Source organism: Triticum urartu, chromosome 3A, assembly GCF_056163025.1.
Source record: "Triticum urartu cultivar PI428250 chromosome 3A, HENAU_Tu73, whole genome shotgun sequence".
NCBI classification, from domain to species: Eukaryota; Viridiplantae; Streptophyta; class Magnoliopsida; order Poales; family Poaceae; genus Triticum; species Triticum urartu.
Window position 1 is genome coordinate 618,417,534 of NC_141875.1, and position 72,089 is coordinate 618,489,622.

The 72,089-nt window shown below is 46.6% G+C and overlaps 2 protein-coding genes across 2 annotated transcripts; one reads left to right on the plus strand and one right to left on the minus strand.

The window, feature by feature from the left end:
• Positions 1–6,561: 6,561 nt before the first annotated feature.
• LOC125548902 (BAG family molecular chaperone regulator 2-like) lies at positions 6,562–7,399 on the minus strand. The gene has a single exon (XM_048712424.2). The coding sequence runs from the start codon at positions 7,299–7,301 to the stop codon at positions 6,813–6,815; it is 489 nt and encodes a 162-aa protein (XP_048568381.2). The 5' UTR covers positions 7,302–7,399; the 3' UTR covers positions 6,562–6,812.
• A 27,186-nt stretch (positions 7,400–34,585) lies between these two features.
• LOC147980830 (uncharacterized) lies at positions 34,586–54,691 on the plus strand. The gene is made up of 2 exons (XM_087516969.1): positions 34,586–34,966; positions 54,468–54,691. The coding sequence occupies exons 1-2, from the start codon at positions 34,586–34,588 to the stop codon at positions 54,624–54,626; spliced, it is 540 nt and encodes a 179-aa protein (XP_087373095.1). The 3' UTR covers positions 54,627–54,691.
• Positions 54,692–72,089: the final 17,398 nt, after the last annotated feature.

A 72,089-nucleotide genomic window follows, 5' to 3' on the forward strand; every position in this document is an offset into this window, starting at 1 on the left:
AAACACAAGCCATCGCTAACCGAATCCATGGGTGGTTTCCATACCAACAACAGTCCTGAGGGAGTTTTGTTTAATTATTTGTAATTTTTGGTTTCGGAACTGGGCATCCCTATTACCAACCCCTCTCGTGGAAGGACGAGTGAATAAACACTCATCATGAGAATAACCCGCTTAGCATGGAAGATACTGACCACTCCATGTCGCTCCTTGAGCGGTCCAGGCACACAGAACAGATCTTCCTTTGAAATTTTAGAGGTGACACATGCAAATTTACTTGGAACGACAGAGTAATACCGTATATAGATAGATATAGTGGACTCATCTGAAATAACGTCGGTTTAAGGATTTGTGATGCACAAGCAGTATTCCCGGTTAATACAGGCGAAGGCTAGCAAATTGGTTAAGAAGCGACAGAGCGAAAACGGTCATGAATATGCATTATAAATAATTAACATTGAATACTAGCATGAGTAGGATATAAATGCCATGAACATAAATATCGTGGAAGCTATGTTGGTTTTGATTCAACTACATGCGTAAACATGTGCCAAGTCAAGCCACTTGAAACATTCAGAGAAGAATACCATATCATCATGTCGGATTCGGGGCTCCGCAGACCCAAAAAAGGTTCGAACTCTGGGACGTGTGCGAAGAAAGGTTTAGAATCTATCCTACAAAACCGCCTAACTTCTAATGCCGCTACCGAGTTGTGCTCTTTGTTGTCTCTATTGCAAGACTTCCAGGTGGCGCGAGGACCAGACGAGCGCTACCTCAACGGTGGCATGCGTTTCTCTATGCGGGCCGCCTATCAACTGACCATGGGCGACAACGATGAGGATGCGCATGTTGTTGCCATCTGGTCTTCATACATTCCAAACCGTGTGAAGATCTTTGCATGGCTCATGTTCTGTGGACGTCTCAACTTCGAAAGCAACCTCCTCCGCAAGCACATCGTCTCAGAGTCACTTTGCCCATGATTTGGGTTTGACAGCGAAACCAATTCACACATCTTCGCCCATTGCCCACTTGCACAACGGGTATGGCAGCGGATCGGACTCTCACCCCCCCCCCCCCCCCAGCTCCATCAACGACCTTTGGGACTGTCGCTCCCTAGCGAGGTGGATGTGCTAATCTGGCACTCCATCCTCCTCACAATGTATTGCGGAAGATATAGGACTGCAGAAACGCTATGACTTTCAAGCAACAGAACCACCACAGCATCTTCACCCTTAAGCGAATCATTGACGACTTTAATACTCTAGACGCACCAGATGAAGAAACCGGCACACAAACAGGCCGCTTCATCATGGCATTCCTACTTCTTATTACGATTACACATACTTATGTAATTCACCTTTGTAATCAGACAAACATTAGGTTACAAAATTGAGAAATATATTCAGGTGGGGAGCTCCCTCCGCGTTGATTTTCAAAGAAAAATCTCGGCAACCTTTTCTCCAAACTGAATTCATGTGTTAATTGAAACGTTTCTATCTCTAACTAATAACTACGTGCGTGCGTCTCCGGTGATGAGTTGATTCAATTTTTTTAGGACAAAGTTGATCGTGTATTTAAGCGTGCATCTCACACCATGGCGGTGAAGCATACATACGTCTAGAAACCATGAATCTCGTACGTACGTGTACCGTGTACGTGGCAGGAGCATGTGGCAAGAATAAAAAAAGGTATGAAATGATTCGACTCTGCTGACTTGACCTCTGCTCCGGCCCCTGATCGATCGGTAGTCTTTGTAGCATAGCCGAAATGAAATGCACCCGAGCAATCCGTATAATAATAATATCACCACGTTACCACTGCACGCATCTGGATTTGGTCGCCAATCGGTGATCTGATGATTGCACATGCGCGGGTTCCCTATTCTCAGGATGAGATCGCGGCGCCGGCGGCAACGAACCGCGAACACTGGATCGGTTGGAGGCGCGCACATTGATTCGCCCGCCGTGTCATGGTGTCCGTCGATCTGATAGGGTGATCCTGCCACCGGCCTGGTTTTTGTCGCCACGTCCCTTTCTTGCGTCGGGTGGACTTGGCGGAGGAGTCTGATTGATCGGGCGCCATAGCAACAGCTAGCTCGACTACGAGCAGGTTGGTACAGGGCCGAAGGAGTAGTTCGGGGCTGGCGGCGACCGGCGGATGAGGAGGCAGGCAGGCAGCGGCATCTTTTAGCTTTGGGGGCTGGATTTTTGGAGCGTCCTGCGTCGATCTCCGCTGCGTCTCCGTGTGTCGCTGTCCGCCGAAGAAGAGTTGGGGCTACAGACAACCGCGAAAAGTGCATCTTCGCATCGTTTCTGTGGAGGCTTGTGCCGTTGTATCGATCGATCTGGAGCAAAGTACTACGATCCCGTTTACTGGTGCATTTACGTGCCACTAGAGGTGAAGCTTGCTTTGCCACGCCGTTTCTTGGTCCATCGTGAGCTAAATCCTTTTTCGTCCTACATAAATCGAATTGACTGTAAGACCATATAGATCAAAATAAACCTCTCTTTTCTGACTTTATACTAATGTCGACACATGAGGGCATGACCCTAGGCCGATGAACGGTGCACGCCCTCCACCCAACCCATTTCACTTGTGCCCCTGCTTCTCAGAATGACTCTCCTTTCATTGAATTTGTTCCCAAAAACTTTCAATCTCTCAACCTTGAGGTCAGATCTAGTGCCACACGCCCAAACTACAACAGCTCTCCGATAGGTGCTCGTGTTGGCTTGGATCTTCAACGCCTGATATTTTTGTCATAGCTCTCCACGGGCTCTAGTGTGGTCTTCCACCGCAAAATCGTCCAAGGAGCCCGATGGAGAAGACGAAGAAAGTGATGACATGACCGCTCGGCCTATATCAACAAGTTGGTGCCACCTTTCAGAAATGCACGAAAGTAGAAAACAAGTTCGCCCACCCCTTGGCAGCGAAATAACCGACACACACGGAGGTCCTATTCATCGCTCAACGCGTCGAAGGACGGCCAAGTGTGCACACCCTCGAGTGGTGGGCCATTCGACCCTATTGGGCCTCGGCCCATCCGAAGAAGTGATGGAAAAAACAAAGAGGAAGGGAAAATGAAAAAACGTCGGCAGATTATTTAAAAAGCTTCTATAAAATAAAAAATATTCATTAATTTTAAAATACATTGTAAAGAAGAAAAAATGTTTATAGATTCGATTTTTTCCTGTAGTTTCACAAATTTAGAAACTGTTCACGAACTTCAAAAAATGTTCCACGAAATTCAAAAAAATCTGAAAAAAATACACAAGTACTTACAGATATATACCAGACCTGTGTAAAAATTCATCACGGAATACGGGTTTTTGTGGCCTGCCAAAAATCATGTGTTTTTATAGTGAATAGTACATATGCTAGAAATACGTGATTTTGTCATTTTTGTGTAGCTCACAAAAATAATCGTCATGAAACTTCACATACAAGTAGTATACATCCATGATCCTTATGTATATGTGTACATTTTTTGAATTTGTTCAAAATTTTAAATTTTGAACTTTTCAGATATAAAGGGCTCCATGGAGCTCAAGCTCCATTAGGAATTTCCGTGGAGTGCATGGAGATTTCCTTGCGACTGTGCCTTCGCATGTGTGAAACTGACTGTAATCTGGGTTGAGTCATGCCTTTAATATAATGGGTTTTTATTATTTATGTCACTAGTTGTGCCCCACTACTAAGAGCATTGCGGGCCAGCGCAGACAGCCGCAGAGGCAGACCCCGCATAACGGACCCATATAAAAGGATATTTATGGAATATAGTTTTTTACGGGTCGGCTTTGCGGAGTCTGCTCTTGTGCCGCTGCCGCCGATCCGCAAATATCAATACCACACCATAAATTACAATACCAACACAATACAACAGTCATTCACATTACAAATAATTATTCAAATCAACGAAGCAAACTAAATAATGCAATACAAAACTTGTCCCGAATACAAATAACACATGAATTAAATAAAAGTAAATAGAAAAATGAGTTAATTACTGTCCAACCTTTTACCAATGGTGCTCAATGAGATCCTCCTGAAGCTAAAAGTGGGTGTTTGCATTTTCAATCTCCTTGTATGTTCGAAGAAAAGCTTTAATGCGGTTAGGGTCTCTAGCTGGTTTGACACGGCTACCCACATTGTCGTAGAAGAACTCCAAGTTCATTACTCTCTCATTTTCGAGAATCATATTGTGAAGGATAACACAACATGTCATGATATTTTTCAAGATCCTCTTGTCCCAAAAACGAGCAGGACCACGAACAATGGCAAACCTAGATTGCAAAACCCCGAATGCTCTTTCAATGTCTTTTTGGGCTGCCTCTTGCACCCTTGCGAATTCACAATGGTTTTTAGTTTTGGGATCTTTGATGCTCTTGACAAATGTGGACCAAGGAGGGTATATATCATCTGCAAGATAGTACCCTTTTGTGTATTCATGCCCATTGATAGTGTAGTTGCAAGCAGGAGCATCACCACTAGCAAGCCTAGCAAACAAATGAGGTCGTTGCGACACATTGATATCATTGAGAGTGTCCGGCATACCAAAGAAGCAATGCCAAATCCATAAATCCTCGGATGCTATGGCCTCTAGCACAATTGTTGCATCACGAGACTTGCCACAATACATTCCCTGCCATGCCTTCGGGTAATTTTTTCAAGTCCAATGCATACAATCAATGCTACCTAGCATGCCAGGCCAACCTCTCCTCTCATTAGAGGCCATCAATTTCTTTGTGTCATCCTCGTTGGGTGCCGGAAGATATTCAGGACCAAAGACACAGATAATCACTTTGGTAAATCTACGCACTGACTCAATTGTGGTATCTTCATCAATGCGAAGGTACTCATCGGCATAGTCAGCCGGAACGCCATATGAAATCACCCGCATAGCTGCCGAGATTTTTTTATATGCACTAAATCCCTTTAAGCCCGCAGCATTTCTTGTTTGAGTAAAATACCGACAATTTTGCCTCGCAAGCTTGAACGATTTTCACAAAGCGGGATCGGCACATTTGGTACCTTCTCCGGAAGAGGTGCGGTGGAAATGTTGGATTCTCCGCGAAGTAGTTTTGCATCAACATCTCGTTCCCAAGATGGCAATTCCGAGGAATGCAAAGACGCCCGACGGTCGATCCTCGCCGCCTCTTCCGGTTCTCATCTTCGTGCTCCTTCACGGCAAGAGCCATCACAAATGTCTGCTGCCGAAAGTTTGCAAGCATCGCCTCAACATCTGAGTCGTCCGAATCGGAGGAATCAGAGAGCAAGAACTTCTCGCACGGGCTCAATTCCATCTACATGAACAAGAACCGCACGCCGCGTCAATCAACTATGCATAGCGCTCGGCACACAGCACAAACAAACAATAACCGGCGGCTCGTGGGGCGGGTGATCCCGGGCGGCGACGAGGGGCGAGCTCGAGGGCGGTCGATCCCCGGCGGTGACAGGCACGAGGGGCAGCTCTTCTCGCCGAATCCGCGGGGGGGGGGGGGGGGTGCAGCGTGACGCCCCCGCGACGTGATTTCGCCCGCAGATTTGGCCGGAATCGTCGGCGGCGGACGGGCGGAACCAATGGCGGGTGGCGGCGGTAGGAGGTGGGGGAAGGGTGCGAGCTGAAATGTCTCTCCTGCCAACCGCTTCACCGCGGTACGGGGCACCGTAGGGGCGAGGCGGAAACCCGCGTATTCGTGGGTTGGGGCCGAGATTTTGCCGCACCCCTCAAAATGTTTTGCGGGTCGGCCGCGTTTGCGGGGTCTGTTATGGCGGGACTTTCCACGTCGACCCACATTTTGACGGTTATTTTACGGGTCGAGGCTTTTTGCGGGGTCTGCTAGAGTTGCTCTAAATTTTGCCATTAGAAGTTACAACTGCACAAAATGTCATTGTTTCATGTGATGCTTCCTTCAAAATGCCATCGTCCCATTATATGTTTGCTCAAAAATGTCATTCAACATTGTTATTGTCAGGTCAAACCTGTTGACCATGTTATATGGCCACAATAACCCTAGACCCACATGTCAGTTCCCTCTATCACACAATGATAAATGTGGGGCCCATTTGTCAGGAGTAAGAAGCGAATTATTTTAGAGGAAAATAAGAACGTTATTGGGGCTCGAGTGAGACCCACACTTTATTGTAGTGAGATAGAGGGAGAGCAAACATGTTAGTCCATGGGTATTTTGATCATGTAACATGGTAAACGGGCTTTGAGCTGACAATAATGGTGTCTAGCGGCATTTTTGAGCATGCGCCTAACGGAGTGATGGCATTTTTTAGCAGTTGAAACTCCTAGCGACAAAACTGAGTACCGAAACACAACTAGTGACATAAATGGTAAGAACCCTAATATAATTGGCCCTTACCTTCGGAAACAAAATATTTTCAATGCTAATAAATGTGTACATCTTGCTTAAGCATAAATTTATCAAAAAATGCTTAAACACAAGTAAATTGCAAGAAATGTATATGTAGCAGTGTGAACTGTATTGCTAATTCCATCGGAAGAATGTACATGGAGCCAGCAACAAAGAATAAAGACACACATGTACACAATTCGTAGAAAACACTATCACTGTGACACTGTCATTGTCTGCATATACGTACAAATTACAATATTTTACAACATGTACTGTACTGTATTGTCTCCTAACGGCGCCCGTTTTTCGATTCAATCGGCCAAATCCAAGCCCTGATTGAACCCAGAAAAACTCTAAAGATTGAAAAGAATGCAGTTAAACGCTTAACTAACACACCTTAAACCGATCTTGGCCCAAATAAACAGCGAGAACAGCTGATGGAGCGTGGGTTTCTTAGACTTGGATGAAGGAATGGCAGGGCACCCCCATGAGCTGCGCGAGGCTGGTGGACCGGAGCTTCCTCTCCGTGACGGCGGGGTCTTCCAGGAGCAGCACCTTGTCCTTGTCCTGCACGCCGGTCATGTGCAGGTGGTCGCCGTCGTCCCGCTCCCGGCCCCGGTACAGCAGCCGCTGCTCCCTGGGCCACAGCCCGGTGGCCAGTGACAGCAGCACCTTGAGGTCGCCGAAGGTGGAGGTGGCGTCGATGGACACGTCGTGCTGCCACCCGCCGCAGCCGGCGGACACCCGCACCAGGATGGCCTCGACCACGCCGTCGTCGTCCGGCCCCCGGCGCTTCTGCACCAGCATCCCGCCGGGCCGCACCTTCCACTCGATCCTCTCGTGCTCGGCCACCATGGCGCACATGTCGACCCCGCCGCCGATGCGCACCGTGCTTTTGGACCGGCTCCGGAACAGCCTCCTCGGGCTCGGGATCTTCACCATCTCCTCCTCTGACGCGTTCTCTCTGTTCCTCTCTGCCTTGCGTGTGCGATGAACAGATGATGCCGATGGATGGCTAGCTAAGGTGCTCTCTGGGTGTTGTGCTGCGTGAGGCTTGATGGAGAGACGCCTGGGATTTTATAGGTGGAGAAGGTGCCGAGGATGAGGACGAGAGCCGTGCGCGGGCGCGAAAAAGGAGAATTAAGATATGGTCATCAATCGACCGGCGATCTGATGATTGCACATGCGCGGGGGGAGACCTGCGGCGCCGTATTCTATTCATTGCAAGCGCTGAACTCCATATAGCATATCGAAGAAGAGATCACTCGATCGGTTGGAGGCGCGCACAATGATACCCGTCGCGTCATTGGTGTCGATTTAGGTCATCAAGTTTTTTTTTTCTTTTTGAGAAAAATTTAGGTCATCGAGTGAAATGTAATGGGTGTGTTCCGTTCCGAGGCCCAATTCTCGTGTTTGGTCCACGGAGGAACGGGAACCCACTCATTCCTCAGAACAACATATTCGTTAGATATGCCGAATCTGGCCGTTCTTCCAAATCAGCCGAACCACGCGGAATGGCTCGCTCGCTCGCTTCTCTCTCGCAACTCGCCCACCCTGCGGCCCGCGCCCCAGCCGCCCGTGACCTCTGCCCTCTCTCCCTCGATGCCCATGGCGGCGGCCGTAGCACCTCCCCTCCGCAGCAATCCCCGTCTGTGGCCGCAGCGGACGCGCAGCCGAGGACTGGCTCGTCGGAGATGCGACTTGCATCACGCCTGCTACACTGTTGTTTACCGCCCCTCGTCTCTCCGGTGGTTTAGGAACGGCGGCGGCCAACGTACAGATCGGGGTGATCCAGCCGCTAAAGGAGCTACTCAATCTGAAAGGCGACGAGCGTCGTGTCCACTCCTTGGACGGAGACATCTTGGTGCTATACAAGCGGCTGCTTGATCTGGACGGCTGACGCCCGCAGCTGGAGCTGGCAGATAAGGCATTTGTAGATGGTCACAACCATGCAGCGACTAAGAGCATCTCCATTCGCTCCCCCAACAGCCTCCTAGGACGAGATTTTTTACGCTGGCACCGAAAAAATCCTCCAGTCGGCCCCTCATTACACCGAATTCCGCCAGTTTGGCTCATTTCCCAGCGATCCCAGGCCGAACCCAGCGCACCGGGGAGCACGTGGGGGCTCCGGCGGAAGGAAAAACGGTGCATGTGCCATCATTGTCAGGCGAAAAATGATTTTTCCACGTCCAGATTCGCCCCCTCCACGCACTACCCCTTCCGCCGCCGTGCCGATCCCGGCGACGCCCACCTGCCCACCGTCGCTAGGAAGGCCATTTCCTTGCCGAAAAGAGAGGGTTCGCTGCGGCATCCTCCATCCCGCTCTTGGGCGAGCTTTCCGGCGCTGCGGCCACGCAGGTGGGGATACCGGCAGCTGCGCGCCTACCACGCCCGCCAGGTGTTCGGAGGTTTGTCTGCTCGGTCGTGGACTCGGACGACGAGGAGGCATTCGCGGCGCTGCTGGAGGAGGAAGCCGAGGCCGACGCCTAGGACGAAGAGCACCTCATGGTCCTCGCCGCTCTGGTCGGCCTGTTTGCGAGTAATGCAAAGCCGCGGCGAGGTGGCTTGGCGTCGTGCTGCCAGAAGAGCAAGCAAAGGCATCGCTTGGAGGGCTATTGCTTGCTCTATGCCGACTACTTCGCCGACGCTCCACTGCATGGTGAGAAAGTATTTCGGCGTCGATATCAGATAAGCCGAAAGCTCTTCCTCAGGATTGTGAATTCCATCTGGGAGTTTGACAACTACTTCAAGTGCAAGAAGGATTGCACCGGCACACTTGGATTCACCTCACTCCAGAAGTGCACGACAGCTATGAGGATAAGGAGCTCCCGGTATACTGGAAGACTATGGACGCATGGCCGAGTCCACCACCATTGAGTGTTTGTACAAGTTCTGCAGGGCAGTGGTGGCAGTGTTTGGACCACAATACTTGCGATCACCCAATGATGAAGACACTGCTCGGATCCTAGCACAAAATGCAGCAAGATAATTTCCTGAGATGCTTGGAAGCATCGAATGCATGCATTGGGCATGAAAAAAAAAGTCCATTTGCTTCACAGGGGATGTACAAAGGCGTCAAAGGAGCTTACAGTGTGGTACTTGAGGCAGTGTCACACAGGACCTCTGGATTTGTCACTCCTTTGCTATGCCAGGAACTCACAATGACATCAACGTACTGCAGTGCTCGAATGTCTTTGCCAAGCTTGTTGAAGGTCATGCTTCTCCGGTGAACTTTGAGGTCAGTGGAAGCCAAACAAGAGATACTACCTAGTAGATGGTATCTATCTGAGATGGTCCACATTTGTGAAGACTATCTCAAACCTTGTGCCAGGAGGCAAGAACTCTTACTTTGCCAAATGTCAGGAGGCTTGCAGGAAGGATGTCGAGCGGGCCTTTGGTGTGCTTCGATCTCGATTTGCTGTTGTCCGGTACCCCGCTGACCTGGTCGAAAGATCAAATGTGGGAAGTCATGACTTGTTGTGTCATCTTGCACAACATGGTCATTGAGAGCGAGCAGGAAGAGCCAGTATTTGACACTGAATCATATTACAGGCAGGGTCGTCTTGCCCAAGTTGATCACCAGTTGGCTGCCTTACTCAATATGCGTTAGGAGATCCGAGACCCACATGTGCATCAAGAACTGCAGCACGATCTGGTGAAGCACCTATGGAGGCTCAAGGGCAACGCCTAGCTCGACGCGTGATGAAATATGAGTTTTATTTGTGTTTGAATTATGAGTTTGATTTGTTGAACTATTTGATTTGTATTGATTTCTGTGATGAACTATGCGATAAAAATTAGTTTTTGTTGAATTTATGCCGAAACACGCTGAATATGGGCCGCATTTGGGCCAATTTGTGCCGAAATTGGGCCGAAATCAGCGGCTAGGGGGGAAACTTGGGGGTCGGCTGGGAACCCACCGCCGGTTGGCCCCCAGGCGGCGCTATTTCAAACCCCTGGGGGCCGAACCGCTGAAGATGCTTTAACAGCAATCAGCGACAACGAGTTGTTTGTTGCACTAATCTCTTGTTAGTACATAGGATACAACCTCTGAATCCTCAAATCACCATCTGTTGACCAGACGTGATGACGCACAGTTCCATTTAAAAAGCTATATGTGCAAGGTAATCTGATCATTTCTATGGCAAAGAGCTGAAACTAAATCAAATTCATCTTCATTCTATTTCACACTTCCAATCAAACACCCAAGTGTAACCATTCCATCCCACCTAATTATCCCTATCGAACAGAGGAACGGAACCGACCCATTATAATAAAATGAAACCATGAGATTCCATTTCACTTTGTTCCCGAACCAAACACACCCTTGGTAGACTATGGGTCCGGGTTCTTGTCATTTCTTCCTGTCCCAGCGTCCCTTTCTCGCGTCGGGTGCGTACTTACGTGTTGTTCATAATCATAGGTCCTAGTACCACTTCAGAACCTCCGCATAAGTGCTCATCTGCGCTTCCCACGTTGAACGTTATGTCTGCTTCGTCTGCGTTCCACATGAACCTCAACATGAGCTACTCGTTTGCCGCTTCTCGCCACACCTGAGAGGTAGTCTCCCAGTGTCGATGGCCGAGCAACTTCATCTCACTCAAAGTGTCCTCGCTCTTGATCCTCTCCTCTCATCTCCAAGCAAGGACAACTTAAACCTCATGCTTATGCTTAATTACTTTAGCACGATTCATGCCTACTCGTGTAGGGTGTATGTGTCGTTCATCATCTTAATTAGTCAGCGGTAGTTTGCGCGCAATTTATTTACCACACACATGATAAATTTTGTACTATTTTGTGTAGCTTCTCATGTAATCACACATATATCATGTATTAAGACGGGTTGCAGTTGCACCAATCCGAGGCGAGCGTGCCGGCTCTCCTGGGAGGTGCGACAGGCTCGATGGAGTACGTGGTCACCATTGGGATTGGGTCACCGGCATTCGGCCAGACCCTCATCATCAACACCAGCAACAACGTCTCCTGAGTGCGATGCAACACCCAAACCGGCACGTTGTTTGACCCAATGGAATCGAGCTCCTACGTGTCATTCTCCTACACCTCTGCAGCATGCGCACAGCTTGGCAGACAGTGGAACGGTTGTTCTCACGACCACCACGAGTACGTCCTCAGCAACTTGGACGGCTCCTACACCATGGGGACGTACGCCTCTGACACCCCGGAGATGACCGGCTCGGAAGCCATCACAGGCTTCCAATTCGGCTGCAGCCACTCAGACGGCTTCGACCCAGGCTCGACGGCTACCTTGAGCTCAGTGGCGGGTGCATAGTCGTCCCATCATAGATGGCAGCAAAGTACTAGCTATGATACCCCCACTACAGGTTTAATACATCTATATATCTAAATAAATTACAAAAATATGGTTCAACAACAATTCTGTTATGGGGCGGATAGGGACATTTGCCCCCCCCAACCACGTTCCATTTATTCAATAGTTATTTGCAATTGACTACATGTATTTTATAAAAATTATTTGCATCACGTAATCACATATATATCGTGTATTAAGACGGGCTGTTGTTGCACCGGTCCGATGCGAGCGTGCCGACTCTCCTGGGCGCCGCACTAGGCTCTATGGAATATGTCGTCACTGTTAGATTGGGTTGCGGGTATTCGGCCAGACCCTCGTCATCAACACCAGCAACGACGTCTCCTGGGTGCGATGCAACACCCAAACTGGCATGTCCTTCGAACCAATAGTATTGAGCTCCTGCGTTCCATTCTCCTGCACCTCTACGTCCTGCGCACAAGTTGGCAAGCAGTGGAATGTATGTTCTCACGATCACTGCCAGCACGCCCTTAGCTACCTGGATGACTCCTACACCACGGGGACGCATGCCTCAGACACCACGGACGTTCAAGTTGGACAAGCAAAGCCCAAAACAGGTGTTGTTGCTGGCTTAGATCAGCAGCAAAATTACTGTGATTAGCAAGGCCTGGAATTACCTGCCGCAACCTGGCTATTCTCCGTTGTCTTCACTGGTCTTCAAATGATCCTGGACCATGGACCCACCAACAACATTCCCATCTTGCAAATTAGTTCCCCTAGGGTCTTGGAAATTCTGCTTTCTGTGCACCTCACCTGCCCTAGGATCGTAATCTCTTATATCTTCCCTAGGGTAGGAATTTCTAAACCATTCAAAGAGCATGGTGCCCCCATGTCTGGTTTTGTTAAATTGATGACAATCCCTATGGACTAGTGGTTGCTTTGAGTTATACTTTAAGGTTTTTCCATAGGCAATGCTTGAACACCATATGTTGGTTTGAAGGTTAAAAGAAGGAGATTATGTGTTGACCAAGGTGCTATTCGAGGAGTTATCCAAAGGCTGGTCATGTGAGAGTTGAACCTATTCGAAGCATGTACTGAAGAAGATTGTGTGAACATTCATGTTTAACTTTAAAACATCATCTTTATGAAGAGAGAAGATATGATACAAGGCAGATCAAGACTAAGTAAAAAGAGTGGATTCAAGTTGATCAACACACAGAGCATAGAAGATCTACCAACTGAGATCAAGTGATCACATGATATCTTTCGATGGGCTTGCATCAAAAGGAAGGTCTCGCATAACCCATGGAGGATGACATCAAAGTGGTGATCGTCATGAAGGTTGCGTTGTGCAAGCTCAAGTGGAGCATCATGAAGGGATCACATGCTTGAAGCTTGTTGTCCATTCTGGTGATAATAGACATGTGAAGATGTGCCTAATAGAGGCTCACTCATAGTGGATGGGAGCAATTTACTAGTCTTCGTCATGCCATCACAATCAAGAAAGGTGGTTCAACTTGAGGAGCTCAAGATCGTCATCATCTACCTCAAGTGGACTATGCACAAGGCAAAGGTATAACCTTGATAGGTTTTCTATTTTACCAGTCACATGATGTTAGTTGGGAGACCGGGTTATAGGATCGATAGTCGTACTATCAAGGGGGGCTCTCGAGTGAATAGCTTGTTCTTATCGTTCTTAGAGAGCTCAAACCTTTGCATCCTTGGTATAATCTTTCTTGGTTCTTGTTTGGCTTTTCTCTATGTGAGTTTTAGAGCTTGTGGTTATCTTCATGTCTGCCTCAAGTTCATCGAAAACAGATCTCATATGCGTCCTATATTGTGTTTTCGGTGATGGAGTTTTTGCCAGTCCTTATTTGAGCAAGGGTTCTCGTCCTTCTATTATTGATATTTTCTCTATTATTGGTTCTTAATAACCAACCAGCTTGAGTTCGTTGATTTCTAAGTTCATTTGTAGAAGTTATTACAGTTTTGTTTTACCTGTTTTCTGCAGTCTCTTCCAGCGGTTGTAGCGCTCCAAGCATGGACGGTACTGCCGGGCTTAACACCGGCCCAATCACCGCCCAAGGGGAGTTTCTTCTCGGGTTTGGGTAGTGGAATACAGTAGTGGCTAGCCGGTTGTTCCGGTTATTTCGGTAATAACCGGTACAACTGATGTCGAGAGCGGCTATATCACAATGGAACTTGCAGCCACTTTGCGAACTCAGGGGGGGCGGTTGAATCGGTGCTTGTATTGCCCATCCACCTGTCCAGGGCGATTTCTTTCACTTTTGGGTCACGGTACTAAGAGTTGGTTGTGCAGTTGTTTCGTTTATTGTTTCAATAACCGGTACAACCGGACGTCACGATGGTTGTACCGCTCAGGCCACAACAGCCACAATGTTTCTTGCCTAGAACGGTTGTACCGCTCCAATGTTGTTCTACAGCGTAAGCGTTAAATCCATGCGGGGGGGGGGGGGGGGGTATTTAAGGGGGTTTTCTTCCCTAATGGCCCCAACGACCTTGAGCAAGTTTCCCCCCCCCCACCATTGTTGACCTCTTAGAGCTTGCATTCTCTCTACCCCCTATGATTCTTGCTTCTATTTGAGGGAAACGAGAGAGGATATCTAGATCAACATTTCCACCAATCCTTCTCTCCTCTAGGTGACGAGAACCCTTTGGATCAAATCTTGGAGTTCTTTTGTGTTCTCTTCCTTGTTCTTCCTCTCATGTTCCTCAATAGCATTAGTTCCTTGGTGGGACTTGGGAGTGAAGTACTTGAGCACTTCGTGTGCTCTTGCCATTGCATTTGGTGCATCGGTTTGAGTTCTCCATGATGGTACGTGGAAGTGAAACTTGAGTAGCTTATTACTCTTGGGTGCTTGGGCACCCTAGATGGTTGGTGTTGTTGTGGAGCTCAATCATTGTGGTGTAAAGCTTTGGGAGCCTCCAGTTAAGTTGTGGAGATTGCCCCGGTTCGTACAGGTTCGGTGACCGTCCTCAAGGGTCCCTGAGTGGAGTCACGACACCTTGCATTATGTGAGGGCGTGAGGATAATACGGTGAGCCATCGTGGAGCTTGGAGAGCATTGTGCCTCCCCACGCTCTAACGAAGATTAGCATCCGCAAGGGTGTGAACTTCGGAATACATCATCGTCTCTGTGTGCCTCGATTATCTCTTACCTGAGCCCTTTACTTGTCCACTTACTTTTATGATAGCCTTTGTGCTTCACGTTATATATCTTGTTATCATTTAGTCGTTTATCTTGGTTAACATAAGTTGTTGGTGCACATAGTTGAGCCTAGTTGATTTAGGGTTTGTGGTTGCTATATTAAACGACAATTTTATTCCACATTTATTCACACCTACCGTAATTGCTTTAAAACGCCTATCCCCCTCTACGTGGCATCCACGTCCTTTCACCTATCCCCCTCATCATTTTTCTTGCAATATTGGTATATCTCTCCCCCCTGTGTTAACTTTGCCAGAGCCCCTAAACTTTCCATAATTCCCTGTCATGTATTCCTACTCTTGATCCGGTGGTGCCTAGGGAAACCCTGACCCCGAGAGAATCTCACTTACGAGCCCCAAGTGTGGCAAGGGGTGGCAATTTATATGAACTAGACGAATACCCCGCGTGTTGTTACGGGGGTTTGTATGAAATAAAAACTGCACGGAACTAATCAACCTAGCTTGTGTCTTTAAGGTTTCTCTTGTAGCAATATAATTGTTTATCAATATTTTATAAATAAATATACATCTCTATGTGTAAGTGTAAAATAGGACAAAAATAAAACAAAATATGCATATATGCGTGATTTCTTTCATGCAGCACTGGACTATGAGCTGCATGCATGCGTCCTTTTTTTCTTGATTATAAAACACCCTTTAGGCGTCAGTTACCACATGCATTTGCATGCATGCGTCGGTCCCTACATGTGGGTGATGAAGTGGCTCTTATTGTGTAGATCTGATGGCTATTATAGAATGATCTAGTATATCCAACGGCTAAATCAATTTATATGATGTGACTTAAGGAGAAGCGGGAGAATTCCTAGTAGTGAGGTCTAGCTATTTAGATATCATAGATAAAGGAATTAGAAAGCGTATTTTTACAATATGCTTCTGGTCTCAACAACCCAGGGCCTCCGGGGTCAAAAGTAGGCCACAACCCCAGCCCACAAACATTTTCAGGTCTCTCGTCCATGCAAGAGTGTGAACTTTTTCCTTTTGCTTTGTTTTTTGTCTGCTCCTTAGTGATAACTCGACATTTCTCAACAGCTAATTCCCCAAAATCAAGCATATTCTCTAACCAGAACTTCAGGATAGATGAAAATTACTATCATTCATCTTCATCTTCACAAATTCACCATTCATCACATCGTTATCCCCATTCAAGTATTTTCCCCCAATTCCCATAATCTCAACATCTTTTCCCCCTAATGTTTCAAGCTCACAAGTTGGGTACACATCATCAATAATTGCTTGAGCTACAGAGCAATCCTTTGTAGCAAAGGTATTGTGCGATTTTGTGCTCTCCCGAAGCTTAATAGCTTTCTTCATTTTTTACTACTTCTAGCAATCCTCGCCATATTAAAGCGTAATGGAGAATGCAAGTATTTAGACGAGGAACCATACTTACAATCCAAATCCGACAAGTACCCAGTCTCCTAATCGAAATCATTGTCAGCCAGCAACCAAAAGTGGTTGTCGGCAAGGGAGACCCCTACTCTGGCACGAAAGAGCAAGTGAGGCTGAGCAGGCGAGATGAGCGCCCCAGGAAGCATGGCGACCTCCATGGCATGTGAATCACCCTCCTTGATTTTCTTCATCCTCGGGGGCGGGCTCGATGGAGCCACCAGCTCGTCCTCGAGGACGATGCGAGCGCCATCACCGCGCCCACCACGTACTCCGTCGGTCCCGTAGGAGCACGACGCCATGAGCGAAACGTCCTCCATTTGAGCACCTGCTTGGGGTTCTTCGACTCCGCCTCGCCCATCGGCCATAACAGAATCTCGAGCGGTTCCATCGATATCCTAGACGGAGTGAGGCACATGTCTTCCACCTTGGTAAGTTTTCTGTAGATTGCCGCCGCCGCCTTCATCTGGCGCTCCTTTGCGAACCAGAAGATGATTTCCTATGTCCGCGCCATCTTCAGATCATCACCGCTGGCTATCTCCAACATCCGCGCTTCCATGCGCAACCTACTGTCCACCATGGATATCATGGAGAGGTGAAGTCCTGGAGCTCAGTGAAGACGGAGAGATGGCGTCGAATCTCGATGGAATGCGAATAGGGGGTGGAACAGAGGGGCACATCGTCCTTGGTGATTTAATGGCCAATCCCCTCTCGAATTCATGGCGGCCTCTCTCCCCACCTCGTTGTGCGTGACATACCGATGCGCCTCGTATGACTTCCCCTGCAACATACCAACTAGCACAACGTGACCGGGGAAGCAAATCTGGACTCCCTCACCGAGCACCGAGTACCTCAGAATCGCAGACCACCCGCGAGTCAAGGCAACACCCTCCTCGTCATAGAGAAGGGGGGGAGGGGGCGTTGGGATCCTGCTCGCAGGAGGAGTTCATCTCACCAGTAGGTTAGCAAGCCAAGTGCCCAAAGGTCAGAGATGAAGTGCGCCGATCACCACAAGTCGCGTGAAAACGACGCGGTCACTTCACACGTCATCCGACTATCCGAGCAGCCCATAGGAACAGTTTAGGTCTCTTTTTGAAACCTTCTAACAAGAGTTTGATGAAAATAGTTCCGAATGGAAACTAAAAAACAGTAATATATACTGATTATCCCAAAGGGCAGAGTGCAGAAAATAAAAAATGTAATAATGTGAACTGCTCTGATTTCTGAAACAAAGCAAAAATGTACAAAAACATACAAAAACTGATTTCAGGTATAAATGGAGACTACAAGACTACATGGAGAAAATTCATGTCCTACAAGAGCACTGCAATGTTAGTGACCGAGGAAAGAAAAATCAAGAATAGTGATCAATGAAAAAAGGATATCTAAAGAACTACTCCCTCCGTTCCAAAATAGATGACCCAACTTTGTACTAACTTTACACTAAAGTTAGTACAAAGTTAAGTCATCTATTTTGGAACGGAGGGAGTAGTAAGTAAGGAAAAGAAATCAAGAATATTGATTAATGAAAAATGATATCTAAAAAGATGAATGAGGATCTGAAAAGGGAAACATAGGAATACACGATGACTAGTTAACTGAACTGAAAGGGCATATGAAAAACTGAACTACTGTAACGAAGAATAACTGAGCTACTGTATTGAAGAAAATTATTAAACTGGGTAAAAAGAGCTTAATATACTAAAGAGAGTGGTTCTTCTACACCCACTCTCAGTACACCCATGGTGCATCCACACAAAAAAAAATATCAAAACATTTCGAAAAAATCTGAAACTTCGTGGAAATGATCATCAACAAATGTTATGGGGGCTTGCAAAAATTGGTGGTCAAATAACATTCGAGGAGCTCTCTACAAAAAAGACAAAATCACTGAAAATTAGTCAAAATGTGCGTGCACTGTTTGAGCAGATTTTGCAATTTTGTCTTTTTTGTAGAGCACTTCTCGAATGTTATTTGACCACAAAACTTTGCAAGCCCTCATGACATTTGTTGATGATCATTTTCACGAAGTTTCAGATTTTTTTCGAAATGTTTTGATATGTTTTCTTGCATGGGTGCACCGTGGGTGCACCGAGAGTGGGTGCAACCACTACTTTCCCTAGACTGAAGGCTGGAAACTGAATAAATAATAAGAAGAAAATACCTCTTAGTTGAAGAGTTGATACTAACCAAAGAGAGACTGATAACTAAGAAAAAATGACATGGTGATCTCTTAGTTGAAGAGTGGATACTAACCAAAGAGAAGCTCTAGTGCATAGCAGACGGCTCAGGGTAGATCAAACTTGATATGAGGGGAGGGATGTGGATTTATCCTAACTGATTGTGCGCATAACGCATATCTCCTCCACTCATCTTGCATGCACATCACATCAGCTGCATGCTGCCATGCACGATTTGACTATAGGCTGGCCCCACCGTCTAGGAATCTATCTTGTAGGTGCTACTATTAATAAAAGGTTAATGGATGATTTCAACCGTGATTTCAACCATGTTTAATTAAATGGGCCAAACTGTGGTTAATTATTCTTAAATAATGGTGTGAAATAAACTATGTTAATTATCTACTTGATAGTTCCGAACAAATCATATGGATGTACGAAAGCATATGGGAAAATCCAATGAACTTTGCTGTTATAATCAGCGAGCTTTATGGAAAAGTCCAATGAACTTTACTGTTATAATCCGCAAACTTTATGGGAAAAACAATGAACTTTACATGTACCTAGCTCGTACTTTGTATGAAAATTTTGAAGAACATTGTGGTATAATTAAAAAAACTTTATTGTTGAATGTGCTGGTCATTTTTGCCAATTAAGATTTTTTTACTAAATATTATATTTACCTAGCTGGCACTTTGTATGAAATTTCCGAAGAACTTTGTGGTATAATTCAATAAACTTTTCTTATTTGTCATGTGTTTGATATATAGTAATTCCTATCTCTAAATTAAATATGTTGATATTGGGCTTGTTTCGAAGAGGTCATCATGAAAAAGTGAAATAAATATACGAATTTAGTTTTTCACAAAAGCAATTAAAAGATATGGTGATATATTTGTTTGTAGTGCAATTTTGTTTTGAAGAGATGATAGCATAGGCAGCTAGTTGTATTAGTGTCAGACATGCAAACAATGCCATAGGGAATCTAGCAGACGTGGGAAAGAGAAATATGGATGGGACCCGGTGTGGGCCTGGGCGCGCTGATCCACGAGGTGCAGCGACGGCCACGATTCTGATTGCGCGCGCAACCAGTTAAGAACTGCCTTATTCATGAGGAGAGTCCGTAAAGGGATACCTAAAGGACTGAAATATCACTAAAGAATTAGCCATGGATAGGGGTGGGTGAAAGTTTGTTATTCACATACTCCCTCCATTCCACAATGTGTGCTTTCTCTATCCCGTGCTTCAACTTTGACCGTAAATTTAACTACCAAGACCGATTGCGGTGGGAGCAAAAATTATATGAGTGTATTCGTATTCGAAAGAAGTTTTCAATTATATAATTTTTTCTCCCGCCGCAGTTGGTCTCGTTGGTTAAATTTATGGTCAAAGTTGGATCTCAGGAAGCGTGAGCGCACTATATTTTAGAATGGAGGGAGTACCATAACTATGAGTTGGTTTCGAGATCTTATGGGTTTCAGCTCTAGCCTATCATTTTAAACTTGAAAGAAATGTGGTTCCGATTCTGAACCTTAACCGTTAGAGATAGATGGACTAGATTTTTTTTTCCTGCTGGATCTTATTCTCCAAAATAAAAAACACTTAACCACACAACACAAGTTGTAGACCATGCTTTTGTTAGCAGTTCAAAACAAACTCCACCAGAAAAGCATCCATTAGCTATCAAGAGACGGCTAAGAATAATTGCAGTTTGGTACAAACAGAAGTACAGAGCATGCATGACCCGCACAGGGAGTACTAGACAGATCGAATTGTTACTGACTAGAGGATACCGAAATATGTACAGCCGAATCATCCTCAACGCATGCCCTTCTCCTTCTGATCGAAAAATAGCTCGTATCGGCGTATCCACTATGTTCACCGATTGAATAATGCAAGTTGCCTACAGAAATCCACTCTCCCCCATGCCAGCGGAACAAAAATCCCACTGAACGCAATTTGTACTGATCTGAGAAAATCGTAATTACTCTATTTCCAACACTGCTCGAGAGTTCCCGTGTGTTAAAACATCACTCAAATTGTACGTGCTTCACCGCATCGGGGAGCTGAAGGTTTCAAATGCGATTATTAGCAGGTTGTAAGCCACTCGCCATAAATGTAAACTAATTTCAAGCACAACATGCATGGCTGCACATGTGGAGCTAGTTCAGGTGAGACACATCAACATGCAGATAAAACAGCAGATCAACTATTTACTTTCTGGTATGTAAACACTCAATAGAGCACTGCAATGATCAGTGATACTTGAATGTCAATACTCAAAATACTCAAAATTCCTAAGGTGCCAGGTAGTATACTGTCTTTCTTGTGAACATCTCGTTGGACACATTGGATACAACGATACCGTTGGTCAGTTGCACAGGTTAATCAGGTTACGCCATTGTGCAGAGAGATGCAAACCATGTGCAATTCATTGTATCATGAGCCTGTGTGATCAGCATGGGATGTACTATCAGTAGTGTCTATTGTCTATATATACAGAACATTCCAATAAAAGCCCATAGATTTGGTGAATTTCTGAGCATACAATAAATAAATATTATAATCTGAAATTAGGAGCTTTGGCACAGCAGTTTTCAACTTTTGTTAGTAATATTTTATACAATGCCACTATGAGAGATTACAAAAGAAATGTCTTGTTGCTGCAGCCTTATAAGTGACCAAATTCAGTATAGTTGAAAAGAAATAATAGTGTGACTCGCCCTCAAAGCTCCAGTCTGAAATCCATCGGCTGCAAACCATAAAGCCTTAAGCCAACAATCAAAAAAAAATCTGTAAGTGCAAGAGTAAGCCACAACCTGAATATCAAAGGGATCAAAATACACTCACTTGTACTTCTGGAACTGGCAATATAACAATGGGCCAGAGAGTATAAGAAATTGCTTTAGCAGTCCATTAATACTTAAAAATTGGTATTCAAGGATGGGGCAACCACCAATCAAGATTTTAGAATCGGAAAAATCTAGATTAGACAATGTTTGTTGAATATATATGATTGATGACTGACATGTCTGCTACATGGTAGGTTAACAATACAATGCATGTTTTTTAAGCAACGGTGTGTGAGCATTTACAAACAAAATCCCTTGATTTAGTCTGCTGACACAAATAAGTTGATATGACAAAGCTGCAGTTGCAAGCATCAGCCAATGAAAAAGAAACCTCAATTATTAGAGTAAAAGGTGGCATGAAAGTGAAATAATACAAATTAATGTCTATAATAAACCTAGCTTAGAACAGGCTCCAGTAAAAGTGGTTGTGTTGCTACCTATTTAAGCATCAAAAGTTCATAGTTACAACTTTACATAAGCAAATTTAAGAAAACATGTAACTGAACAAGCATTGGCATTTTGAGAACTGTGAGGTTGCAAACCTGGCGCGTGATGGAACAAATTGGGCCAATCTTGCCTGTAGCAAAGCAGCTCTTGCTAGGAATCCACCCAGTGTTGTAATATAGCAAGCCACTCTTCCTAGGGACTTATTAAATAAACAATTGTCATTCTAACGCAAATCTGAGAAAGCACAAATCACCTAAACTGTGGCATATGTTTACATACTTGACCTGATCCTATTCATTGAAACACCAACTCTTCAACACTAAGATACATACCGATCACGATCTAGGTGCTCCAACTTCAAAAACATTGGCTACCAACAATGGAAAAAAGATTACTTAAACATGCTACCTTGGAGAGTGTAAAGCATATAAAGCATCAGGATGCCACTACATTCAAAGATTCAGGCCATTTTCAGTTAACCATTTCAATTCAACCAACAGAAATTAAAGACTAACATGGCGTCAGCTGCACTCACCTTATGGGTTTTTTCACAATCAACCACATTAGATATGCCAAGAGCTTTTTATAGCACCATACTTTGGGTATAAAGGAAAGAAGCCAAACTAATCTGAAAGATAGTTATTTGCCCTAGTGCATATTCGCTAGGAAATTGTGGTGACCAAGCTGGTGGAGCAACGTGAGGTCGTTTTATACGATGCCTATGCAATGGGTGATTATTGTGATATGCATCCCCTGCTACCATTTTTTATCTTATTTGCTTAAACTAAACACCCCATCTTCAGAGCTGCAAACCCTTAAACTAAACCTGGGCATACCTCGGGCCGGGCTTACAAAAGCCCGACCTTGGAAATGCTAGCCCGAAGCCACTAACAATAAGCCTGGCCAAAAAAAAAATCCTATGATTCTTAGAAGAAAACAGAGCAAAAATCACAATTGATTACCCTGGTATGTTATATATATATAGACTATATGTTGGGGGTGGACACATATATATAGAGCTGCAAATCCATGGCTACTTCCCTAGATAGACTATCCGTTCACTTACAGGTTTATAGAGAATGGAAACTACATATATATAGCATTTGAGTGCCTCTGAACTAAACTGATCTCTATCTTGACCATCTTTTTGTACTGTCAAATTGGTTCACATTTTGTTGATTGGAACTACTTTGGTTCGCTCAAGATAATCACACCACCGATACCCCATACCAAATCACAATAAGATGCTTAAGTCACACCTATAATCCCACGCCGAATCACATCAGGAACACAACTACATGCAGCGCTAATTGGAAAAAGAAGGAAAATGCAGAATATTTCATCTTGTTTCCTTGTGTCTTATTACTTTGCCATCAGGGACCAGACATGGGAGCAAGGGCAGTGACTGTTGGATGGCAATGCGGCGTCTGGGGAAGGTGCCCGGTTGCAAGGTACGCTCGACAACCGGGATGGCGGCCACCCGGCAGGGGTGAGGTTGTCGTCGTGAGCCGCTGCACTGGATTTGCCGAGGTTAGGGGCCAGGTTGAGTGACGCTGGGGAACCTGGAACCTGTAAATTTCCTCTCTCATCCATCCGTAGATAGGGGAACCAATCCGTGGATACGAATGAAGACGTCATCCAACTGTAGCCGCATATATTCGTCATTTCTTTTTTTTAAGGCCGCACGATCAAATAGTCACATGCAAAGTGTACAAATGTTCAAATAACTGCATGTAGCAGTAGTTCAAATTTAAAAAAAATCAAATATTATATCCCAATATTGTTTTTCCCTTTCACCACCCACTGATACTCAATCAGATTTTTTTTCAGCTGCTCGTGGGCTGGTTGATGCTGAATTTGTTGATGCATTTGAATAAACTTTTCAAATGTGGCCGGCTTCTGGTCTGGAAGTTGCATATGATCACCCATGTTCTCAAATTCTAGAGCCGCGGCAGCATCATCACCCTCATTCTCGGCAATCATGTTGTGCATGATCACACAACATGTCATCATCTTTTACAAGGTCTTCAGATCCCATTGTTTAGCAGGTCCACGAACAACTGCAAAACGGGCCGTCCGACAATCCGTCTCATCGGAATACTCCTCCTCGTCCGACGAGCCGTCGGATGACTCAACATACTGCTCGTATATGTACTCCAAATAAGAATCCATTACAAGAAAGAATATGGGAAAACTTTTTGAACTCCGACAATTCATCGAACAATTGTCAACCATGGTGAGTATAGCAGCGGACAGTATCTGGCAGGGCGGTCGGAGGGTTGAACGGTGATAGAGGAGAAGCGGGTTGGAGCCCTACTGGAGTGCTGGAGGGGACGGAGACATAGATTTCCGACAGGGATGTGGCGTGACAGTCGGGGTGGTGGAGTGACGGTGAAGGCAAAAGAGAAAGAAGAAATAAGAGAAAATGAAAAGGGTGGAGGCGCGGGTCCAGAAAGGGTTTTGGGTGGGTCGAGGATGTCGGAGTCCTACGTGTCCCGTAAAACTTCTTCACACTTGTGTCCGAATTACGAGAGAAAACGCGTCTGGACTGCCTCGTGAATCAATACAGGCCCGCGTTGAATGGCTTCGGCGATCCGGCCGGTCCAAACGGATGCGGGCTGTCTGAGGGTCCGCCTTGAAGATGCCCTAAGCCCCTAAGCTATATAAGCACTGAACAGTAGAAACATTGTACATAGTACGTCTAGGAACCATGAGTGAGTTTCGTACGCGGGCGTGCATGGCAGCATGCAGGCTCCGTGCCGCAAGATTGAACTGATTTTCCGGCGAAAGGAAAAAAAAACGAGCTGATTCAAATGACCTGAACCCCCTGCCGACGATAGATCGCCTAGCCATAGCCGGGATGAGATGCACATGCACCGAGCTAGCAGATGCCATACAAAACCGCGATGATAATACGAGTATAGTACTCCCATACGATGCCACGTTACGTTACCACTGCGCGCATTTGGATTTGGTCGTCAATCGGCCGGCGATCTGATGATTGCACATGCGCGGGGGAGACCTGCGGCGCCGTATTCTATCCATTCCAAGCGCTGAACTCCATATAGCATATCGGAGAAGAGATTACTCGATCAGTTGGAGGCGCGCACAATGACGAGAGAATTCCTTATTTGATTTTTTCTTAAATTTTGCTTCCTTTTTTATCCAAAAAACATCTTTTTTTCTTCTTTGACACTCAAACTTTATATTGTTCCTTATATGCCACTTCCGTTAGTTTTGACAACTAATGATGTTAAGTCTGACTCAGAAAGACCGTTTTACCCCTCATGCAGAATGTGACCTGATTACTTACATGCAAATGTAATGCGATATTTTTTGTTCGCCTGCAAAAAAGTGATATATTTTGTTGTAGTTCAATAATTAAAGAATAGTACTATGTACATAAAAGATAGTACTCGCTATAGAAAAAAGAATAATTACTACCCATATGTACACAATTAAATCATCATCACATCGTCAGGGCAGCGCGTGGGCGGCTCTGGCCGTGGCGGTGTACTGCCTGAGCGATCTGATGGCTGTACTGGTCGATGTAGTCGAACCGTTTGAAGTAACGTTTTTATTTCTCTTTCTCGGGTCAGAAAAAAAGAAACACAATGTGCATGAGACATGCACCTATACACGTGTGCAATCAGATCACGAGGATCTCCTAGCTATATTTGATTTTGTATACTTTACGTATTCATGAAGGATTCTAATTGTTCTCTGTCCAGTATGCCGTCCCTGTACCAATTGTTCCCGTATCTGGGATCGCTCTAATCAAGTGCTAAAACTCCAAAGCTTCACGAACATTGCGGACCGCGAGTGCGTGAGGTAGAACCCAGCACTGCTGGTGTACACGAGCTCATGGCAGCAGCGTACACGAGCCCATGGCTGCCTCCAGCAACACAGGAGCGGCGCTACCTCCCTTTCCATTTTTGTTGACAAACTACTATTAAGGGAAAAATTGTCTTTGCACGTGGCAGTTAACACTACTAGATGGAAAAATATATGAAAGTGTCAAATAGGAAACAAAATTTAAGTCAAGATCCAAATAAGGAAGATTTTGTTTTATATGGCCAAATAGGGAACCATATTTTAAAAAGGGGCCAAATAAGGAATTCTCTCCACAATGATACCCACCGCATCATTGGTGTCGATTTAGGTCATCAAGTTTTTTTTCTTTTTGAGAAAAATTTAGGTCATCAAGTGGAATGTAATGGGCGTGTTCCGTTCCCAGGCCCAATTCTCGTGTTTGGTCCACGGAGGAACGGGAACCCACTCATTCCTCAGAACAACATATTCGTTAGATATGCCAAATCTGGCCGTTCTTCCAAATCGGCCGGACCACGTGGAACGGCTCACTCGCTCGCTTCTCTCTCGCGACTCGCCCACCCCGCGGCCCGTGCCCCAGCCGCCCGTGATCTCTGCCCTCTCTCCCTCGATGCCCATGGCGGCGGCCGTAGCACCTCCTCTCCTCTGCAGCAATCCCCGTCTATGGCCGCGACGGACGCGCAGCCGAGGACTGGCTCGTCGGAGATGAAACTTGCATCACGCCTGCTACACCGTTGTTTCCCGCCCCTCGTCTCTCCGGTGGTTTAGGAACGGCGGCGGCCAGCGTACAGGTCAGGGTGATCCAGCCACTAGAGGAGCTGCTCAATCTGAAAGGCGACGAGCGTCGTGTCCACTCCTTGGACGGGGACATCTTGGTGCTGTACGAGCGGCTGCTCGATCTGGACGGCTGACGCCCGCAGCTGGAGCTGGCAGATAAGGCATTTATAGATGGTCACAACCATGCAACGACTAAGAGCATCTCCATTCGCTTCCCCAACAGCCTCCTAGGATGAGATTTTTTACGCTGGCACCGAAAAAATCCTCCAGTCGGCCCCTCAGTACACCGAATTCCGCCAGTTTGGCTCATTTCCCGGCGATCCCAGGCCGAACCCAGCGCACCAGGGAGCGCGTGGGGGCTCCGGCGGAAGGAAAAACGGTGCATGTGCCATCATTGTCAGGCGAAAAATGATTTTTCCACGTCCAGATTCGCCCCCTCCACGCATTACCCCTTCCGCCGCCGTGCCGATCCCGGCGACGCCCACCTGCCCACCGTCGCTAGGAAGGCCATTTCCTTGCCGAAAAGAGAGGGTTCGCTGCGGCATCCTCCATCCCGCTCTTGGGCAAGCTTTCCGGCGCTGCGGCCACGCAGGTGGGGATACCGGCAGCTGCGCGCCTACCACGCCCGCCAGGTGTTCGGAGGTTTGTCTGCTCGGTCGTGGACTCGGACGACGAGGAGGCATTCGCGGCGCTGCTGGAGGAGGAAGCCGAGGCCGACGCCTAGGACGAAGAGCACCTCATGGTCCTCGCCGCTCTGGTCGGCCTGTTTGCGAGTAATGCAAAGCCACGGCGAGGTGGCTTGGCGTCGTGCTGCCAGAAGAGCAAGCAAAGGCATCGCTTGGAGGGCTATTGCTTGCTCTATGCCGACTACTTCGCCGACGCTCCACTGCATGGTGAGAAAGTATTTCGGCGTCGATATCAGATAAGCCGAAAGCTCTTCCTCAGGATTGTGAATTCCATCTGGGAGTTCGACAACTACTTCAAGTGCAAGAAGGATTGCACCGGCACACTTGGATTCACCTCACTCCAGAAGTGCATGACAGCTATGAGGATAAGGAGCTCCCGGTGATATACTGGAAGACTATGGACGCATGGCCGAGTCCACCACCATTGAGTGTTTGTACAAGTTCTGCAGGGCACTGGTGGCAGTGTTTGGACCACAATACTTGCGATCACCCAATGATGAAGACACTGCTCGGATCCTAGCACAAAATGCAGCAAGATAATTTCCTAGGATGCTTGGAAGCATCAACTGCATGCATTGGGCATGAAAAAAAGTCCATTTGCTTCACTGGGGATGTACAAAGGCGTCAAAGGAGCTTACAGTGTGGTACTTGAGGCAGTGTCACACAGGACCTCTGGATTTGTCACTCCTTTGCTATGCCAGGAACTCACAATGACATCAACGTACTGCAGTGCTCGAATGTCTTTGCCAAGATTGTTGAAGGTCATGCTTCTCCGGTGAACTTTGAGGTCAGTGGAAGCCAAACAAGAGATACTACCTAGTAGATGGTATCTATCTGAGATGGTCCACATTTGTGAAGACTATCTCAAACCTTGTGCCAGGAGGCAAGAACTCTGACTTTGCCAAATGTCAGGAGGCTTGCAGGAAGGATGTCGAGCGGGCCTTTGGTGTGCTCCGATCTTGATTTGCTGTTGTCCGGTACCCCGCTGACCTGGTCGAAAGATCAAATGTGGGAAGTCATGACTTGTTGTGTCATCTTGCACAACATGGTCATTGAGAGCGAGCAGGAAGAGCCAATGTTTGACACTGAATCATATTACAGGCAGGGTCGTCTTGCCCAAGTTGATCACCAGTTGGCTGCCTTACTCAATATGCGTTAGGAGATCCGAGACCCACATGTGCATCAAGAACTGCAGCACGATCTGGTGAAGCACCTATGGAGGCTCAAGGGCAACGCCTAGCTCGACGTGTGATGAAATATGAGTTTTATTTGTGTTTGAATTATGAGTTTGATTCGTTGAACTATTTGATTTGTATTGATTTCTGTGATGAACTATGCGATAAAAATTAGTTTTTGTTGAATTTATGCCGAAACACGCTGAATATGGGCCGCATTTGGGCCAATTTGTGCCGAAATTGGGCCGAAATCAGCGGCTAGGGGGAAACTTGGGGGTCGGCTGGGAACCCACCGCCGGTTGGCCCCCAGGCAGTGCTATTTCAAACCCCTCGAGGCCGAACGGCTGAAGATGCTTTAACAGCAATCAACGGCAACGAGTTGTTTGTTGCACTCTAATCTCTTGTTAGTACGTAGGATGCAACCTCTGAATACTCAAATCACCATCTGTTGACCAGACGTGATGATGCACATTTTCATGTAAAAAGCTATATGTGCAAGGTAATCTGATCATTTCTATGGCAAAGAGCTGAAACTAAATCAAATTCATCTTCATTCTATTTCACACTTCCAATCAAACACCCAAATGTAACCATTCCATTCCACCTAATTATCCCTATTGAACAGAGGAGCGGAACCGACCCATTATAATGAAATGAAACCATGAGATTCCATTTCACTTTGTTCCCGAACCAAACACACCCTTGGTAGACCATGGGTCCGGGTTCCTGTCGCTTCTTCCTGTCCCAGCTTCCCTTTCTCGCGTCGGGTGCGTACTTACGTGTTGTTCATAATCATAGGTCCTAGTACCACTCCAGAACCTCCGCATAAGTGATCGTCTGCGCTTCCCACGTTGAACGTTATGTCCGCTTCGTCTGCGTTCCACATGAACCTCAACATGAGTTGCTCGTTTGCCGCTTCTCGACACACCTGAGAGGTAGTCTCCCAGTGTCGATGGTCGAGCAACTTCATCTCACTCAAAGTGTCCTCGCTCTTGATCCTCGCCTCTCATCTCCAAGCAAGGACAACTTAAACCTCATGCCTATGCTTAATTAATTTAGCACGATTCATGCCTACTCATGTAGGGTGTAGGTGTCGTTCATCATCTTAATTAGTCAGCGGCAGTTTGCGCGCAATTTATTTACCACACACATGATAAATTTTGTACTATTTTGTGTAGGTTCTCACGTAATCACACATATATCGTGTATTAAGACGGGTTGCAGTTGCACCAGTCCGACGCGAGCGTGCCAGCTCTCCTGGGAGGTGCGACATGCTCGATGGAGTACGTGGTCACCATTGGGATTGGGTCACCGGCATTCGGCCAGACCCTCATCATCAACACCGGCAACAGCGTCTCCTGAGTGCGAAGCAACACCCAAACCGGCACGTTGTTTGACCCAATGGAATCGAGGTCCTACGTGCCATTCTCCTACACCTCTGCAGCCTGCGCACAGCTTGGCAGACAGTGGAACGGTTGTTCTCACGACCACCACGAGTACGTCCTCAGCAACTTGGACGGCTCCTACACCATGGGGACGTACGCCTCTGACACCCCGGAGATGACCGGCTCGGAAGCCATCACAGGCTTCCAATTCGGCTGCAGCCACTCAGACGGCTTTGACCCAGGCTCGACGGCTACCTTGAGCTCAGTGGCGGGTGCATAGTCGTCCCATCATAGATGGCAGCAAAGTACTAGCTATGATACCCCCACTACAGGTTTAATACATCTATATATCTAAATAAATTACAAAAATATGGTTCAACAACAATTCTGTTATGGGGCGGATAGGGGGCATTTGCCCCCCTAACCACGTTCCATTTATTCAATAGTTATTTGCAATTGACTACATGTATTTTATAAAAATTATTTGCATCACGTAATCACATATATATCGTGTATTAAGACGGGCTGCTGTTGCACCGGCCCGATGCGAGCGTGCCGACTCTCCTGGGCGCCGCACTAGGCTCTATGGAGTATGTCGTCATTGTTAGATTGGGTTACCGGCATCTGGCCAGACCCTCGTCATCAACACCGGCAACGACGTCTCCTGGGTGCGATGCAACACCCAAACTGGCATGTCCTTCGAACCAATAGTATTGAGCTCCTGCGTTCCATTCTCCTGCACCTCTACATCTTGCGCACAAGTTGGCAAGCAGAATGGATGTTCTCACGATCACTGCCAGCACGCCCCTAGCTACCTGGACGACTCCTACACCACGGGGACGTATGCTTCAGACACCACGGACGTGCAAGTTGGGCAAGCAAAGCCCAAAACAGGTGTTGTTGCTGGCTTAGATCAGGAGCAAAATTACTGTGATTAGCAAGGCCTGGAATTACCTGCCGCAACCTGGCTATTCTCCGTTGTCTTCACTGGTCTTGAAATGATCCTGGACCATGGATCCACCAACAACATTCCCATCTTGCAAATTAGTTCCCCTAGGGTCTTGGAAATTCTGCTTTCTGTGCACCTCACCTGCCCTAGGATCGTAATCTCTTATATCTTCCCTAGGGTAGGAATTTCTAAACCATTCAAAGAGCATGGTGCCCCCATGTCTGGTTTTGTTAAATTGATGACAATCCCTATTGACTAGTGGTTGCTTTGAGTTATACTTTAAGGTTTTTCCATAGGCAATGCTTGAACACCATATGTTGGTTTGAAGGTTAAAAGAAGGAGATTATGTGTTGACCAAGGTGCTATTGAAGGAGTTATCCAAAGGCTGGTCATGTGAGAGTTGAACCTATTTGAAGCATGTACTGAAGAAGATTGTGTGAACATTCATGTTTTACCTTTAAAACATCATCTTTATGAAGAGAGAAGATATGATACAAGGCAGATCAAGACTAAGTAAAAAGAGTGGATTCAAGTTGATCAACACAGAAAGCATAGAAGATGTACCAACTGATATTAAGTGATCACATGATATCTTTCGATGGGCTTGCATCAAAAGGAAGATCTCGCATACCCATGGAGGATGATATCAAAGTGGTGATCGTCATCAAGGTTGCGTTGTGCAAGTTCAAGTGGAGCATCATGAAGGGATCACATGCTTGAAGCTTGTTGTCCATTCTGGTGATAATAGACATGTGAAGATGTGCCTAAGAGAGGCTCACTCATAGTGGATGGGATCAATTTACTAGTCTTCGTCATGCCATCACAATCAAGAAAGGTGGTCCAACTTGAGGAGCTCAAGATCGTCATCATCTACCTCAAGTGGACTATGCACAAGGCAAAGGTATAACCATGATAGGTTTTCTATTTTACTAGTCTCATGATGTTAGTTAGGAGACCGGGTTATAGGATCGATAGCCGTACTATCAAGGGGGGCTCTCGAGTGAATAGCTTGTTCTTATCGTTCTTAGAGAGCTCAAACCTTTGCATCCTTGGTATAATCTTTCTTGGTTCTTGTTTGTCTTTTCTCTATGTGAGTTTTAGAGCTTTTGGTTATCTTCATGTCTGCCTCAAGTTCATCAAAAACAGATCTCATATGCGTCCTATATTGCGTTTTCGGTGATGGAGTTTTTTCCAGTCCTTATTTGAGCAAGGGTTCTCATCCTTCTATTATTGATATTTTCTCTATTGTTGGTTCTTAATAACCAACCAGCTTGAGTTCGTTGATTTCTGAGTTCATTTGTAGAAGTTATTACAGTTTTGTTTTACCTGTTTTCTGCAGTCTCTTCTAGCGGTTGTACCGCATGCTAGTGCGATTGTACCGCTCCAAGCATGGATGGTACTGCCGGGCTTAACACCAGCCCAATCACCGCCCAAGGGGAGTTTCTTCTCGGGTTTGGGTAGTGGAACACAGTAGTGGCTAGCCGGTTGTTCTGGTTATTTTGATAATAACCGATACAACTGATGTCGAGAGCGGCTATATCACAATGGAACTTGCAGCCACTTTGCGAACTCAGGGGGCGGTTGAATCGGTGCTTGTATTGCCCATCCACCTGTCCAGGGTGATTTCTCTCACTTTTGGGTCACGGTACTAAGCGTTGGTTGTGTAGTTGTTTCGTTTATTGTTTCAATAAACGGTACAACCGGATGTCACGATGGTTGTACCGCTCTGGCCACAACAGCCACAATTTTTCTTGCGTAGGACGGTTGTACCGCTCCAATGTTGTTCTACAGCATAAGCGTTAAATCCATGGGGGGGCTATTTAAGGGGGGTTTCTTCCCCAATGTCCCCAACGACCTTGAGCAAGTTTTCCCCCACCATTGTTGACCTCTTAGAGCTTGCTTTCTCTCTACCCCCTATGATTCTTGCTTCTATTTGAGGGAAACGAGAGAGGATATCTAGATCAACATTTCCACCAATCCTTCTCTCCTCTAGGTGACGAGAACCCTTTGGATCTAAATATTGGAGTTCTTTTGTGTTCTCTTCCTTGTTCTTCCTCTCATGTTCCTCAATAGCATTAGTTCCTTGGTGGGACTTGGGAGTGAAGTACTTGAGCACTTCGTGTGCTCTTGCCATTGCATTTGGTGCATCAGTTTGAGTTCTCCATGATGGTAAGTGGAAGTGAAACTTGAGTAGCTTATTACTCTTGGGTGCTTGGGCACCCTAGATGGTTGGTGTTGTTGTGGAGCTCAATCATTATGGTGTAAAGCTTTGGGAGCCTCCAGTTAAGTTGTGGAGATTGCCCCGGTTTGTACAGGTTCGGTGACTGTCCTCAAGGGTCCCTGAGTGGAGTCACGACACCTTGCATTATGTGAGGGCGTGAGGATAATATGGTGAGCCATCGTGGAGCTTGGAGAGCATTGTGCCTCCCCACGCTCTAACGAAGATTAGCATCCGCAAGGGTGTGAACTTCGGAATACATCATCGTCTCTGTGTGCCTCGATTATCTCTTACCTGAGCCCTTTACTTGTCCACTTACTTTTATGATAGCCTTTGTGCTTCACGTTATATATCTTGTTATCATTTAGTCGTTTATCTTGGTTAACATAAGTTGTTGGTGCACATAGTTGAGCCTAGTTGATTTAGGTTTTGTGGTTGGTATATTAAATGACAATTTTATTCCACATTTATTCACACCTACCGTAATTGCTTTAAAATGCCTATCCCCCTCTACGCGGCATCCACGTCCTTTCACCTATCCCCCTCATCATTTTTCTTGCAATATTGGTATATCTCTTCCCCCTTTGTTAACTCTGCCAGAGCACCTAAACTTTCCATAATTCCCTGTCATGTCTTCCTACTCTTGATCCGGTGGTGCCTAGGGAAACCCTGACCCCGAGGGAGTCTCACTTACGAGCCCCAAGTGTGGCAAGGGGTGGCAATTTATATGAACTAGAAGAATACCCGCGTGTTGTTGCGGGAGTTTGTATGAAATAAAAACTGCACGGAACTAATCAACCTAGCTTGTGTCTTTAAGGTTTCTCTTGTAGCAATATAATTGTTTATCAATATTTTATAAATAAATATACATCTCTATGTGTAAGTGTAAAATATGACAAAAATAAAATAAAATATGCATATATGCGTGATTTCTTTCATGCAGCACTGGATTATGAGCTGCATGCATGCGTCCTTTTTTTCTTGATTATAAAACACCCTTTAGGCGTCAGTTACCACATGCATTTGCATGCGTGCGTCGGTCCCTACATGTGGGTGGTGAAGTGGCTCTTATTGTGTAGATATGATGGCTATTATAGAATGATCTAGTATATCCAACGGTTAAATCAATTTATATGATGTGACTTAAGGAGAAGCGAGAGAATTCCTAATAGTGAGGTCTAGCTATTTAGATATCGTAGATAAAGGAATTAGAAAGCGTATTTTTACAATATGCTTCTGGTCTCAACAACCCAGGGCCTCCGGGGTCAAAAGTAGGCCACAACCCCAGCCCGCAAACATTTTCAGGTCTCTCGTCCATGCAAGAGTGTGAACTTTTTCCTTTTGCCTTGTTGTTTGTCTGCTCCTTAGTGATAACTCGACAATTCTCAACAGCTAATTCCCCAAAATCAATCATATTCTCTAACCAGAACTTGAGGATAGATGAAAATTACTATTATTCATCTTCATCTTTACAAATTCACCATTCATCACATCGATCCCCATTCAAGTATTTTCCCCCAATTCCCATAATCTCAACATCTTTTTCCCCTAATGTTTGAAGCTCACAAGTTGGGTACACATCATCAATAATTGCTTGAGCTACAGAACAATCCTTTGTAGCAAAGGTATTGTGCGATTTTGTGCTCTCCCGAAGCTTAATAGCTTTCTTCATTTTTTTTACTACTTCTAGCAATCCTCGCCATATAAAGTGCGATTTTGGCGAAGTCTACCAAGAAGCTACCAGGTTTATTGCAGACCGACAGAGACGGAACACCGCAGAGGAAAAAAGACAGGCGGAGAGATGGACGACCGGGAGGCGGAGACGAGGCCACCAGAGGCGGCCGGACTACCGCCGCTTGCTCTTCAATCCCATCCCGGCGGCCGTGCAGCTACACATCAGATCCATCCGGTGTCTCCTATTACCCTAGCGGCGGCGGCGTTGGGCGGAAAGGAGGAGCCGACGGGATCGGGTGGCGCTCGTGGCGATCTTCCGCGCGGTGAGATCGGACGGGAGGAGGCGCGATGGGTGCAGTGGCAGGCGTTTTTCTCCGACGGGAAAGATCCTGTCATTTGGATCGAAGGGCGTCTTCGATTTACTCCGCGCTCGCGATGGACGACTCTCCTTGATCTGGAGAACGACGTCCTCACTGGCGATTATCTCCCGGACGACGGCAAGATTGAGGTTGGTTTTAGATTCATTCTCGATATTTATGAAGTGGTCGTTGGAGAATGTATGCAGGTGGATGTACAACCGAAGTCACCGGTGCTAATCGATCTGACGGAGCCGATGGTTCCTGCAAGACCGGGAGGGCGGTTTTGGGCGCTTCTAGAGAGTGATGACGAGGAGGAGCAGGTCCAGGGCCATATCCCCATGAAGAATGCCAGAGTTCCCCTGGCCTCGCAGATCGCTGGTTCATCGCCGGAGCCTAAGATCAAGACCGAACGGTGGCGCTCATCATCTCAAACTTCTAGACCGGCCATGAAGCCGTGGAGCGGTCCAATTCCTAAGGTAATGAGAGAACCGGTAGTGTTGTTAGACTTTTTGCCAGAAAATTGGACTCTTGTCACGCGGAAGAAGAAGAAAGCACGGCGGCCGCCGGTGGCGCAGGCGCCGAAGCCGATGACCGACCGTTCGTGCGTGATTCGGGCGGAGCGGATCTTGTGTTTGAACGATCTGCTGGGACCTGATGGACTGGAGAAGGTGGGCCTCTGCGCGGGTGCACAAGCGTCTGGGCCGTCGGGTGAGGGAGATTTGGAAGTGGGCGGGCCGGGATTAGCGGGGCTAAAGGCCCAGGCAAAACCGGCTGGTGTCGAACGGGCTGTGGAGGCTTACGTGCATGAGATCACATCGGTCGGCGTGTCGTCGCATGCATGATTGGGTCCTCTCTGCCGAAACGTTGTTATCGCTAGGGTTCGCCGCTGCGGACGGATCGGTTTTCCTTCGGCTGTGCGTGGACGAGCGAGGCGGGCATCAGGCGACTTTGGCGTGCTTGTGACGATGGTAGGCGAGAACGAGATGCCGCCCAAGGCTCAGCCATTGGCGAAGACTCAAGCGGCATCGGGGGCCCAGACTACGGCTGTGCTGGCTGCTGCGGCTGCTGCAGCGCCAGCGCGGGCTGCGGTTCCTGCTGCCAGGGCTGCGGCGCAGCCGTCGCCAGCAGTTGCGCCCCCTCTGCCGCAGCGTTGGCCTAGACAGATGGCTGGCGGGCGGGGTGGTGCTGCCAATGGCGTAGGTGGCCGTGGTTCGGGCGCATTCGCAGGTGACAGCCGCAACCCCCCCCTCCCGTGGTCAGTGGGGTGATGATGGCTACAACGCTTACGGACATGGCCTTCATCGCGGTTCGTCGTCCACCGGTGGTGGGCGGGGCTATGGTTGGAATGATCACGGTGCTACCGGTCGAGGGTTTCAAGGACCACCAGGGAATTTTGTTGAGGGTGCGGTTGGCCCGAATAATCGATTCCGGGGACGCTACCGAGGAGGTCGTGGTGGTCACCGGCAGCCTCCTCCTCCGAGCAACCTGCCTGTTGCCACGGGGCAGGTCACGACACTTGAGGAGATGTCCACCGATGATGCTGGTCTTACTCAGGCTGCGGTGGAGACGGTTCGGGCCCTCGCCGATGTGACAGTACCAGTGACCACTCAGCCTGATGATGCTGCTTCCGACAAAGGTTCAGAGAAGGTCGGGGGTGACAAGCCGTCCAAATGGGCGACTAAGAAGAAAAAGCTGCTCTGTTACCGGTGTGGTGAGACGGGACACTTTATGGTTGATTGCTCTGCTGAGTTATGTGATATTTGTCGGAAACCGAAACATGTGACGGCGGAGTGTCCGCTTCTTCTTGGGCCCAAACCGACGGTTAACATCTATGGGCTTTGTTGTTCTGAGTTGATGTTTTTTGAGACACCAAGTGTGGCTCCGGTGGCTCCTGTCATTGAAACCTCCTTCCCTGGGGTGGTTAAGGTGGTTAATGGACCTCTCACTGAAGCTCAAATTATTCAGCAGTTGCGGGAGTTGGCACCGAGGAACTTTAACTGGTCTCTAGTGAAGTTATCAGAACAGACTTTCAAAGTGGACTTTCCATCTAAGGAGGATCAGAAGAGGATTCTCAAGTTTGGCATGAGTAGAGTTACCGGCACAAGTTTTGTGTTACAGTTCTATGAGTGGAAAAAGAAGGAGCCTCAGGGTATGCCGCTGACTCAGATTTGGGTTCGTATTTCGGGGGCGCCATTTGAACCTCTGGATAACTTCTTGGTCACATGGAGCCTGGGATCCTTGCTCGGTAAGACGGAGCAGGTGGATATGCCCTTCACGCGTGCTCATGGTGTGGCGCGCTTGCTGGTTAGTGTGGCTAACATCGAGTTCCTGCCAGATGTGGTAAGATGGACTTACGAGGGCATTGCTTATATGTTGGATGTCGAATATGAGGACCCTGATCTGTTTCAGGGATTTGAGGAGATTCATCATATGGATACTTCTGAGGGGGGAGGTGTTCCTGGGAACCAGGGTGGTAGTGCACAAAATGATGGTGACAAGGCTTCCGGGCTTGTGGATTCGACTAAGGCAGGAGAGTCTGCTCAGGGGAAATCGCCGACTGTTTCGTCTAATATGTTGCAGCTTGGATCCGTAGGAGCTTTTTCAGCGCCTCCTTGTCTTTGGAGTGATCGCGTGGATATGGATGATCCGTCCGAACATTTGCCGCCGGTGATTACGGGGCATGACTATGTTTTGATCTTCGATGGACCGGGAGGAACCAATGGACAGGAGGTTCATGTTACTCCTCCTTCATCTCCGTTGCCTAGGATGGAGGTGACGGCCTCGCTGGACGCTTCGGCGGATATGGGCGGGCAGGAGGACCCGCCCTCTTGTGCTATGTCTGCACCGACCTCGAGGGGGCCCAATGCCTGCATGGTGGCTAGGGGCTCCTTGGGCTCTCCGGCGGGTATGGGTGGGGCATGCGGGCAGGAGGCCCGGTCCCCTGTGATGATGACGCCGACGGCGCCCACGGCGGGCTCGGCATTCATCTCCACGTCACCGCGCGCGGGCGGAGGTGTGGCCGTGCAGGAGGCTGCCATCACTCCGTGCCCCGTTGCGGTGGGAGGGTCGGGTGACGCGGCCGTCTCACCGGCTTCCTCTTCGGAGCACCGCGCAAGGGTTTCCCCGGTCCCTGCTGTCGGCGGGTCGCCCGTGGACATGCCGCGGGAGTCGTCGCCGTTTTGTTCTCCTGCCCCGGTGGCTACGGCCCGGGGCGCCGCTGTTGGGGGATGGGTAGGAGGCATTTCCCCTAGCAGAGCTTCACGCGAGGAGGTCATCGCCTTTGGCAGTATCCCGGATCCTGTCTCCCAGGGGAGGCGGGTCAGCGGGAGGTTGCAGGAGCAGCCTGGCATTGATGACATGCAGCTCAGGTGTGCTTTGAGGGCTGCCAAGTTGCGTGACGTCGAGATCTCCACTGGTATGTCTATTAATAAGTCGAATTCCATTTTGCATTTTACTGATGATGAAATTATTCATAATGCAAATCAAATAGGAGTTTCACTTGGTAATAATGGTACTGAGATATCTAGGTCGGTTAACGACATTCTTGATTTGGAAGCTGAACGTGCGGTAGATATGATTCGTCACATTGCTGCAGTTAAACCTATGAACGACTCGAAGATAGATGCGCTTGGGGTTAGGGTTCTTGATGGCTTGTGTGCCGATCTTGACCCTGCATTACCCGAGACGGAGGAGGACACCAATCCTGAGACGTTTCTTCATGCTGATGAGCCCTTGGTGCTAGAAGCAGAGAATGAGTGTGGTGATCAGGCTGATGGTCACATTAAGCCAAAACGGACGTGGAAACGGAAGGTTTATCCAGCCTCGGCAGCGCGTAGGAGTGCTAGGATACGTACTGCCAAAAAATTTCATGATGAATTATGAGAGGCATTTTCTGGAATAGCAGAGGTCTTAGAGACTTGGCTAAAAGAAGGTTTCTAGCGGATGCTTCTCTTGAACATCATTTGTATTTTATTGCATTGTCTGAGACTGGAAGAAGCAACTTCACTTCACAATTTCTTGCCACTTTGTCCGGGGGGTAGATTTTGACTGGCATTGCCTCCCCCCTCGAGGAAGATCCGGTGGGGTTAAGTGCGGAACGTTGGAAGTTCGGACTGTAGTTTTGGGGGAGTTTGCTGTCAAGTTTCGAGTTAGAACTAAGGCAGATGGGTTTGATTGGGCGTTGGTGGCGATTTACGGAGCTGCACAACCAGAGCTCAAGCCAGAATTTTTGGCGGATCTGGTTCTTGTTTGTGGTAACGAACAGCTTCCTCTCTTAGTGGGGGCGGGATTTCAACATTATCCGAAGAAAAGAGGAAAAGAATAATGACAATTTTGACGGCAGATAGTCGTTTATGTTTAACACTATTATCGAAAGCTTGGATCTCAGAGAGATAGAGCTCTCGGGTAGGAAATTCACTTGGGCTAATTCGTTACCGGTACCGACGTTTGAGAAACTTGACCGTGTCCTAGAAAGTGTCGAATGGGAACAGAAGTTGTTACGGCATATCTCTCTCAAGGTAGTTTTGGTGATTGATGACAACATGTTTGCGGACTAATCATGTGCTTTGAATAGTTCACAGATTCACCCCTGGCACGAGACGTTTTCTTCCCTTCGGAGTGTCTTTCAAGACGGTGTAGCTCTTTCGTTTCTCTCTCGGTGGACTAGTTGCGTAGAGGGCACCGTACTATCAAGAGGGGGTCCGCTGGGGTATTGCATGGGTGGAATCAACACGTACACATCAGCTTCTCACCCTCCGAGATTTTCCATTCCATTGAAGAGATCTCTCCGCTTTTCTTTGTCCTGTCTGGGTCCCAGCGGTAGTACTGCGCAACCCAGCCGTAGTACCGCTGAGGATCCACAAGCGGTAGTACCGCTCCACAGCGGTAGTACCGCCCGTGACTCCACAGCAGTAGTACCGCTGGGGTGCCTGGCAGCACCGCCTCGTCCTCAGCCTCTTTGGAGAGATTCTCTCTCTCTCTCTTCAATGTCCCAGCGGTGGTACCGCACTAACAGCGGTAGTACGGCCGAAGGGTCACAAGCGGCAGTTCCGCTCCACAGCGGTAGTACCGCCCGTGACCCCGCTGTCGTAGTACCGCTGGGCTGTCTGGCTCCTACTGCCTCGACTCGAGGGGTCTTTTTCTCGTGTCGGGTTTTGCGGCACTAGTTGCGGTTGTAGAGGCGGTAGTACCGTTTCAGGAGCGGTAGTATCACCCCTACCACCGCCGTAGTACCGCGTTGGGTTCTATTCCCTACTAGTCTCCTCTGCGCGGCAGTGCCACTGGCTGGTGCGGCAGTACCGCTGACCTAGTGGTAGTACCGCCCCCTCTTAGCGGTAGTACCGCCCTGTGCGGGGCTGGTTGGTGAGGGGCAACGGTTGGATTGTTGCCCCCACTATAAAAAGGGGTCCCCTTCTTCCCTTTGACCTACCTCTTCCCCCTCAAGCTCCATTTATTGCTCAAGCTCCATTGAATGCTCCAAGCTCCATTTTCGCCTGATCTATCTCTCTAGCCAATCAAACTTGTTGATTTGCTCGGGAGTGGTTGAGAAGGCCCCGATCTACACTTCCACCAAGGGATTTTCGATTCCCCCACTCATCCCTAGCGGATCTTGTTACTCTTGGGTGTTTGAGCACCCTAGACGGTTGAGGTCAGCACGGAGCCATAGTCCATTGTGGTGAAGCTTGGTGGTTTTGTTGGGAGCCTCCGATTAAGTTGTGGAGATTGCCCCAACCTTGTTTGTAAAGGTTCGGTTGCCGCCTTCAAGGGCACCAATAGTGGAATCACGGCATCTCGCATTGTGTGAGGGCGTGAGGAGAATACGGTGGCCCTAGTGGCTTCTTGGGGAGCATTGTGCCTCCACACAGCTCTAACGGAGACGTACTTCCCCTCAAAAGGAAGGAATTTCGGTAACACATCCTCGTCTTCACCGGATCCACTCTTGGTTATCTCTTACCTTTACTTGTGCAAGCTCTTTAGTGTTACTTCTCTTGCTTGCTTGTATGCTTGTTGTTATTGCATCATATAGGTTGCTCACAAAGTTGCACATCTAGACAACCTACTTTGATGCAAAGTTTAATTTGGTAAAGAAAAGTAAAAATTGGTAGTTGCCTATTCACCCCCCCTCTAGTCAAGCATATCGATCCTTTCAATTGGTATCAGAGCCTCGTCTCTTTATTAAGGACTTTACCATCCAAAGAGTATGGTTGATACCGTAGACGGTGTGGAGGAACACTCCGGTGTGAATCCGATCTCGTCTACGGGCGATGGGGGAACCTCGGTCTCTCGTGAGGAGTTCAATGTGGCCTTGGAGACATTGAAAATCTCCATGATGACCGAAGTTGAAAGCATGTTTACTAAATTTCTTGAGGGGCTTAAACTTTCCACCGCACCGTTGAAAGTGGGTGATCCCGCCAACAAGGTGACGGATGCTATCCCCGACAAGGGGGAAGCTAGTAGTGAAAAGGCTCCTTCTTCTAGTGGTAAGAATGGCACCGGCATCTTTGCCCATGTGGAACCACCACTTGTTTATGGTGGACCGGTTACTTCCACTCATTTGAATTATGCTGGTCCTCCCCCTAAGATTGTGAAAAATGAGGACTTTGATTCTTGGGTTTACCGCTTTAAACATCATTTAAATCATGTGAACACTAACCTTTGGAGAATCATTGAAGAAGGTTTCTATCCACATGATCCAAGCAACTTCACTCCTCGAGAAGCCGCGGACAATCAATTCAATGAGAATGCTCTCTTCATCATTCAAGATGCAATTCCACCCGAAGACCAACCTCACCTTTGTCCCTTTGCCTTGGCCAAAGATGCATGGCATTGTGTTGTCTCTCTCTACCGGGGAAGCGCAAGCATTCAACGCTCCAACTATGAAGTGGTACAAGATGAGGCCGATGAGTTTGCAATGAAAGAAGATGAAGAACCTCGTGATCTTTATCGGAGAGTAACCAAACTCGCGGTCTCACTACGAGATCAAGGGAGCAAGGACACGGATGACAATTGGATCAAGCGAAAATTCCTCAAGGCAATGATGCCCTATCACAAGGCCATGTCCTCTGTCATTCGTCAAAGACCGGACTTCCACACTTTGACCTCAAGCGAAGTGTTGGATGAGTTTGTGGCCATGAACATTTTGGACAAGACCGCCGACAATGCGGTGCTTCCTTCTCAAAGGGCAAAGAGGCCTAACCTTGCATTGAAGGCCAAGCTCACTGTTGAAGAAGAAGAAGAGGAAGAAGAGGAGAGCAACCCCGAAGATACGAAGTATGCATATCATGAACACATGGCACTTGCTTCAAGGCAATTTTGGAGCAAGAAAAACTCAAGGCCAAACTTTAGCAAAAACAACTCAAGTGGCACGAAGAGCAAGCAACGTGTAAGGACTTGCTACAATTGCGGCAACGTGAGTCATTTTGTTGCAGAATGCCCATATGAGAAGAGGGAAGACAATGGTGGCAAGCTCATCCGAAAGGACAAGGCCAAGTCGTTCCCCAACAAGAGCAACTTCACCAAGAAGACTCCTCCCAAGGCATTGGTGGTACAAGAAGAGTACAATGAGGATGATGATGATGATGAAAGTGATGAGTCGGTTGCCATGGCCTCCGTTGCCATTGCGACGACTCCACGGGTATCTCTCTTCGACTCACCCAATGAGATCATCACCGCCAAGTGCCTCATGGCTAAAGCCACCAACAAGGTAACCTCCAACATCAAAACTACCATCATTAATCATCCTTCTCCGGCGGATAACATTAATGAACTTGATGAAGATAATGTGGAGGCTAATGAGTTTGAGGTCTTTATGGGAAAACTCAAGGGAAAATCCAAGAAGCACTTTGTTGCTCTCTTGGAACAACTTGGTGAAGCCAATGACATGATCGAGGCTCACGAAAACACCATCACTAAGATGGAAGGGCATAGTCGTGACTATGCCGATGAGATTTCGGATCTTTCCAATGCTCTTGAGGAAGAGCGTGGTCTTCATTTGGCTCTTGAGGAGTCACACAACGTTGATCATGCTAAGTTAAAGAAAGATTATGATCATGTCCTCATTGTTTCTCGTGTGCTAAATTCCGAGAAGACCAAACTTGGGGTCGATCTTGCTAGACTCAAAGAGGAGTTTGATATACTTGACAAGGCCCACAAGGCCTTGAAGGGTATTCACGCTAGTCTCAAGGAGTCTCATGATCAACTCCAAGTGAAGCTAACTAAGGAGAAACGACTTTTCCTCATATGGTTTTAATTGACAATGCAAATGCTACTAACCCGTGTTGTGAGCATATACATCTTGTTTAGGAAAATGCTAAGTTGAAGGAGCAACTTGAGAGAGGTCTTGCGACTTGCATACAAGGCAAGAAGAACCTCAATGATCTCTTGATCAACCAAAGGGTAGTTGTGGCCAAGGAAGGGGTTAGGTACGTGCCTGACTCCAAGAACAAGAAGAAGAATGACAAGACCAAAAGACCTCATCCTCTCATGCAAACCTTTGTGAAGGAGGGAGAGAGTGCCTCCGAGGAGAAGAAAAAGAACACTGCAAAGGGCGGCAATGTCAAGAAGGGCAATGCCACCCCTCCCAACAAAGCCGGCGATTTTAACCCTTCTTATGTGTTATGCCGTGCTAGTGATGGGCATGTTTATGCCAAATTTGTTGGTTCTCTTCATGAGTACATTGAATGGTCTATTTGGGTTCCAAAGACCCTTGTTACTAACATCAAAGGACCCATTACAAAATGGGTACCTAAAACCAAGCATTGATCTCTTGTAGGTGTTTGCTTCCGGTGGTGGATCATCGTTGCTCGATAGCGGAGCTACAAATCATATGACCGGAAGCAAGGACTTGGTGGTGGACGTGCACAAGGTTCCATCTATGCCCACCAATGTCGAATGGGGTGACGCCTCATCTTCTAAGGTATTGGGACTTGGCAAGGTGGTCATCTCTCATGATCTCACGATCGAGAAGGTCATGCTTGTTGAGTCCCTTGCATAAAATTTACTTTCGGTTCGTCAACTTGCAATCATGGGCTTTGCCACTTTCTTTGATATCGATACCGTGGCCCTCTTGTGGAGCAAGACTCTTAAAGTAGCTTTTGTTGGGCATGTCGAGAACGGTCTATACGTGATTAACTTTTCGGAGCGACCCACTAAGACCGCGACGTGCCTAATGGCTAAAGTTGATGTGGGATGGCTTTGGCATCGCTGTTTAGCCCATGTCAATATGAGATCTTTGCAAAGTCTCCTCAAGGGGGACCATGTCCGTGGACTAACAAATGTTAGTTTTGCTAAAGATCGTGCTTGCAGTGCCTGTATCGAAGGAAAGCTACATGAGAAGGCTCACCCTCCCACGACTATCATTTATTCGAAGAGGCCTTTGTAGCTCATTCACATGGATCTCTTTGGGACTCCTTCCTTCGATAGTCTTGGAGGTAGGAAGTATTGCTTGGTGATTGTGGATGACTACTCAAGGTACACGTGGGTGTATTTCTTCAAGAGGAAGAGTGAGACCCAACAAACTGTCATTGACTTTGCAAATGAAGCACAACGTCAACACAATGCAAAGATCTTGACAATAAGAAGTGACAACGGCACCGAGTTCAAGAACTACACCTTGGATGAATTTCTTAGTGATGAGGGAATCAAGCATCAATATTCCGCACCCTACACCCCTCAACAAAACGGTGTTGCGGAGAGGAAGAACCGGACGTTGATGGATGCGGCAAGGACCATGATGGCGGAGTTCAAGTCCCCGTACAACTTTTGGGCCGAAGCCATCAACACCGCGTGTCATGCATCCAATCGGCTCTACCTCCGCAAGGGCTTGAACAAGACTCCATATGAGATACTCACCGGTAACAAGCCCAATCTCAAGTACTTCTGGGTATTCGGGTGTAAGTGTTTCATTCTCAAGAAAGGTGTTCGGTTGTCTAAATTTGAGGCTAGAGCTTATGAGGGCATATTTGTTGGCTATGCTACAAACTCTCATGCTTACCATGTCCTCAATAAATCCACGGGACTTATTGAGGAGACGTGTAACATGGAGTTTGATGAGAATAACGGCTCCCAAGTGGAGCAAAGTGGCACTTGTGATGTAGGTGATGAAATTCCTCCCCAAGCCATAAGAAGAATGGGTGTTGGCTTTATCCTACCCATTGAGGAACCCCTTGTGGCCGAAGGAGAAGGACAAAGCTCCACTCAAGTGGAGCCATCACCAACCCAAGGCCCACACGCTTCCGAAGAACAACATGAAGGCCCTCATCCTCAAGAACATGACCAAGGGCAAGATCATGCTCAAGACGGTGTTGACACATCAAGTTATGCCCAAGGTCAAGTCCTCTCCTCCGAGAAAGTTCAAGAACAAGAACAAGCCCAAGACGACGCTCAAGATGATCAAGTGACCACTCCTTGTCTCACCCCCGAGGAGGAATTAGAGCGCCGTGCCACCAAGGTTGCTTCCAAGCTCTCCACCAAGGATCATCTCATGACGAATGTGCTTGGAAGCTTAAGAAAGGGGGTAAGCACTCATAGACAATTAGCAAATTATTGTGAGCATCACGCGTTTGTCTCTTGTGTGGAACCCCACAAGGTCTATGAAGCGCTAGAAGATCCGGATTGGCTCAATGCCATGCATGAAGAACTCAACAACTTTGAGCGCAACAAAGTGTGGAGATTGGTGCCAAGACCAACCGGGAATCACAATGTCATAGGAACCAAGTGGATATTTAAGAACAAGCAAGATGCCCATGGGATTATCATTCGCAACAAGGCTCGTTTGGTAGCACAAGGCTACTCCCAAGTCGAGGGTATCGACTACGGTGAAACCTTTTCTCCCGTTGCTCGTCTTGAATCCATTCGCATGTTGATTGCATATGCTTCTCATCATAACTTTAAGTTACAACAAATGGATGTGAAAAGTGCTTTTCTTAATGGTCCTATTAATGAGTTGGTTTACGTCAAGCAACCCCCCGCGTTCGAGGATCCCTACTTTCCCGATCATGTGTATCAACTCGATAAGGCACTCTATGGCCTTAAACAAGCCCCACGTGCGTGGTATGACCACCTTACCGAATTGTTACAAGACCGTGGTTTTGAAGTTGGGCTAATCGACCCCACTCTTTTTACCAAGAAGGTCAAACGGGAGTTGTTTGTATGCCAATTATACGTTGATGACATTATCTTTGGTTCTCCTAACAAAGCTTTCAATGAGGAATTTGCCGCTCTCATGACCTCAAAGTTCGAGATGTCCTCCATGGGAGAGTTGAAGTTATTTCTAGGGTTCGAAGTGAAGCAAAGAAGAGAAGGAACCTTCATCAATCAATCCAAATACACTCAAGACATGCTCAAGAGATTCAAGCTAAGTGACGTCAAGCCGGCTTTCACTCCAATGCCCACCAAGTACCAACTTGACTTAGATCCCAATGGTAAAGTGGTGGATCAAAAGGTATATCGTTCCATGATTGGATCCTTGCTTTACCTTTGTGCATCTAGACCGGACATCATGTTGAGTGTGGGAATTTGTGCACGGTTTCAAGCCGCACCTAAGGAAAGTCACTATGTGGCGGTCAAACGAAAGCTTTCGATATTTGGCTCATACCCCAAACTTTGGCTTGTGGTACCCAAGAGGATCAAACTTCAAGATTGTAGGGTACTCGGATTCCGATTGGGCGGGAGACAAAGTGGATAGGAAGTCCACTTCCGGAGGGTGCCAATTCCTTGGTTGCTCTTTGGTAAGTTGGTCTTCCAAAAAGCAAGTTGTGTGTCTCTCTCGTCCACTGAGGCGGAGTATGTTGCAGCCGGTAGTTGTTGTGCGCAACTCCTATGGATGAGGCAAACTTTAAAGGATTATGGTGTCACTTGTGACAAAGTGCCTCTTTGGTGTGACAATGAAAGTGCCATCAAGTTCTCTCTCAACCTGGTGCAACACTTCAAGACGAAGCATATTGAGATTCGGTATCACTTCATCCGGGATCACATTAGGCGAGGAGAGATCGAGCTCAACTATGTCAACACTCATGACAACCTTGCAGATATTTTCACGAAGCCCTTGGATGAAGCAAGATTTCGCGAGTTAAGGCATGAGCTAAATATCATTGATTCGAGCAATGTGGCTTGAACCCTTGCACACCCCACCACGCTCAATTTGCTGTCTAGTTTAGGTGTAGGCATGGACATAGGGGAGTGTTGTTCTCTCAATGAACTCTCCCTCCCCCCATTATGCATAAATTGATCAAGTCTTTCACTTTAGCCATTGTTGATGGTACTTGTGTTTCAAAGACGAGTTTTGGTCATGGGCCCAAGGTTAAAATCTTCGCGGCGCCATACCTCTTGACTCAAACATAGGTGGCCTCGGCCACCACCCTCTTTTGAAGAGGTGTGTCTTGGTCGTTTGCTGGTGTGCTCTCTTTTCTTGCCGTTCTTGTCTTTCCTTCGAGCAAAAGCCATGTTGTTTGGTTGCCACAGCGTGCTGGGCGGTACTACCGCTGGTGGTGCACGGTACTACCGCTCATAAGCGGTACTACCGCCCCCCAGCACGGTACTACCGCTAAGGGACGGGACCAGGGGGTTATATCGGGGCAGGGGGAGGTTTCTTCTCCCCCATACCCATTCGCTTCGCCCCCTCTTTCCTCTTCCTCTCTCCAGCCTCAACTCGCCGCGGGAGGGCTCCGGCGGATCTCCGTCTCCGGGGCGTCCCTCTCCATTTCCTTTGGTGGAGTCGATCCCCACCCCGTTCTCTTGCCATGGATGCTGGTATTGCCCCCGTTCCTTGTCTCCTTTTGTCTCGTTTTCAGATCTTGTTTCTTAGGGGCAATGGTGGTAGCATCTCTAGATTTTTGGCTAAATCTAGGCTTGAGTTGGTTGGAGAAGGCAACTAGACTATCTCGATTAGAGTTTGGTAGGAATATTTTTGAATTTGGCAGGCCGGTAGTGCCAGATCTGACCACGGTAGTAGGGAACCGCTGTTTCTCCGCCTCGTGCTGTAGGAAACTGCTGTTTCTCCGTCTCGAGCGGTACTACCGCTCTCTTTGGGGCGGTACTACCGTGGGCATGTCACGGTACTACCGCTGCATGCCAAATTCCATCATATTCCTGCCTTACCTTGATCCTTTTTTTGTGTTTGTTGGCTTATGCTCGTTCTTTCTGGTTGTTTTGCGTGTTCTTGTGTTTGGCTCCAGGTGATGGCCATTCTGAGCATCAAGCTCGCCGTATCAACCCCGGGCGTGCAACATCCAAACGCTACCGCACCTCTGAGCCAGCCGGTGGTTCCTCGAGCACCCAACCGCCTCCAGCAAGTGCATCCGCAAGTGTTCCTCCACCTCCTCAGCAATTGAAGAGATCCACCAACAAGCCAAAGGGGAATACTGTGACTGAGATGACCAACAAGGAGTTTTGGGAAAAGCATCGCCGCAATCCCTATGAGGTGGACCAAGAACCCACTTTGGTCAACCGCCCGTTCTGGAACAGTTTTCAGTTTGCCATCTATTTTGATGTGATCAAGGCCAAGAAGAATCTCTTTGTTGATGTTCGCTCCATTGACACTGATGCTATGGAGAAGGACCCGGAGTACTTTGGCGAAGCCCTTCAGATGTGCACTCAGCTGAACATTCTTAGGATCATGCAGTTCAACAAGGATTTCGATGCAGATTTGGTGGCCCAATTCTTTGCCACCGTTCATCTTGGGACAGATGTCGACAGAACTCTGACATGGATGACCAATGGCAAGCTGCTTTCCGTCAAGTGGAAGGCTTTCATGGAGTTACTTGATGTGGTGGATCACGGGCTTGAGACTCCAGTCGGTTTCCGCCCTCACCGTAATGATACGTCCACCCACAAGCAAGCCCTTTGGCCCTACTACACTGTGAAAGTTCACCCAGTGACTAAGAAGAAAACCTATGAGTTGCCTCCTATCTGGAAATTCTTCATCGTATCTTCCGTGAGACTCTCTTTCCTCGCATCGGGAATCTGGATATGGTCCACTCTTATCTCGTGGACATGCTTCTGTTCTGTCAGCATGAGAAGGAAGCAAACACTGGAGAGAGCCTGGATATTTCTCATGTCATGTGGTCTGAACTTCTCTCTGCCGTGTCTGAGCGCAAGTGCCCGATATATGGTCCATTCATCATGAGGCTCATTGAGAGGGCCTGGGCACAGATCTATCCCAGAGTGTTGCTAGAAACTGGAGACTTGGTTTCTCATGAGATCAAGCGTCTGAGGAAGAAGGACAATTGGGTCACCCCAGCGCCTCAAACAGGGGGTCCGTCTGCTGCTGCTGCCATGGGGACCGAGGGTGGGGCTGCCACTGATGATCACGAGGAGGACTTTGGGCCCTCTAGTACAGAACCGTCGTGGGCACAGAAGCTTAAACGCAAGATGAAGAAGCTTTTCTGCATGGAGTCTCATGGTCAGTACATGACTCATGTGGCGGAGAAGCATGCCAGGATGTGCCACAAGGAGCTCATGCGTCAGATGGGAGCGACAGTTGCCAGTGGTTCTGAGGGTCAGATCACTGAAGAGGAGGAATGGATTCATCAGCATTGCCCTTGGACCGACTCCGATGCCGAGCAGTTTTCGACCCACGATGAAGATGCAGCCGATCACGCTGAGATGTGATGTTCGAGATCCTCATCTTCCCATCACATGGAGTCGTAGCGTCACTCTTTGCCCTTTTTGGTGTTTCGCTGCCGAAGGGGGAGAGAGTGTAGGGATTTGTGTTGTTGCCGTGTTTTCTTGTGTGTTCTCTCGGTGTCTTTGTTTGGTTTGGTTTGGTGCCTGTGAGACGTAAGTTCTAGACATATGGTGTGAGACATATGCTCCCTATCACTACCTTATTACTTATGTCTATTCAGTACTGTAGTTTATTATGAGTTGCATGCTTGTCCTGTTTTTTACTCTTCTCTCATATATCTTGTGCTTAGAATTGTTGGACTATAAAATATAGGGGGAGTGTTGATCCGGATATGTGTGTCTTGCTTTCCGAATGTTCCTCTAACTAGGTGCACACATTCTGGGGGAGCCCGTCTATATTTTGTAGTTCTTAGTTTTCTTACATTTATTTCTTTTCCTTGCGCAAATCCCTAGTTGTCATCAATCCACCAAAAAGGGGGAGATTGTTACGGCATATCTCTCTCAAGGTAGTTTTGGTGATTGATGACAACATGTTTGCGGACTAATCATGTGCTTTGAATAGTTCACAGATTCACCCCTGGCACGAGATGTTTTCTTCCCTTCGGAGTGTCTTTCAAGACGGTATAGCTCTTTCGTTTCTCTCTCGGTGGACTAGTTGTGTAGAGGGCACCGTACTATCAAGAGGAGGTCCGCTGGGGTATTGCATGGGTGGAATCAACACGTACACATCAGCTTCTCACCCTTCGAGCTTTTCCATTCCATTGAAGAGATCTCTCTGCTTTTCTTTGTCCTGTTTGGGTCCCAGCGGTAGTACCGCGCAACCCAGCCGTAGTACCGCTGAGGAGCCACAAGCGGCAGTACCGCTCCACAGCGGTAGTACCGCCCGTGACTCCACAACAGTAGTACCGCTGGGGTGCCTGGCAGCACCGCCTCGTCCTCAGCCTCTTTGGAGAGATTCTCTCTCTCTCTTCAGTGTCCCAGTGGTGGTACCGCACTAACAGCGGTAGTACGGCCGAAGGGTCACAAGCGGCAGTTCCGCTCCACAGCGGTAGTACCGCCCGTGACCCCGCTGCCGTAGTACCGCTAGGCTGTCTGGCTCCTACCGCCTCGACTCGAGGGGTCTTTTTCTCATGTCGGGTTTTGCGGCACTAGTTGCGGTTGTAGAGGCAGTAGTACCATTTCAAGAGCGGTAGTATCGCCCCTACCACCGCCGTAGTACCGCGTTGGGTCCTATTCCCTACTAGTCTCCTCTGCGCGGCAGTGCCGCTGGCTGGTGCGACAGTACCGCTGACCTAGCAGTAGTACCGCCCCCTCTTAGCGGTAGTACCGCCCTGTGCGGGGCTGGTTGGTGAGGGGCAACGGTTGGATTGTTGCCCCCACTATAAAAAGGGGTCCCCTTCTTCCCTTTGACCTACCTCTTCCCCCTCAAGCTCCATTTATTGCTCAAGCTCCATTAAATGCTCCAAGCTCCATTTTCGCCCGATCTATCTCTCTAGCCAATCAAACTTGTTGATTTGCTCGGGAGTGGTTGAGAAGGCCCCGATCTACACTTCCACCAAGGGATTTTTGATTCCCCCACTCATCCCTAGCGGATCTTGTTACTCTTGGGTGTTTGAGCACCCTAGACGGTTGAGGTCACCACGGAGCCATAGTCCATTGTGGTGAAGCTCCGTGGTTTTGCTGGCAGCCTCCGATTAAGTTGTGGAGATTGCCCCAACCTTGTTTGTAAAGGTTCGGTTGCCGCCTTCAAGGGCACCAATAGTGGAATCACGGCATCTCGCATTGTGTGAGGGCGTGAGGAGAATACGGTGGCCCTAGTGGCTTCTTGGGGAGCATTGTGCCTCCACACCGCTCTAACGGAGACGTACTTCCCCTCAAAAGGAAGGAACTTTGGTAACACATCCTCGTCTTCACCGGATCCACTCTTGGTTATCTCTTACCTTTACTTGTGCAAGCTCTTTAGTGTTACTTCTCTTGCTTGCTTGTTAGCTTGTTGTTATTGCATCATATAGGTTGCTCACCTAGTTGCACATCTAGACAACCTACTTTCATGCAAAGTTTAATTTGGTAAAGAAAAGTAAAAATTGGTAGTTGCCTATTCACCCCCCCCTCTAGTCAACCATATCGATCCTTTCAGAAGTTTCCTTTGGTAACAGTGCAGGCATTGACACGAGGTGTCTCTGATCATACACCGTTACTAGTCGACTCCAGAGTTCAAACTTTTGTGGGCAACAAGAACATTTTCTCGTTTGAACTTGCCTGGTTTGAAAGAGAAGGGTTCCTTGAGTTGTTAGCTCGGGAGTGGGCTAAAGACTCAGGAGGAAGGACGCCTATCAAGCGATGGCAATGCAAGATTCGTCATCTCCGAAGGTTCCTTCGTGGATGGGCTAAGCACATGCAGGAATTTATAAGGCGGAGAAGGAGAGACTTCTTCTACTTATTCAAAACCTTGAAGCTAAAGCAGAAACTTCTATCTTGGATTCCAGTGAGTTGGAAACAAAGATGGAGGCGGAGATGCGACTTAAAAAGCTTCTTCGTGAGGAGGAATTGAAGTGGGCGTTGCGAGATAAGGTTCGCAAAATAGTACAAGGCGAGGATAATACTCAATTCTTTCATATGATTGCTAATGGGAAGCATCGTAAAAAGAGAATTTTCCAACTAGAACAAGACGAAGGGACGATAGTTGGTCAAGACAATCTGAAAGTCTACATTACCAATTATTATAAGCAGTTGTTTGGTCCCCCGGAAGAGAATTTTGTGTCGTTAGATGAGTCTAGGGTTGAGGATGTTCCTCAACTTGAGACTGCCGAGAATGAGCTCCTGACTGCTCCTTTCTCGGAGACAGAGGTGTTTGAGGCCATTGCACAAATGGAGAATAACAAGGCTCCGGGACCGGATGGGTTTCCGGCGGAGTTCTACAAAAAGTGCTGGCATTTTATTAAGGAATATTTGATGCCCATGTTTCATGAGTTTTTTGAGGGACAGCTTCAGTTGTTTAAGCTGAATTTTGGAATGATAACTCTTCTTCCTAAGAAGACAGAGGCTGTTTGCATTGAGCAGTTCGGGCCTATATGTCTGCTTAATGTGAGTTTCAAAATCTTCACCAAGGTCGGGACGAACAGACTTACGCAGATTGCGCACTCTGTAGTTCATCCGTCCCAGACTGCTTTCATGCCTGATAGAAATATCCTTGAAGGGGTTGTTGTCTTGCATGAATTGCTCCATGAAATCCACTCAAAAAAACTTGATGGCGTAGTTTTTAAAGTGGATTTTGAAAAAGCATATGATAAAGTTAAATGGCCTTTCCTTCAACAAGCTTTGCGTATGAAAGGTTTTGATCCGGCCTGGAGAAACCAGATTGATTCCTTTACGCAAAAAGGGAGTGTAGGGATTAAAGTGAATGACGACATAGGACACTATTTCCAAACACACAAGGGGCTAAGGCAAGGAGACCCAATGTCACTAATCCTGTTTAACATAGTGGCTGATATGCCGACTATTTTAATAGGTCGGGCAAAGGATGCAGGGCAGGTAGGTGGCCTGGTTCCACATCTAGTTGACGGAGGGATATCCATTCTTCAGTATGCTGATGATACTATCATCTTTATGGAGCACGACTTGGCGAAAGCAAGAAACATGAAGCTGATGTTATGCTTATTTGAACAATTGTCTGGGCTCAAAATTAACTTCCACAAGAGCGAATTGTTTTGCTTCGGAAGAGCAAATGAGGACCAGGAAACGTATAAACAATTGTTCGGCTGTGAATTGGGTTCATTACCGTTTACGTACTTAGGTATACCCATTCATCATCGTAAGCTGACTAACTTTGAGTGGAAATGCATCGAGGATCGTTTTGAAAAGAAATTGAGCTGTTGGAAAGGGAAGCTCATGTCATACGGAGGACGATTGATTCTGATTAATTCGGTCCTTACCAGTATGCCTATGTTTCTCTTATCCTTTTTCCAGGTTCCGGTGGGTGTCAGGAAAAGGTTAGATTTCTACCGATCTCGATTCTTTTGGCAGAATGATGAGCTTAAACGAAAGTATAGGCTTGCTAAGTGGGATATAATCTGTAGGTCGAAGGACCAAGGGGGTCTAGGTATTGAAAATCTGGAAGTAAAAAACATATGTCTCCTTAGCAAGTGGCTATTTAAACTGTCGTCTGAGACGGAGGCTACTTGGGCACAGATTTTTCATAACAAGTATCTTTATGCTAAAACCTTGGCCCAGGTGAATGTGAGGCCTTCCGACTCACCTTTTTGGAAGGGTTTGATGAGAGTCAAACAACTCTTTTTCAACAAGACAAAATTTATTGTCGGGAATGGTGCTACTACGAGGTTTTGGGAGGATACGTGGCTTGGGGAGACCCCCCTTGCACTTCAATATCCTACTTTGTACAACATTGTGCGACGTAGAGAAGCCTACGTTGCAACTATTTTACAATCCACTCCCCTCAATATTAGTTTTCGGAGGACGCTAGTTGGAAATCGTTGGGAGGCCTGGCTCCATCTTGTTAGACGTTTAATGAAAGTCCGGCTGTCCCAGCAGCCAGATCAGCTGTATTGGAAACTTACTAAGAATGGAGTGTTCTCGGTCAAATCAATGTATTTGGATGTCATAAACTCTAGCGTCATCCCTTCCTCGATACACGTTTGGAAAGTAAAGGTTCCCTTACGAATCAAAGTGTTTATGTGGTTTGTGCATAAACAAGTCATTTTGACTAAGGATAACCTGGCAAAATGCAACTGGGTGAGCTCTTCTAGGTGTAGCTTTTGCGATCATAATGAAAACATCAAACACCTCTTTCTCGATTGTACGTTGGCTAAGATTCTATGGCGGTCGATTCATATTGCGTTTAATATTAATCAGCCCACCTCTATCAACATGTTATTTGGAACATGGCTTGATGGGGTCGATTCTGATACTGCAAGACACATTCGTGTTGGCGTTTGTGCTTTATTCTGGGCAGTATGGAACTGCAGAAATGATTTAGTCTTTAACAGATCAACAAACATTCACTTTATGCAGGTTAGCTTCAGGGCCATGGCGTTCATCCGTATGTGGTCACTACTCACTCCGGCGGAGGCCAGGGAGCGTTTGGTTACTGCGTCTACCCGATGGGAGATGGTAGCTCGGGATATTTTCAACCGGTTTGGATGGCGGTCATGTAATAGGATAGGCATGTAGTGCTCCTATTGTATTTGCCAGCCGGTTGTGGCTTTGGGTTTTAGCTCTTTTGAGCTTTTGTTTATTTTCGCACCACGTTACTTGGAGAATTTGTTACTAGATTATCGTTTTAATAATATGAGCCGTATGCATCTTTCTGATGCAGAGGCTGGGGTAAACCCCCTTTTTGAAAAAAAAATATAAAGTGTAATGGAGAATGCAAGTATTTAGACGACGAACGATACTTACAATCCAAATCCGATAAGTACCCAGTCTCCTAATCGAAATCATCGTCAGCCAGCAACGAAAAGTGGTTGTCGGCAAGGGAGACCCCTACTCTGGCGCGGAAGAGCAAGTGAGGCTGAGCAGGCGAGGTGAGCGCCCCGGGAAGCGTGGCGACCTCCTTGGCATGTGAATCAACCTAGCTAGTGTCTTTAAGGTTTCTCTTGTAGAAATATAATTTTTTATCAATATTTTATAAATAAATATACATCTCTATGTGTAAGTGTAAAATAGGACGAAAATAAAACAAAATATGCATATATGCGTGATTTCTTTCATGCAGCACTAGATTATGAGCTGCATGCATGCGTCCTTTTTTTCTTGATTATAAAACACCCTTTAGGCGTCAGTTACCACATGCATTTGCATGCATGCGTGGTCCCTATATGTGGGTGGTGAAGTGGCTCTTATTGTGTAGATCTGATGGCTATTATAGAATGATCTAGTATATCCAACGGCTAAATCAATTTATATGATGTGACTTAAGGAGAAGCGAGAGAATTCCTAGTAGTGAGGTCTAGGTATTTAGATATCATAGAAAAAGGAATTAGAAAGCATATTTTTACAATATGCTTCTGGTCTCAACAACCCAGGGCCTCTGGGGTCAAAAGTAGGCCACAACCCCAGCCCACAAACATTTTCAGGTCTCTCGTCCATGCAAGAGTGTTCAATTTTTCCTTTTGCTTTGTTGTTTGTCTGCTCCTTAGTGATAACTCGACATTTCTCAACAGCTAATTCCCCAAAATCAAGCATATTCTCTAACCAGAACTTCAGGATAGATGAAAATTACTAACATTCATCTTCATCTTCACAAATTCACCATTCATCACATCGTTATCCCCATTCAAGTATTTTCCCCCAATTCCCATAATCTCAACATCTTTCCCCCCTAATGTTTCAATCTCACAAGTTGGGTGCACATCATCAATAATTGCTTGAGGTACAGAGCAATCCTTTGTAGCAAAGGTATTGTGCGATTTTGTGCTCTCCCGAAGCTTAATAGCTTTCTTCATTTTTTACTACTTCTAGCAATCCTCGCCATATTAAAGCGTAATGGAGAATGCAAGTATTTAGACGAGGAACCATACTTACAATCCAAATCCGACAAGTACCCAGTCTCCTAATCGAAATCATTGTCAGCCAGCAACCAAAAGTGGTTGTCGGCAAGGGAGACCCCTACTCTGGCACGAAAGAGCAAGTGAGGCTGAGCAGGCGAGATGAGCGCCCCAGGAAGCATGGCGACCTCCATGGCATGTGAATCACCCTCCTTGATTTTCTTCATCCTCGGGGGCGGGCTCGATGGAGCCACCAGCTCGTCCTCGAGGACGATGCGAGCGCCATCACCGCGCCCACCACGTACTCCGTCGGTCCCGTAGGAGCACGACGCCATGAGCGAAACGTCCTCCATTTGAGCACCTGCTTGGGGTTCTTCGACTCCGCCTCGCCCATCGGCCATAACAGAATCTTGAGCGGTTCCATCGATATCCTAGACGGAGTGAGGCACATGTCTTCCACCTTGGTAAGTTTTCTGTAGATTGCCGCCGCCGCCTTCATCTGGCGCTCCTTTGCGAACCAGAAGATGATTTCCTGTGTCCGCGCCATCTTCAGATCATCACCGCTGGCTATCTCCAACATCCGCGCTTCCATGCGCAACCTACTGTCCACCATGGATATCATGGAGAGGTGAAGTCCTGGAGCTCAGTGAAGACGGAGAGATGGCGTCGAATCTCGATGGAATGCGAATAGGGGGTGGAACAGAGGGGCACATCGTCCTTGGTGATTTAATGGCCAATCCCCTCTCGAATTCATGGCGGCCTCTCTCCCCACCTCGGTGTGTGTGACATACCGATGCGCCTCGTATGACTTCCCCTGCAACATACCAACTAGCACAACGTGACCGGGGAAGCAAATCTGGACTCCCTCACCGAGCACCGAGTACCTCAGAATCGCAGACCACCCGCGAGTCAAGGCAACACCCTCCTCGTCATAGAGAAGGGGGGAGGGGCGTTGGGATCCTGCTCGCAGGAGGAGTGCATCTCACCAGTAGGTTAGCAAGCCAAGTGCCCAAAGGTCAGAGATGAAGTGCGCCGATCACCACAAGTCGCGTGAAAACGACGCGGTCACTTCACACGTCATCCGACTATCCGAGCAGTCCATAGGAACAGTTTAGGTCTCTTTTTGAAACCTTCTAACAAGAGTTTGATGAAAATAGTTCCGAATGGAAACTAAAAAACAGTAATATATACTGATTATCCCAAAGGGCAGAGTGCAGAAAATAAAAAATGTAATAATGTGAACTGCTCTGATTTCTGAAACAAAGCAAAAATGTACAAAAACATACAAAAACTGATTTCAGGTATAAATGGAGACTACAAGACTACATGGAGAAAATTCATGTCCTACAAGAGCACTGCAATGTTAGTGACCGAGGAAAGAAAAATCAAGAATAGTGATCAATGAAAAAAGGATATCTAAAGAACTACTCCCTCCGTTCCAAAATAGATGACCCAACTTTGTACTAACTTTACACTAAAGTTAGTACAAAGTTAAGTCATCTATTTTGGAACGGAGGGAGTAGTAAGTAAGGAAAAGAAATCAAGAATATTGATTAATGAAAAATGATATCTAAAAAGATGAATGAGGATCTGAAAAGGGAAACATAGGAATACACGATGACTAGTTAACTGAACTGAAAGGGCATATGAAAAACTGAACTACTGTAACGAAGAATAACTGAGCTACTGTATTGAAGAAAATTATTAAACTGGGTAAAAAGAGCTTAATATACTAAAGAGAGTGGTTCTTCTACACCCACTCTCAGTACACCCATGGTGCATCCACAAAAAAAAATATCAAAACATTTCGAAAAAATCTGAAACTTCGTGGAAATGATCATCAACAAATGTTATGGGGGCTTGCAAAAATTGGTGGTCAAATAACATTCGAGGAGATCTCTACAAAAAAGACAAAATCACTGAAAATTAGTCAAAATGTGTGTGCACTGTTTGAGCAGATTTTGCAATTTTGTCTTTTTTGTAGAGCACTTCTCGAATGTTATTTGACCACAAAACTTTGCAAGCCCTCATGACATTTGTTGATGATCATTTTCACGAAGTTTCAGATTTTTTTCGAAATGTTTTGATATGTTTTCTTGCATGGGTGCACCGTGGGTGCACCGAGAGTGGGTGCAGCCACTACTTTCCCTAGACTGAAGGCTGGAAACTGAATAAATAATAAGAAGAAAATACCTCTTAGTTGAAGAGTTGATACTAACCAAAGAGAGACTGATAACTAAGAAAAAATGACATGGTGATCTCTTAGTTGAAGAGTGGATACTAACCAAAGAGAAGCTCTAGTGCATAGCAGACGGCTCAGGGTAGATCAAACTTGATATGAGGTGAGGGATGTGGATTTATCCTAACTGATTGTGCGCATAACGCATATCTCCTCCACTCATCTTGCATGCACATCACATCAGCTGCATGCTGCCATGCACGATTTGACTATAGGCTGGCCCCACCGTCTAGGAATCTATCTTGTAGGTGCTACTATTAATAAAAGGTTAATGGATGATTTCAACCGTGATTTCAACCATGTTTAATTAAATGGGCCAAACTGTGGTTAATTATTCTTAAATAATGGTGTGAAATAAACTATGTTAATTATCTACTTGATAGTTCCGAACAAATCATATGGATGTACGAAAGCATATGGGAAAATCCAATGAACTTTGCTGTTATAATCAGCGAGCTTTATGGAAAAGTCCAATGAACTTTACTGTTATAATCCGCAAACTTTATGGGAAAAACAATGAACTTTACATGTACCTAGCTCGTACTTTGTATGAAAATTTTGAAGAACATTGTGGTATAATTAAAAAAAACTTTATTGTTGAATGTGCTGGTCATTTTTGCCAATTAAGATTTTTTTACTAAATATTATATTTACCTAGCTGGCACTTTGTATGAAATTTCCGAAGAACTTTGTGGTATAATTCAATAAACTTTTCTTATTTGTCATGTGTTTGATATATAGTAATTCCTATCTCTAAATTAAATATGTTGATATTGGGCTTGTTTCGAAGAGGTCATCATGAAAAAGTGAAATAAATATACGAATTTAGTTTTTCACAAAAGCAATTAAAAGATATGGTGATATATTTGTTTGTAGTGCAATTTTGTTTTGAAGAGATGATAGCATAGGCAGCTAGTTGTATTAGTGTCAGACATGCAAACAATGCCATAGGGAATCTAGCAGACGTGGGAAAGAGAAATATGGATGGGACCCGGTGTGGGCCTGGGCGCGCTGATCCACGAGGTGCAGCGACGGCCACGATTCTGATTGCGCGCGCAACCAGTTAAGAACTGCCTTATTCATGAGGAGAGTCCGTAAAGGGATACCTAAAGGACTGAAATATCACTAAAGAATTAGCCATGGATAGGGGTGGGTGAAAGTTTGTTATTCACATACTCCCTCCATTCCACAATGTGTGCTTTCTCTATCCCGTGCTTCAACTTTGACCGTAAATTTAACTACCAAGACCGATTGCGGTGGGAGCAAAAATTATATGAGTGTATTCGTATTCGAAAGAAGTTTTCAATTATATAATTTTTTCTCCCGCCGCAGTTGGTCTCGTTGGTTAAATTTATGGTCAAAGTTGGATCTCAGGAAGCGTGAGCGCACTATATTTTAGAATGGAGGGAGTACCATAACTATGAGTTGGTTTCGAGATCTTATGGGTTTCAGCTCTAGCCTATCATTTTAAACTTGAAAGAAATGTGGTTCCGATTCTGAACCTTAACCGTTAGAGATAGATGGACTAGATTTTTTTTTCCTGCTGGATCTTATTCTCCAAAATAAAAAACACTTAACCACACAACACAAGTTGTAGACCATGCTTTTGTTAGCAGTTCAAAACAAACTCCACCAGAAAAGCATCCATTAGCTATCAAGAGACGGCTAAGAATAATTGCAGTTTGGTACAAACAGAAGTACAGAGCATGCATGACCCGCACAGGGAGTACTAGACAGATCGAATTGTTACTGACTAGAGGATACCGAAATATGTACAGCCGAATCATCCTCAACGCATGCCCTTCTCCTTCTGATCGAAAAATAGCTCGTATCGGCGTATCCACTATGTTCACCGATTGAATAATGCAAGTTGCCTACAGAAATCCACTCTCCCCCATGCCAGCGGAACAAAAATCCCACTGAACGCAATTTGTACTGATCTGAGAAAATCGTAATTACTCTATTTCCAACACTGCTCGAGAGTTCCCGTGTGTTAAAACATCACTCAAATTGTACGTGCTTCACCGCATCGGGGAGCTGAAGGTTTCAAATGCGATTATTAGCAGGTTGTAAGCCACTCGCCATAAATGTAAACTAATTTCAAGCACAACATGCATGGCTGCACATGTGGAGCTAGTTCAGGTGAGACACATCAACATGCAGATAAAACAGCAGATCAACTATTTACTTTCTGGTATGTAAACACTCAATAGAGCACTGCAATGATCAGTGATACTTGAATGTCAATACTCAAAATACTCAAAATTCCTAAGGTGCCAGGTAGTATACTGTCTTTCTTGTGAACATCTCGTTGGACACATTGGATACAACGATACCGTTGGTCAGTTGCACAGGTTAATCAGGTTACGCCATTGTGCAGAGAGATGCAAACCATGTGCAATTCATTGTATCATGAGCCTGTGTGATCAGCATGGGATGTACTATCAGTAGTGTCTATTGTCTATATATACAGAACATTCCAATAAAAGCCCATAGATTTGGTGAATTTCTGAGCATACAATAAATAAATATTATAATCTGAAATTAGGAGCTTTGGCACAGCAGTTTTCAACTTTTGTTAGTAATATTTTATACAATGCCACTATGAGAGATTACAAAAGAAATGTCTTGTTGCTGCAGCCTTATAAGTGACCAAATTCAGTATAGTTGAAAAGAAATAATAGTGTGACTCGCCCTCAAAGCTCCAGTCTGAAATCCATCGGCTGCAAACCATAAAGCCTTAAGCCAACAATCAAAAAAAAATCTGTAAGTGCAAGAGTAAGCCACAACCTGAATATCAAAGGGATCAAAATACACTCACTTGTACTTCTGGAACTGGCAATATAACAATGGGCCAGAGAGTATAAGAAATTGCTTTAGCAGTCCATTAATACTTAAAAATTGGTATTCAAGGATGGGGCAACCACCAATCAAGATTTTAGAATCGGAAAAATCTAGATTAGACAATGTTTGTTGAATATATATGATTGATGACTGACATGTCTGCTACATGGTAGGTTAACAATACAATGCATGTTTTTTAAGCAACGGTGTGTGAGCATTTACAAACAAAATCCCTTGATTTAGTCTGCTGACACAAATAAGTTGATATGACAAAGCTGCAGTTGCAAGCATCAGCCAATGAAAAAGAAACCTCAATTATTAGAGTAAAAGGTGGCATGAAAGTGAAATAATACAAATTAATGTCTATAATAAACCTAGCTTAGAACAGGCTCCAGTAAAAGTGGTTGTGTTGCTACCTATTTAAGCATCAAAAGTTCATAGTTACAACTTTACATAAGCAAATTTAAGAAAACATGTAACTGAACAAGCATTGGCATTTTGAGAACTGTGAGGTTGCAAACCTGACGCGTGATGGAACAAATTGGGCCAATCTTGCCTGTAGCAAAGCAGCTCTTGCTAGGAATCCACCCAGTGTTGTAATATAGCAAGCCACTCTTCCTAGGGACTTATTAAATAAACAATTGTCATTCTAACGCAAATCTGAGAAAGCACAAATCACCTAAACTGTGGCATATGTTTACATACTTGACCTGATCCTATTCATTGAAACACCAACTCTTCAACACTAAGATACATACCGATCACGATCTAGGTGCTCCAACTTCAAAAACATTGGCTACCAACAATGGAAAAAAGATTACTTAAACATGCTACCTTGGAGAGTGTAAAGCATATAAAGCATCAGGATGCCACTACATTCAAAGATTCAGGCCATTTTCAGTTAACCATTTCAATTCAACCAACAGAAATTAAAGACTAACATGGCGTCAGCTGCACTCACCTTATGGGTTTTTTCACAATCAACCACATTAGATATGCCAAGAGCTTTTTATAGCACCATACTTTGGGTATAAAGGAAAGAAGCCAAACTAATCTGAAAGATAGTTATTTGCCCTAGTGCATATTCGCTAGGAAATTGTGGTGACCAAGCTGGTGGAGCAACGTGAGGTCGTTTTATACGATGCCTATGCAATGGGTGATTATTGTGATATGCATCCCCTGCTACCATTTTTTATCTTATTTGCTTAAACTAAACACCCCATCTTCAGAGCTGCAAACCCTTAAACTAAACCTGGGCATACCTCGGGCCGGGCTTACAAAAGCCCGACCTTGGAAATGCTAGCCCGAAGCCACTAACAATAAGCCTGGCCAAAAAAAAAATCCTATGATTCTTAGAAGAAAACAGAGCAAAAATCACAATTGATTACCCTGGTATGTTATATATATATATAGACTATATGTTGGGGGTGGACACATATATATAGAGCTGCAAATCCATGGCTACTTCCCTAGATAGACTATCCGTTCACTTACAGGTTTATAGAGAATGGAAACTACATATATATAGCATTTGAGTGCCTCTGAACTAAACTGATCTCTATCTTGACCATCTTTTTGTACTGTCAAATTGGTTCACATTTTGTTGATTGGAACTACTTTGGTTCGCTCAAGATAATCACACCACCGATACCCCATACCAAATCACAATAAGATGCTTAAGTCACACCTATAATCCCACGCCGAATCACATCAGGAACACAACTACATGCAGCGCTAATTGGAAAAAGAAGGAAAATGCAGAATATTTCATCTTGTTTCCTTGTGTCTTATTACTTTGCCATCAGGGACCAGACATGGGAGCAAGGGCAGTGACTGTTGGATGGCAATGCGGCGTCTGGGGAAGGCGCCCGATTGCAAGGTACGCTCGACAACCGGGATGGCGGCCACCCGGCAGGGGTGAGGTTGTCGTCGTGAGCCGCTGCACTGGATTTGCCGAGGTTAGGGGCCAGGTTGAGTGACGCTGGGGAACCTGGAACCTGTAAATTTCCTCTCTCATCCATCCGTAGATAGGGGAACCAATCCGTGGATACGAATGAAGACGTCATCCAACTGTAGCCGCATATATTCGTCATTTCTTTTTTTTAAGGCCGCATGATCAAATAGTCACATGCAAAGTGTACAAATGTTCAAATAACTGCATGTAGCAGTAGTTCAAATTTAAAAAAAAATCAAATATTATATCCCAATATTGTTTTTCCCTTTCACCACCCACTGATACTCAATCAGATTTTTTTTCAGCTGCTCGTGGGCTGGTTGATGCTGAATTTGTTGATGCATTTGAATAAACTTTTCAAATGTGGCCGGCTTCTGGTCTGGAAGTTGCATATGATCACCCATGTTCTCAAATTCTAGAGCCGCGGCAGCATCATCACCCTCATTCTCGGCGATCATGTTGTGCATGATCACACAACATGTCATCATCTTTTACAAGGTCTTCAGATCCCATTGTTTAGCAGGTCCACGAACAACTGCAAAACGGGCCGTCCGACGATCCGTCTCATCGGAATACTCCTCCTCGTCCGACGAGCCGTCGGATGACTCAACATACTGCTCGTATATGTACTCCAAATAAGAATCCATTACAAGAAAGAATATGGGAAAACTTTTTGAACTCCGACAATTCATCGAACAATTGTCAACCATGGTGAGTATAGCAGCGGACAGTATCTGGCAGGGCGGTCGGAGGGTTGAACGGTGATAGAGGAGAAGCGGGTTGGAGCCCTACTGGAGTGCTGGAGGGGACGGAGACATAGATTTCCGACAGGGATGTGGCGTGACAGTCGGGGTGGTGGAGTGACGGTGAAGGCAAAAGAGAAAGAAGAAATAAGAGAAAATGAAAAGGGTGGAGGCGCGGGTCCAGAAAGGGTTTTGGGTGGGTCGAGGATGTCGGAGTCCTACGTGTCCCGTAAAACTTCTTCACACTTGTGTCCGAATTACGAGAGAAAACGCGTCTGGACTGCCTCGTGAATCAATACAGGCCCGCGTTGAATGGCTTCGGCGATCCGGCCGGTCCAAACGGATGCGGGCTGTCTGAGGGTCCGCCTTAAAGATGCCCTAAGCCCCTAAGCTATATAAGCACTGAACAGTAGAAACATTGTACATAGTACGTCTAGGAACCATGAGTGAGTTTCGTACGCGGGCGTGCATGGCAGCATGCAGGCTCCGTGCCGCAAGATTGAACTGATTTTCCGGCGAAAGGAAAAAAAAACGAGCTGATTCAAATGACCTGAACCCCCTGCCGACGATAGATCGCCTAGCCATAGCCGGGATGAGATGCACATGCACCGAGCTAGCAGATGCCATACAAAACCGCGATGATAATACGAGTATAGTACTCCCATACGATGCCACGTTACGTTACCACTGCGCGCATTTGGATTTGGTCGTCAATCGGCCGGCGATCTGATGATTGCACATGCGCGGGGGAGACCTGCGGCGCCGTATTCTATCCATTCCAAGCGCTGAACTCCATATAGCATATCGGAGAAGAGATTACTCGATCAGTTGGAGGCGCGCACAATGACGAGAGAATTCCTTATTTGATTTTTTCTTAAATTTTGCTTCCTTTTTTATCCAAAAAACATCTTTTTTTCTTCTTTGACACTCAAACTTTATATTGTTCCTTATATGCCACTTCCGTTAGTTTTGACAACTAATGATGTTAAGTCTGACTCAGAAAGACCGTTTTACCCCTCATGCAGAATGTGACCTGATTACTTACATGCAAATGTAATGCGATATTTTTTGTTCGCCTGCAAAAAAGTGATATATTTTGTTGTAGTTCAATAATTAAAGAATAGTACTATGTACATAAAAGATAGTACTCGCTATAGAAAAAAGAATAATTACTACCCATATGTACACAATTAAATCATCATCACATCGTCAGGGCAGCGCGTGGGCGGCTCTGGCCGTGGCGGTGTACTGCCTGAGCGATCTGATGGCTGTACTGGTCGATGTAGTCGAACCGTTTGAAGTAACGTTTTTATTTCTCTTTCTCGGGTCAGAAAAAAAGAAACACAATGTGCATGAGACATGCACCTATACACGTGTGCAATCAGATCACGAGGATCTCCTAGCTATATTTGATTTTGTATACTTTACGTATTCATGAAGGATTCTAATTGTTCTCTGTCCAGTATGCCGTCCCTGTACCAATTGTTCCCGTATCTGGGATCGCTCTAATCAAGTGCTAAAACTCCAAAGCTTCACGAACATTGCGGACCGCGAGTGCGTGAGGTAGAACCCAGCACTGCTGGTGTACACGAGCTCATGGCAGCAGCGTACACGAGCCCATGGCTGCCTCCAGCAACACAGGAGCGGCGCTACCTCCCTTTCCATTTTTGTTGACAAACTACTATTAAGGGAAAAATTGTCTTTGCACGTGGCAGTTAACACTACTAGATGGAAAAATATATGAAAGTGTCAAATAGGAAACAAAATTTAAGTCAAGATCCAAATAAGGAAGATTTTGTTTTATATGGCCAAATAGGGAACCATATTTTAAAAAGGGGCCAAATAAGGAATTCTCTCCACAATGATACCCACCGCATCATTGGTGTCGATTTAGGTCATCAAGTTTTTTTTCTTTTTGAGAAAAATTTAGGTCATCAAGTGGAATGTAATGGGCGTGTTCCGTTCCCAGGCCCAATTCTCGTGTTTGGTCCACGGAGGAACGGGAACCCACTCATTCCTCAGAACAACATATTCGTTAGATATGCCAAATCTGGCCGTTCTTCCAAATCGGCCGGACCACGTGGAACGGCTCACTCGCTCGCTTCTCTCTCGCGACTCGCCCACCCCGCGGCCCGTGCCCCAGCCGCCCGTGATCTCTGCCCTCTCTCCCTCGATGCCCATGGCGGCGGCCGTAGCACCTCCTCTCCTCTGCAGCAATCCCCGTCTATGGCCGCGACGGACGCGCAGCCGAGGACTGGCTCGTCGGAGATGAAACTTGCATCACGCCTGCTACACCGTTGTTTCCCGCCCCTCGTCTCTCCGGTGGTTTAGGAACGGCGGCGGCCAGCGTACAGGTCAGGGTGATCCAGCCACTAGAGGAGCTGCTCAATCTGAAAGGCGACGAGCGTCGTGTCCACTCCTTGGACGGGGACATCTTGGTGCTGTACGAGCGGCTGCTTGATCTGGACGGCTGACGCCCGCAGCTGGAGCTGGCAGATAAGGCATTTATAGATGGTCACAACCATGCAACGACTAAGAGCATCTCCATTCGCTTCCCCAACAGCCTCCTAGGATGAGATTTTTTACGCTGGCACCGAAAAAATCCTCCAGTCGGCCCCTCAGTACACCGAATTCCGCCAGTTTGGCTCATTTCCCGGCGATCCCAGGCCGAACCCAGCGCACCAGGAAGCGCGTGGGGGCTCCGGCGGAAGGAAAAACGGTGCATGTGCCATCATTGTCAGGCGAAAAATGATTTTTCCACGTCCAGATTCGCCCCCTCCACGCACTACCCCTTCCGCCGCCGTGCCGATCCCGGCGACGCCCACCTGCCCACCGTCGCTAGGAAGGACATTTCCTTGCCGAAAAGAGAGGGTTCGCTGCGGCATCCTCCATCCCGCTCTTGGGCAAGCTTTCCGGCGCTGCGGCCACACAGGTGGGGATACCGGCAGCTGCGCGCCTACCACGCCCGCCAGGTGTTCGGAGGTTTGTCTGCTCGGTCGTGGACTCGGACGACGAGGAGGCATTCGCGGCGCTGCTGGAGGAGGAAGCCGAGGCCGACGCCTAGGACGAAGAGCACCTCATGGTCCTCGCCGCTCTGGTCGGCCTGTTTGCGAGTAATGCAAAGCCACGGCGAGGTGGCTTGGCGTCGTGCTGCCAGAAGAGCAAGCAAAGGCATCGCTTGGAGGGCTATTGCTTGCTCTATGCCGACTACTTCGCCGACGCTCCACTGCATGGTGAGAAAGTATTTCGGCGTCGATATCAGATAAGCCGAAAGCTCTTCCTCAGGATTGTGAATTCCATCTGGGAGTTCGACAACTACTTCAAGTGCAAGAAGGATTGCACCGGCACACTTGGATTCACCTCACTCCAGAAGTGCATGACAGCTATGAGGATAAGGAGCTCCCGGTGATATACTGGAAGACTATGGACGCATGGCCGAGTCCACCACCATTGAGTGTTTGTACAAGTTCTGCAGGGCACTGGTGGCAGTGTTTGGACCACAATACTTGCGATCACCCAATGATGAAGACACTGCTCGGATCCTAGCACAAAATGCAGCAAGATAATTTCCTAGGATGCTTGGAAGCATCAACTGCATGCATTGGGCATGAAAAAAAGTCCATTTGCTTCACTGGGGATGTACAAAGGCGTCAAAGGAGCTTACAATGTGGTACTTGAGGCAGTGTCACACAGGACCTCTGGATTTGTCACTCCTTTGCTATGCCAGGAACTCACAATGACATCAACGTACTGCAGTGCTCGAATGTCTTTGCCAAGCTTGTTGAAGGTCATGCTTCTCCGGTGAACTTTGAGGTCAGTGGAAGCCAAACAAGAGATACTACCTAGTAGATGGTATCTATCTGAGATGGTCCACATTTGTGAAGACTATCTCAAACCTTGTGCCAGGAGGCAAGAACTCTGACTTTGCCAAATGTCAGGAGGCTTGCAGGAAGGATGTCGAGTGGGCCTTTGGTGTGCTCCGATCTTGATTTGCTGTTGTCCGGTACCCCGCTGACCTGGTCGAAAGATCAAATGTGGGAAGTCATGACTTGTTGTGTCATCTTGCACAACATGGTCATTGAGAGCGAGCAGGAAGAGCCAATGTTTGACACTGAATCATATTACAGGCAGGGTCGTCTTGCCCAAGTTGATCACCAGTTGGCTGCCTTACTCAATATGCGTTAGGAGATCCGAGACCCACATGTGCATCAAGAACTGCAGCACGATCTGGTGAAGCACCTATGGAGGCTCAAGGGCAACGCCTAGCTCGACGTGTGATGAAATATGAGTTTTATTTGTGTTTGAATTATGAGTTTGATTCGTTGAACTATTTGATTTGTATTGATTTCTGTGATGAACTATGCGATAAAAATTAGTTTTTGTTGAATTTATGCCGAAACACGCTGAATATGGGCCGCATTTGGGCCAATTTGTGCCGAAATTGGGCCGAAATCAGCGGCTAGGGGGAAACTTGGGGGTCGGCTGGGAACCCACCGCCGGTTGGCCCCCAGGCAGTGCTATTTCAAACCCCTCGAGGCCGAACGGCTGAAGATGCTTTAACAGCAATCAACGGCAACGAGTTGTTTGTTGCACTCTAATCTCTTGTTAGTACGTAGGATGCAACCTCTGAATACTCAAATCACCATCTGTTGACCAGACGTGATGATGCACATTTTCATGTAAAAAGCTATATGTGCAAGGTAATCTGATCATTTCTATGGCAAAGAGCTGAAACTAAATCAAATTCATCTTCATTCTATTTCACACTTCCAATCAAACACCCAAATGTAACCATTCCATTCCACCTAATTATCCCTATTGAACAGAGGAGCGGAACCGACCCATTATAATGAAATGAAACCATGAGATTCCATTTCACTTTGTTCCCGAACCAAACACACCCTTGGTAGACCATGGGTCCGGGTTCCTGTCGCTTCTTCCTGTCCCAGCTTCCCTTTCTCGCGTCGGGTGCGTACTTACGTGTTGTTCATAATCATAGGTCCTAGTACCACTCCAGAACCTCCGCATAAGTGATCGTCTGCGCTTCCCACGTTGAACGTTATGTCCGCTTCGTCTGCGTTCCACATGAACCTCAACATGAGTTGCTCGTTTGCCGCTTCTCGACACACCTGAGAGGTAGTCTCCCAGTGTCGATGGTCGAGCAACTTCATCTCACTCAAAGTGTCCTCGCTCTTGATCCTCGCCTCTCATCTCCAAGCAAGGACAACTTAAACCTCATGCCTATGCTTAATTAATTTAGCACGATTCATGCCTACTCATGTAGGGTGTAGGTGTCGTTCATCATCTTAATTAGTCAGCGGCAGTTTGCGCGCAATTTATTTACCACACACATGATAAATTTTGTACTATTTTGTGTAGGTTCTCACGTAATCACACATATATCGTGTATTAAGACGGGTTGCAGTTGCACCAGTCCGACGCGAGCGTGCCAGCTCTCCTGGGAGGTGCGACATGCTCGATGGAGTACGTGGTCACCATTGGGATTGGGTCACCGGCATTCGGCCAGACCCTCATCATCAACACCGGCAACAGCGTCTCCTGAGTGCGAAGCAACACCCAAACCGGCACGTTGTTTGACCCAATGGAATCGAGGTCCTACGTGCCATTCTCCTACACCTCTGCAGCCTGCGCACAGCTTGGCAGACAGTGGAACGGTTGTTCTCACGACCACCACGAGTACGTCCTCAGCAACTTGGACGGCTCCTACACCATGGGGACGTACGCCTCTGACACCCCGGAGATGACCGGCTCGGAAGCCATCACAGGCTTCCAATTCGGCTGCAGCCACTCAGACGGCTTTGACCCAGGCTCGACGGCTACCTTGAGCTCAGTGGCGGGTGCATAGTCGTCCCATCATAGATGGCAGCAAAGTACTAGCTATGATACCCCCACTACAGGTTTAATACATCTATATATCTAAATAAATTACAAAAATATGGTTCAACAACAATTCTGTTATGGGGCGGATAGGGGGCATTTGCCCCCCTAACCACGTTCCATTTATTCAATAGTTATTTGCAATTGACTACATGTATTTTATAAAAATTATTTGCATCACGTAATCACATATATATCGTGTATTAAGACGGGCTGCTGTTGCACCGGCCCGATGCGAGCGTGCCGACTCTCCTGGGCGCCGCACTAGGCTCTATGGAGTATGTCGTCATTGTTAGATTGGGTTACCGGCATCTGGCCAGACCCTCGTCATCAACACCGGCAACGACGTCTCCTGGGTGCGATGCAACACCCAAACTGGCATGTCCTTCGAACCAATAGTATTGAGCTCCTGCGTTCCATTCTCCTGCACCTCTACATCTTGCGCACAAGTTGGCAAGCAGAATGGATGTTCTCACGATCACTGCCAGCACGCCCCTAGCTACCTGGACGACTCCTACACCACGGGGACGTATGCTTCAGACACCACGGACGTGCAAGTTGGGCAAGCAAAGCCCAAAACAGGTGTTGTTGCTGGCTTAGATCAGGAGCAAAATTACTGTGATTAGCAAGGCCTGGAATTACCTGCCGCAACCTGGCTATTCTCCGTTGTCTTCACTGGTCTTGAAATGATCCTGGACCATGGATCCACCAACAACATTCCCATCTTGCAAATTAGTTCCCCTAGGGTCTTGGAAATTCTGCTTTCTGTGCACCTCACCTGCCCTAGGATCGTAATCTCTTATATCTTCCCTAGGGTAGGAATTTCTAAACCATTCAAAGAGCATGGTGCCCCCATGTCTGGTTTTGTTAAATTGATGACAATCCCTATTGACTAGTGGTTGCTTTGAGTTATACTTTAAGGTTTTTCCATAGGCAATGCTTGAACACCATATGTTGGTTTGAAGGTTAAAAGAAGGAGATTATGTGTTGACCAAGGTGCTATTGAAGGAGTTATCCAAAGGCTGGTCATGTGAGAGTTGAACCTATTTGAAGCATGTACTGAAGAAGATTGTGTGAACATTCATGTTTTACCTTTAAAACATCATCTTTATGAAGAGAGAAGATATGATACAAGGCAGATCAAGACTAAGTAAAAAGAGTGGATTCAAGTTGATCAACACAGAAAGCATAGAAGATGTACCAACTGATATTAAGTGATCACATGATATCTTTCGATGGGCTTGCATCAAAAGGAAGATCTCGCATACCCATGGAGGATGATATCAAAGTGGTGATCGTCATCAAGGTTGCGTTGTGCAAGTTCAAGTGGAGCATCATGAAGGGATCACATGCTTGAAGCTTGTTGTCCATTCTGGTGATAATAGACATGTGAAGATGTGCCTAAGAGAGGCTCACTCATAGTGGATGGGATCAATTTACTAGTCTTCGTCATGCCATCACAATCAAGAAAGGTGGTCCAACTTGAGGAGCTCAAGATCGTCATCATCTACCTCAAGTGGACTATGCACAAGGCAAAGGTATAACCATGATAGGTTTTCTATTTTACTAGTCTCATGATGTTAGTTAGGAGACCGGGTTATAGGATCGATAGCCGTACTATCAAGGGGGGCTCTCGAGTGAATAGCTTGTTCTTATCGTTCTTAGAGAGCTCAAACCTTTGCATCCTTGGTATAATCTTTCTTGGTTCTTGTTTGTCTTTTCTCTATGTGAGTTTTAGAGCTTTTGGTTATCTTCATGTCTGCCTCAAGTTCATCAAAAACAGATCTCATATGCGTCCTATATTGCGTTTTCGGTGATGGAGTTTTTTCCAGTCCTTATTTGAGCAAGGGTTCTCATCCTTCTATTATTGATATTTTCTCTATTGTTGGTTCTTAATAACCAACCAGCTTGAGTTCGTTGATTTCTGAGTTCATTTGTAGAAGTTATTACAGTTTTGTTTTACCTGTTTTCTGCAGTCTCTTCTAGCGGTTGTACCGCATGCTAGTGCGATTGTACCGCTCCAAGCATGGATGGTACTGCCGGGCTTAACACCAGCCCAATCACCGCCCAAGGGGAGTTTCTTCTCGGGTTTGGGTAGTGGAACACAGTAGTGGCTAGCCGGTTGTTCTGGTTATTTTGATAATAACCGATACAACTGATGTCGAGAGCGGCTATATCACAATGGAACTTGCAGCCACTTTGCGAACTCAGGGGGCGGTTGAATCGGTGCTTGTATTGCCCATCCACCTGTCCAGGGTGATTTCTCTCACTTTTGGGTCACGGTACTAAGCGTTGGTTGTGTAGTTGTTTCGTTTATTGTTTCAATAAACGGTACAACCGGATGTCACGATGGTTGTACCGCTCTGGCCACAACAGCCACAATTTTTCTTGCGTAGGACGGTTGTACCGCTCCAATGTTGTTCTACAGCATAAGCGTTAAATCCATGGGGGGGCTATTTAAGGGGGGTT

Bases quoted from the DNA above. Each gene is read 5' to 3' on its own strand.
- LOC147980830 (XM_087516969.1), top strand. From the start codon at position 34,586: ATGGACGACCGGGAGGCGGAGACGAGGCCACCAGAGGCGGCCGGACTA. The intron at 34,967-54,467 runs GTTGGTTTTAGA...CACTTTATGCAG, and splicing joins CGGACGACGGCAAGATTGAG to GTTAGCTTCAGGGCCATGGC.
- LOC125548902 (XM_048712424.2), bottom strand. From the start codon at position 7,301: ATGGTGAAGATCCCGAGCCCGAGGAGGCTGTTCCGGAGCCGGTCCAAA.